We start from the raw sequence: 72,089 nt of genomic DNA on the forward strand, positions 1-72,089 counted from the left end.
AACACGTGACCAGAGTGCCTGGGACTTTTCTCTTTTTAGAAACGATACGCCTGAAGAATATTTGCAACCCACCTCGAGGCCTGTATCTTCAAGAAGAAGGCAGTTATTAATGAAAACAGATGGAATGACACAGGCAAGGCTATGAAAATGTGTTATCTTTTTGTGTGCAGAGACCGACATGTGACTCATAATGTGTCTCTTTGTATTGGCAGCACAAAAGATTAGCAATAAATCTGCAATAAAAACAAAATGCGGTTAGCTGTTATTGGGACCATCTTATCTCAAGCTGTATGGGCCAGCCTGTCATTATTTGTTTAATGTTGTAATTTTTAAAGCTGGCTTTGTGTGGCAATTTTTCACATTGTACAATGTTTGCTGTACTACAGACTGACCCCTCTTTTTTTGCTATGACCAACTGTTACAGAAGCCAATGTGCTGATCATAGAATCATAGAATCCTAGAGTTGGAAGACACCTCATAGGCCATCCAGTCCAACGCCCTGCTAAGAAGCAGGAAAATCAAATTCAAAGCACCCCTGACAGATGGCCATCCAGTCTCTGTTTGAAAGCCTCCAAAGAAGGAGCCTCCACCACACTCTGGGGCAGAGAGTTCCACTGCTGAACAGCTCTCACAGTTAGGAAGTTCTTCCTGATTTTCAGGTGGGATCACCTTTCCTGTAGTTGGAAGCCATGGTTCCATTGCGTCCTAGTCTCCAGAGCAGCAGAAAACAAGCTTGCTTCTCCCTCCCTATGACTTCCCCTCATATCTTGATCCATGGCCCTCATCATGTCTCCTCTCAGCCTTCTCTTTTGCAGGTTAAACATGCCCAACTCTTTAAGCCACTCCTCATAGGGCTTGTTCTCCAGAACCTTGATCATTTTAGTCACCCTCCTCTGGACACATTCCAGCTTGTCAACATCTCCTTTCAAATTGTGGTGCCCAGAATTGGATACAATATTCCATGTTCTCTGATATTTTTCTAATGTATTTGTATGTGTGTGTGTACATACATGTGGTGGCTGAGGGGGCATTCGAGCTGCCTCTTGGATGGGACAAAATGTACAACATCATTATCTTTTACCAAAAGCATTTTCCAAGAGACATCACTGAAAATCCTGCTGTGTTTGTGGAGTTGTTTCCTCAGCAGGATCTTGTCATTTACTATACTGCGTAACAGCATTCAAAAAGTTTTCTGTTTGAAAGTGCTATTTCCTGATTAACTGTGCTATCCTTACTTTGAAAGCAGTTTTATACTCCAGAAACATTGTTTTTGTGGCTGCCACAAACTATGTTGAATTGGCTGAGACTCAATGAGATAGTCATTGAAGAAGTATATCCAAATGTGCTGCAGAATGTCCCTCCCTCGAAAACAAAGTTTTTGCAGTTTAATAAACTTTCTCATGTTTTTTATGATAGACCCAATTAGGAAATAACATTTATAACCCAGGAACAATAATGCTATTTTAAAAACCATTCTTTATGGCTATGATGGGAGTTGTATTGCTTCCTACAAGTTGTTGGAGTCCAACTCCTCCCTAGCATAGCCAGTGTTGAGTTGCAGTCTGAGAAAGACTGGAAAGCTAATGGTTTGAGAAAATGTTTTGTAGTTTGAATGGCAAGGGCTGTCTATATTTTAGTTTGTTGTATTCTGTTATTCAACTTGCGTTTGCAGTAGGTAAAGGCAAAGTTAAAGGTAAAGATGTATTGTCGAAGGCTTTCATGGCCGGAATCACTGGGTTGTTGTAGGTTTTTCCGGGCTATAGGGCCATGTTCTAGAGGCATTTTTCTCCTGACGTTTCGCCTGCATCTATGGCAAGCATCCTCAGAGGTAGTGTGGTCTGTTGGAAGTAGGAAAAATGAGTTTATATATCTGTGGAATGACCAGGGTGAGACAAAGGACTTTTGTCTGCTGGAGCTAAAGGTAAAGGTTTTCCCCTGACATTAAGTCCAGTCGTGTACGACTCTGGGAGTTGGTGCTTATCTCTGTTTCTAAGCCGAAGAGCCAGCATTGTCTGTAGACACCTCCAAGGTCATTTGTCTGGCCTGACTGAATGGCCTGGACTGCTATCAATATGCGGACAACACCCAACTCCTGTTGCGCTTAGAGCCTGGAGTAACGTCAATACCTGACAATTTCACCTTCTGCCTGGAGGCACTGTCGAACTGGCTACGTGCTAGCAGACTGAAGGTGAATCTGGAGAAGACTGAGATCCTGTGGCATGGCTGCCTGATAGGTCTGACCCATCCGCTACCCACCTTTGATGGCGCTGCTCTATCTCCATTGCCTACCATTGCGTTAAGAGCTTAGGTGTCATCCTGGATTCGCAGCTGACGATGGAGGCTCAGGTCGCTGCTGCCAGCAAACAGGTCTTTTTCCATCTACGACAAGCGAGGCAACTGGCACCTTACCTGTCGGATGAGGCTCTGGCAACAGTCATCCATGCCACGATCACATCTAGGCTGGACTATTGCAACGCCTTGTATGTTGACCTTGCTATTTCTACGACCCGAAAGCTCCGTATTGTCCAGAATGCTGCAGCCAGGTTACTCACAAAAACACCCATGAGATGCCATAGAACACAAGTGCTGCGGCATCTACACTGGCTCCTAATTGAGTATCGTGGTTTGTATAAGATGCTGGTCCTGACCTTTAAAACTTTATATGGCCAGGGTCCATTGTATCTTAGAGACCGTCTCTCCTTCTACCATCATCGGAGGTCGCCACGACCATCCCAACGTGATTTGCTCTATATGCCGGGTACTAGGGAAATGCCCTTGGAAAGCACCAGGCACAGATGGACCTTCTCTATTTCTGCCCCTGCCTTATGGAATTCCTTATGGCCTCCCTATTTGAGATGAGCCATGTGTGACTTAGGGCATTTTATCCTAGCACTTAAGACCTGGCTTTTGACTAGAGCATTTGACCCTTGTTAATTTTAATATTTGTATGTATGTGTTTTATCCTGTATAATTTCTGCTATGTAAATTGCCTGGAGCATCTCGAATGGAGGGCGATTAATAAGTAATTAAAAATGATGATGATGATGAGTGCCATTACCTTCTCGCCAGAGCAGTACCTATTGATCTACTCACATTTGCATATTTTTGAACTGCTAGGTTGGCAGAAGCTGGGGCTAACAGTGGAAGCTCATGCCGCTCTCTGGATTCAAACCTGTGACCTTTTGGTAACCCACCCCTATTCCTCTAATTAAACCCTCCAGAGAAAGATACTCCACCGCAGTGAACCCACGGCTTCATGCCACTTATAGATTTGATTTGAAGGAACATGATTAATTTTGGAAGTTGACTGGTTTCTAACTGCAAAAAAGTTTATGCTTATATACTGGAAAACTTTCCTCTGCCAGCTTGAGACTCAACCCCACTGCCTCTTCTAACTAAAAAGCATTAACAAGATTCACAACCTCCTTGGGTTTGACCCACTTCCTGGAAACATAACCAAAATGTTCACTGTTTTGAAGAATTCATCATAGATACTTCATACTCAGTAACAGATTCCTTGGGTTAGCAAAGTCACAATAGGGTACCTTCCCAGTTTTCAGAGTAAGTTTGATGGCAATGGATTTTGTTTCCTTCTATGTTGAGCTTTCCTTTAAGAATGCTCAGCATGTCAGTGTCAGAACCTGGAAGCTCTTGGAATAAAAGCACGCTCACAAAGGCAAATCCTTGGATAGGAAGACAGTTCTGAAAGTTTCCCACCAACCGCTGTGTGTATTGTTCAACTCAAAAACTGTGGCATAGACATCGAGAACTGGGAAGCCCTGGCCTTTGAGCACTCTAACTGGAGGTCAGATGTGACCAGCAGTGCTGCAGAATTCAAAGAGGCACGAATGGAAGGTGAAAGGAAGAAACATGCCAAGAGGAAAGCACATCAAGCCAATGCTGACCAGGACCGCCTTCCATCTGGAAACCAATTTCATCACTGTAGAAAAACATGTGGATCAAGTAAAGGGCTCCACAGCCACCACCAAGACACCACATCTGGAAGACAATCATCCTCAAGCTATAAGGGATTGCTTAAGTAGTAAGTAAGTAAGTAATATCATTCAACTATCCCATCCCCCTCTACTGGCAACATACCATTCCCAGAATTGCTATCCTACTGTTTTGTTTTCTCCCCAGTCCGGATGGCCTTATCAAAAGACTTCATCACACTAGAAAATAAATCCACTTAAAATCTGGTTTCTGCTTCCTGCAGAATTCTGGGGTTTGTAGTTTAGCGAGGCTGTTAAAAGCTCCTCCTTAAATGTTCTCATCCGTTCTCCCAGCCTCTCCCTCTAAACATCCATGTTACAGGGTGGATGGAGAGCTCCTTCCAAGCTGGTATGGACATCCTGAGAGTCATAAATATAGAGGAGTAACTCTACCTCTCTCTCTCTTTTCATATTAAAACATCCTATGCATTCTTTATTGTTTTTGAAGACATTTCTAAATGTTGGTGTGTTCTTTAAAAAAAACGAGCAAAACCATAATCTGTTCTTACAGGTTAATTTCAATTTGTATAGCCATTAGCAGCATGCAGATGGCCGGAGCTTGATGATAAGTAGTTAATGAGCTTGATAAATTGTTAACTCATTACAATTTTCTGGTGATCTGGTCTAACCTGCTGGGTTTCCTGATTAACACCATCGCTTTCTCATATTGGCTAAATTTAAATGGTTAGGATGTATTAAAGCAGGGGAGTGATGGGTTAGAATGAATTCTTATCAAGTATGTGGATGATGCAAAACTGGGAAAGATAGCTAGCACACTGGAAAAGAAGAATTCAGAAGGACTTTGAACAGTTTTGTGTCCAGACTTTCGGTGGGGGCCCCGATCCATTTTTTGTGACCCTTCTAAAATTGGACCTGTTTTGTATCAGCCCATTGTGGGGGGGGGGGGGGTGTTCCCAGGCTCCCCTTCCCATCATTTTAGGCATTTAAGCTGTTTTACTCTAGGGAAGAGGCACTCAGCTGCAGGCAGCTTTAAGGAGGCTTCTTACCTGTTTCTACTCTAGAGGTGAGGTGTTCAGTTGCAGGCAGGTGCCCACACTTCTTCTTCTTCTTCTTCTTCTTCTTCTTCTTCTTCTTCTTCCTCTTCCTCTTCCTCTTCCTCTTCCTCTTCCTCTTCTTCTTTGAAACACAACAAGATGAGTCCACACCAAACAAGTTCATTTTGCTGGTGTTGTATTGGATCACACATAGGACACTTCCCAAGTGTCTAGGACTGTGTGATGTATTGGCAAATAATGCGTGCAGATCCCAGTAAGGTGGCCTTCTGCAGCTGGCAGATGGTAATTTTGTCAGGGCCGACTGTGTTTAAGTGCACACCAAGGTCTTTAGGCAGTGCACCCAATGTGCTGATCACCACTGGGACCCCATTGACTGGCTTGTGCCCGAGGCTGCAGTTCTATCTTTAAATCCTCGTATTGTGTCAGGTTTTCCAGTTGTTTCTCTTCAATCCTGCTGTCACCTGCGACTGCAACACCGACGATCCATACTTGGTTTTATAACACAATTGTGAGCTCGGGAGTATTGTACTCCAAAACTCTCTGACTGAATTCGTGTCAGCTTTTCCAGTTGTTCCTCTTCAATCTTGCTCATTGCAATGATGAACAGTGGTGACAGTGAGTCACCCTGGAAAATTCCTTACTTGATGTTCACAATTTCATAGCTTTCATTGCCCACAAACAACTCCGTTTTCTATTGTTTCATTGCATTTTCAGTGAACTTTCTAATATTTTCACAAACCCCTTATTATTATCACCATCACCATCACCATCATCCTTTAGTTGGAGATCATTCAACAGGGAATTGGACTTGATGATATTTCAAGAGTATTGAGGAAAACATTGAGAGAAGCCAAAATGTACCCTGGTAAAGAATGAAATTAGTTTGGAGGCTCTTTTTTCGTTTTTTTAGTTCTCAAGAAGTCGTGACCCTTACACAATGTCAGCTGAAAGTCTGAAAGGTTAAAGGCTGGCGTCTTCCCCAAGATCTATTGATCCCATGTTCCTTTGGGAGCTAAGCTGCTCAGTCTCTTTTCTAAAAGTGACTCGCCTCCTCTGTTGCTTTTATTCTGAACATACAGTATTGAGTATCATTATTCACATAGTTTCCAAATGTCACAGATCGATTAGGGTGGCTACACTCAACCTGCTGCATTTCTAGTTTTGCAATGGGTGTTAAAATATACCCCAACTGCAGCTTAAAAAGGGCAACACCGTAAGGCACAGCAGGGAAGTTGAAAAACCCCTCAAATAGAAGCATACCCTCATGAACTTAAATTGTCTCTGTGTTTGTCTAAATATGTTGTGAGTCTATGGCATTGAATGTTTCCCATGTATATGTGCACTGTAATCCGCCCTGAGTCCCCTACGGGGTGAGAAGGGGAGAATATGAATACTGTAAAAAAATAATAAAATAAGGCTGGCATTAGGAGAATGATGTAGTATTATTATTCTGGGTTGCTGGTTTGCATTCTGTATTAATAGAAGTTCTGGAAGGCAAGTACATGGAAGCAGGGCCGGCCCTAGGTAAATTTCAAGTGTAAGCAAATAGTATTTTGGCATCCCCCCCCCCCCCCCAACCAATCACTGAAAAATAAAAGGTAGAAGGTTTTGTTTTTCAAAGCCACCTTGTCATTTGCCATCCTCAAGGTGTTGGCAACCAATTGGTGGTGGTGTCTTTCCTGGGATGTCCCCCCTTGCACCGTGTGCTGCAGATTGGGGAGGGAGGGTCTTGGGAGGGTCTCGGAGCAGGACTCCCTTTCCCAGGGTTTCCCGAGGCCGGTGGAGGAGAGGGGAGGAGCACAGAGCAGAGAGCAAGCAAGCAAGCGAGGGGTCTTTGTGCCACACCTCCCTTGCTCTTACCTTTATTCCACCTGCCCTGCTGCTGGGCAGCCCCTTTGTGGCCTGGAGGAGGACCAGGAGCTTTCCTTCCTTTCTCCCTCCCTTGCACTTTTCTGCTCGGGTAGGATAGCAACAAATATCCATTGCCTAGTCAAAGCCATGGTATTCCCTGTAGTAACCTACGGATGTGAGAGCTGGACCTTAGGGAAGGCTGAGCGAAGGAAGAGAGATGCTTTTGAACTGTGGTGTTGGAGGAAAGTTCTGAGAGTGCCTTGGACTGCGAGAAGATCCAACCAGTCCATCCTCCAGGAAATAAAGCCCGGCTGCTCACTGGAGGGAAGGAGACTAGAGACAAAGTGGAAGTCCTTTGGCCACATCATGAGTAGACAGCAAAGCCTAGAGAAGACAATTATGCTGGGGAAAGTGGAAGGTAAAAGGAAGAGGGGCCGACCAAGGGCAAGATGGATGGATGGCATCCTTGAAGTGACTGGACTGACCTTGAAGGAGCTGGGGGTGGTGACGGCCGACAGGGAACTCTGGCGTGGGCTGGTCCATGAGGTCACAAAGAGCCGGAGAAGACTGAACGAATGAACAACAAGGATAGCATGGCATGCCCGTGCGGTGGAGAAGGAGGAGAGCCCTTCATCCCAGTTGTGCCATGAAGGAGGCGGGTGCAAGGGTGCTACTTGCTAGAAAGAGACTGAGGCACCACACAGGAGAGAAAGGGCTTGTGTCTCTGTGTCTCTCACATGGGGCTGGCCTTGGAAGAGGAGGAAGGTTGGCAGGGAAGGCATTGCCCCAACGTGATGGCGGCGCTGCTACTGCTTTGGAGAGGGAACCCCTTGGAAGCAGAGGTGGGGGTGCCTCAAGAGCACCCCTCGGGGATTCGCGCTATGCGCAAATGAGTATCTTGCCTATTGCTTCAGCCACCCCTGCATGGAAGCACTCTGTTATCTCTGTCCTGCTCTGCCCCCTGTTACTTACAGCCTCTTCATTTTAGTATTATTTGCTACTTGGCAATTACTTTGCACTGTATATGCTTTAAATATTCATGCAAGCTATTATTTGCACTGTGCAGCACGTCCCGGATTTTTTTTATATGTATAAAAAAAATCATATTATTCATTCAGTACTTAGAAGATTGACCCAAGGTTCCTACTTTAAACACACAGTGATATTGATTGTGAAAATACACTAAGAAAATTATGTGGTTTATATGCATGCATTACATCTTCTGAGTCATCCTAAAGCTTATAATTTAAACCCCAGTGTTTCAGGTAAAGAAGAAAGAAAGAAAGAGAGGGAGGAAAATATAAAAAACGAAATTGCTTTTTCTAAGTAAAGGCTGCTTTGATTTTAGCTTTAAACCAAGCTTTGTCGTGCAATGAGAGAGAGAAGAAAGAAGAAAAAAAGCAAACTGCTACAGGATGAAAGGTCTCTCTCATATCAAATGTACAGTCATGCATTATGAAAAGATTGTATGCCATCCAAACACATCATGCCACTGGCCGGAGATTGTTTTACAAAAGCTTTCTCGGAATTATTTCAACAATTCAGTACTAGGTATCAATGGAAAACAGGAAGAAATGAGCAAGAGACTGTCAATTTTCAGAGAGCTCTTTTGCCATCTCCCTCTCTCCCTCTCTCTCTCTTTTCCTCATTATGCATGGCTCTGCAGACTGCAAGGGGTGAAGATGGATTTGTTTCAAAAACCAACAAAAGTGTGAAAAGAAAAAAACCCATAAGTAACACCCCAAAAGAAGAGGCGAAATGACTTCATACCATTAATGTGTTGCCTTGCAATGCAACCAGTTTTTCTTTATTTTTCAAGCTGTGAAATTCACACTATATATCAAGCATATGGGGAAAAGTTGAGTAATAAATGCCAAGTCTACTAAGAAGATCAGTTTATGTCAAAGGGTCACCAAGATCTCAAAAGTCCAACAGCTCAGTGCAGTTTAGATGTCACACATTTTGCCCCTCTCAGTTCTGGTGGCCATTTCTCATTGATGCCATGAATGCAACATTAGTAAGAGAGCTCCCTTTGTATACAACAGGACAATCTAGAGTGCTCCAAGAGTCATTTTTGGCCTGACATGTCTGGCATACCAGGCAGTGATCAGGTGTGTCACTTTCTGATGGGCTTTTGGTTGGTTTGGGCTTGGGAAGAAGTATTTGCATGCCAAAACATTCCTCTAAGGTCACTTTATGTCAAACAGACTTCCTCCTCCCAGCAATTTTGGAAGAATCAAAGTACCAAGGGCTCCATGGTACCCTTCAATGATCCGATGCATCCTATGGGTTGCAGAGCCACCACCTTCATACAGATGTATACATATAAGGGGTAAAAACCTTTCTCCTTAATATGTGGCCGCTAAGATGTAAATGCAGTGTTCCCTTGCTACTTCGTGTTTCGCTTTACGGAACATTGTAAATGCATATTCATTGGGGGTCATGCATGCCACTTAATGTAATACTCCTTTCTTCATTGGTATAGTGAATACATGAATGGGGAAAACAACTTCACATATCTCATGTGTCATGAATACTTTTTAAACACTAAAAAGATTATTTTATTCTGTTTTCAGTGAGACAGGTTGCATAGGCACTTTCAGAGAAAGAAAGTAAACACACAGAGATCGTATAATTACATTGGTTACACAAACAAAAAGGATATTAAAAAACGATTCTGGCCCAACTTACCTGTCTGAACACATTTGAACCAGTTAGGACATTAAGATCATCCGGGGAGGCTCTGCTCTCAGTCCTGCCTGCTTCACAGGCATGCCTGGCGGGGATGAGAGGCGGGGCCTTCTCAGTGGTGGCCCCTCGGCTGTGGAACACCCTTCCTACAGATATTAGATCGGCCCCCTCCCTATTGGCATTTCAAAGGAAAGTGAAGACCTGGTTGTTCAAGCAGACATTTGACTAGGCAAGCAAAGTTTATTGAATAGTCTATTGACCGCATCAACAGGCATTTGACTAGGCAGTGTAATGAACATAGGGACACAGAATAACGGATGATGAGATTGGATTTTGATTCTACTGATGAGACGCTAATGATTTGTTATATTGATGCTTAACTGTTTATTATGCTACTGTTTTAACTGTCCCTTAATTGCTTTTTATGATGTTTAGCATTGAATTTTTGCTGTTGTTAACCGCTTTGAGTTGCCTAAGGGCTGAGAAAAGCGGTATATAAATGAAGTAAATAACAAATAAATAAATAAATAAATAAATATTACATTTTACTCAGCACTCACACATAGGCCTGAGTAACAACGGAAAAATTTGTTTCTAAAATCGATTTGTATTTGGGGTTTTTTTTTCGATATTTAAAATAATTACAAAATTTTCCTTTTAAAAAGTTCGATATTTACGAAATTTCGTAAATGTGAAAAAAATTACAAAACATTAACGAATCGATTTCCGAAACAATAACGAATTGATTCGTTAATGGTGGACGCGACCGCGAAATACGCTAAAAAACCTCCAAAAACTTCTGAAGCTTCCCTCTCCCTCTGTTGTTGACTGTTGGTGTGATATTATAATTTTTTTTCACTAATTAAACAAAAAACTTGCCCCAGACATGCGGAAATAATAACGAAACGACCTCAGAACAATAACGAAACGAATACAATAACGAAATACGAAGCATTTACAAAACGTGTTTAAAAATTCGTTTTTTAAAAAAATTGCTCCAGAATGGTTCGTTATCGTTTTGTAATTGAAAAAATTAATGAATTATTAACGAATTACGAATTAACGAAACGAAACCGCCCAGCCCTACTCACACACATACAAACATTTATTCATCCATCATACATACATTACCATCCCTTCTTCCTTCTCCTGGAGAAGAGAACCACATGGAGGCCAGATTGCATCCCCTGTGAATCTCCCATTCTTTGATACACCATCTTTATTCATCCTTTGGAGAAAGAGGTGGGTATACAGAATTTGCACTCTTGCCACGCTTTTGGAAAATAAAAAGGTCTCTTATATAGCATATTTCTTGCTGTTGTTCTTCCAAAAAGTTGTAAATGATTGACAAGCTTTTTTCCAGCTAAAAACAGCTGACTCTCTCAGTTCCTCACAGATGTTGGCTTTTCTTCCTTAACTGGTATTGGTTTTCCTTCTTAACATAAGGAACTATTGTGTTGACTTAACTTAAAAGAATAATTGTCTTTAGCTATGTAAACATGTTGTTTTCAACCCAAGAGTTAATCATGGTCTTTGGTCATGTCAGCAGTTTAGCAGTTTTTCCTTCAACAGCCTTTTTATCAGTTCAACAGTACATGAATTCTTCAACTTCTTTAGAAATTTTCCAGGCTGCAGTAATCTTCAGTCTTCACCAGATCCCATTCGTACACTTTCATGGAATGCAAACATGTTGTTTTCAACCCGAAAGTTAATCATTGTCTCTGGTCATGTTAGCAGTTTTTCCTTCAACACCCTTTTTATCATTTCAGCACTTCATGAATTTTTCACCTTCTTTTGCAGTTTTTCAGGTGTCATTATTCTTCAGTCTTATAAAATAATATAATAAATAAACTTTATTTGTACCCCGCTACCATCTCCCCGATGGGCACTCGGTGCAGCTTACATGAGGCCAAGTCCAAAACAACAATTACATAAAATAAAACCAAAAACACAAATAATGAACAATAATAACGCAATTACATAAAACAAATGACAACATAACAATATAGGATTACAATAAGCACAGTCACAATAACATGGGCAAGCTACATGTAATGGATAAGAGAAAAACTGGTTAAAAACAGATTAAAAACTCAGGCAAGATAAAACAAGGACAGATCATTTGTGGAGGAGAGGTCATTATAGTGGAGGTAGTGGAGCCAAGCTTTCCCATGGGGGAATGTACTCCAATAACAAAAACCGTTGAAGCGAAACACTAGTGTGAAGATGTAAATCTATTCATCAAATGCGCAGCGAAAGAGACAGGTTTTGAGGTTCTTTTTAAAAGTTTCTAGGTTAGGGGTTTTCCTAATCTCTCCAGGTAGTGAGTTCCAGAGTCGGGGAGCCACAGAGGAAAAAGCTCTCTCCCTCGTACTCACCAGACGAGTCTGTGAGTCTAACAGGGGCGAAAGAAGGGCCTCCCCAGAAGAACGGAGGGCCCGAGTTGGTTCATGGAGGGAGATACAGTCACGAAGGTAGGCGGGTCTCAAACCGTTTAGAGCTTTATAGGTGATAACCTGCACCTTGAATTGGGACCAGAAAATAAACGGCAGCCAGTGGAGCTCCTTAAACAGGGGAGTTGACCGCTTCCTGTAAGTTGTCCCAGTTATTAGTCTGGCTGCTGAACGTTGGACAAGTTGTAATTTCTGGGCCGTCTTCAAGGGTAGCCCCACATAGAGAGCATTACAGTAGTCCAGTCTAGACGTAACTAAGGCATGGACCACCATGGTTAAGTCAGACCTCACGAGGTAAGGTCACAGTTGGCGCACAAGTTTTAATTGCGCGAAGGCCCTCCTGGCCACCGCCGACACTTGTGCATCAAGCGTCAGTGCTGAGTCTAGGAGGACCCCCAAACTGCGGACCTGTGATTTCAGGGGGAGTGCAACCCCATCTTCACCATACCTCAGTCATACACTTTTATAGAATTTCACTCAATCCACACATCATATTTATCACACATGCATTAAAGCTTAATTACCATTTCAAATTCCTAGCAAATTCTTAGGGAATGGAAACAGATGAGGCAACCGAGTCCTCAACTCTTATTTCCTAATTCTTCCACCAGTAAGTCCTATTCTAGCAAGCACTATATGTCCGATGAGCCTTTCTACCCTTAAGAGGGTGTGCAAGGAAGACGTGTGAAAGAAATGAGCCTGATTTCTACCCTTGGAGCACCAACCTTTATCAAGTACTGGAATGTAATCATAATTAGGTTCTTGTGGGTTTTTTCGGGCTATAGAGCCATGTTCTAGAGGCATTTCTCCTGACGTTTCGCCTGTATCTATGGCAAGCATCCTCAGAGGTAGTGAGGTCTGTTGGAATTAGGACAATGGGTTTATATATCTGTGGAATGGCTGGGGTGGGGCAAAGAGCTCTTCCCTGCTGGAGCTAGGTGTGAATGTTTCAACTGACCACCTTCATTAGCATTTGAAGGCCTGGCTGAGCCTGGGAAATTCCCCTATTGAGAGGTGTTAAGATGTGCCTGGTTGTTTCCTCTCTGCTGTTTTGCTGTTATAATTTTAGAGTTTTTTAATACTGGTAGATCTTGTTCATTTTCATGGTCTCTTCCTTTCTGTTGAAATTGTCCACATGCTTGTGGATTTCAATGGCTTTCATAATTCAATTTCAATTTCATAATTGCTTAGTTTATCCAGAGGAAGTGACACCTTTTAACAACACAATTTACAGTAAGAAAAAAGTGTTTCTGAAATCGGTAAGAAAAAAAAATCACCAAAGCTGATGTTCTTTCTAGCACCCCTGTAATGCTCAGCAATCATTCCAGGGATGCCAATGAAGGGATACCAGTATTGAAAGGGATGTAAACGCTAGAAGCATCAGGGCATCTTTGTCTCCTAGGCCATTTGTAGCACCAATAATTACCCTCGCATCCATGCTGCTGCAGGGCTCTCTGTCTGGCTGCAAAACAATTAGAGAAAATAGCTCTTGAAATTGTAAGTACTTTACTTCTGAGATATCTGTATCTTCTAACAAAAAAGAGAGAGAAAGAATGGGGGGAGGTTCTTGGACTAATTCAGTTAATATGTAATTATAACCCAATCAGCCCTGATGTTCCCAATATGACGTCTATAGAATCTCTAGCTTTCACACTGTTATTATGACACATAATTTATTTTTGTGATGGCACCTCAAGCATATGGCAACTGGCAACTTTCCAGGCATATTAATAAGGAGACTCTGTAGCCATCTGCAGAAGAATAGCTAAATATTGAAAATGAAAGGATTAATCAATTGATCGACAGGATTAACCAATTAAGACTGAAGCCTTTTAGACTTTTTGCAGTGTGAGGAGAAGAAGAACAAAGACTCTCAACTCATTGCATAGCATATTAGGATTTTGATTAATAATATGATATTACCATCCTATACACTGATGGCATTGGGAGACTATACTTTCCCCTGGAATACAGATTTTATGCCACGACTGTTTTCCCATTGGCCCATCTCTCTGGCCAACACTGGCTGACAGGACAACTTTCAAGTCCAAAAGGCTTGGTAAGTACTCCATTTGAGCCTCTTATTTCCAGTCTTATTCACCTCAAGTAGTGTTAAGTGGAGATTTCATTTGGTTCCACACACACACACCCCATAACTCTCTACAACTATACTTACTAGGCTTATATGATCAATAAAAATGTTTCAATACTCATTACAAAATTAGAAGGTGGTGGTGGGGAACTGGTTCTAAAGTGTTTCCAAAATTGGACAGGGTCTGTATGATAACTATAATGAGTTAATTATTTTTATTGCTTTTCATCGAGTAATTAATTGTGCCAATGGAGAAACTTCGGGGGTGCCTTTCTCCCTCATTGTTAGAGCTATTGGCATGCACTTTGCTATGATTATAGGACATATTTAACACTGTTAGCCCATCAAGTTTCTGAATGTTTCACTTATCCACTGACTTTTGGGAAATTTTCAAAGTTTTTACAAACAACTTTTTAAATTTTTTCTACAAGAGTTATCTTCTTGAATTTTTTATATAATAACACAAGAAAACAGGGAATAATATGTGTTGCCCTAAATGGTGTAAGGTGGAGGCCATGACAGACTTTGTATTTCTAGGTGCAAAGATTACTGCAGATGCAGACTGTGGCCAGGAAATCAGAAGACGCTTCCTTCTTGGGAGGAGAGCAATGTCCAATCTCAATAAAATAGTGAAGAGTAGAGACATCAGACTGGCAACAAAGATCCGCCTAGTCAAAGCCATGGTATTCCCTGTAGTAACCTACGGATGTGAGAGCTGGACCTTAGGGAAGGTTGAGCGAAGGAAGAGAGATGCTTTTGAGCTGTGGTGTTGGAGGAAAGTTCTGAGAGTGCCTTGGACTGGGAGAAGATCCAACCAGTCCATCCTCCAGGAAATAAAGCCCGAGTGCTCACTGGAGGGAAGGAGACTAGAGACAAAGCGGAAGTCCTTTGGCCACATCATGAGGAGACAGCAAAGCCTGGAGAAGACAATGATGCTGGGGAAAGTGGAAGGCAAAAGGAAGAGGGGCCGACCAAGGGCAAGATGGATGGATAGCATCCTTGAAGTGACTGGACTGACCTTGAAGGAGCTGGGGGTGGTGACGGCCGACAGGGAGCTCTGGCGTGGGCTGGTCCATGAGGTCACGAAGAGTCGGAGACGACTGAGCGAATGAACAACAAGTCGTGTAAACTCTTGTGCTACTGAACTGCTGACGGAGTGAGCTCTCGCCTATCAAACCTGGCTCCTGTCAACCTAGCAGTTTGAAAACATGTAAATGCGAGTAGATAAATAGGTACCGCGTTGGCTTCAAGCAATCTTGATAGCCACATGACCAGGATGTGACAACGCAGGTTCCTTGGCTTGAAAATGGAGAAAGCATCTCCCCAGAGCCATGGATGAGCAGCATCTCCAGAAGTCGGAAATGAAAGGAGAAGCCTCTGCCTTTGTTTGTGTTTCTCATTCCATGTGATTGTACAGGCATTGAATGTTTGCCTATGTATTTAAATACTGTAATCCTCTCCGAGTCCCATAGAGGAGGTGAAATATACATAAAGATGATGATGATGATGATGACGATGACGATAAAGATGATGATAATGACGATGATGATACTAAAACACAGTATGTCACAGCAAATGAGATATATATGCTGGATTTCATATCACAAAATCACATGCTGAACATCATCATCATCATTATTTGAAACACAACAAGATGAGTCCACAGCAGACAAGATCACTCTGTTGACTGTTGTATTGGATCATACATCTGACACTAAGACTGTGTGATGTATCGGCGAATAATGCATGAGGATCCCAGTAAAGTGGCCTTTTGCAGCTGGCAGATGGTAATCCTTTCAGCGCCAATTGTGTTTAAGTGCAGGCCAAGGTCTTTAGGCACTGCACCCTGTGTGCCGATCGCCACTGGGACCACTTTTTCTGGCTTGTGCCAGAGTCTTATCATCATCATCATCATCATCATCATCATCATCATTGAATGTGACAGGAATGACTTAATAGCATTCTCAAAATACTTTGCATAATATCTATAGTTCATTAATATTTAATTGTTCAGATACAATTTGGGTGTGCTTGTTACTTTTTAGTTTCAGGTACCAACACTGCAACTGGGGAATAGTGGGCAAGGCTCACTAAACATTAACAATTCTCCTATCAATCATTGTTCCAAGCAATATTTTTGCAAACTAGCTAAAAGAATCTCTACCCTACATAATGTTATCGCTCGCCTTTGGCTGTCTCTGTTATCTTTGAATGTAATTGAGACTTATGGCAGAATGGTAGAATGAGACATTTTCTTTTTATTACAGTGAATTAATCCTGAATCTCTTCCATTAAATCAAATATAGTAAAGTTAACTCTATTCAGAGATTTTGGGTTGTAATGTGGAGATTAAAGGATATACCACCTATTTCTATGCATATAGGCTTGGAACTGAGGCTCGGTCTGCATATTAGGTGGTGATTACTCACAAAGCAGCAAGCGCCTTTATAAAAAGCACAAAAGAAAGCACACATTTGTAAAAATTTTGCATGTGAGTCTGAATAAGTGCAAATTTAGAAGTAATTGCATGCCTAAATTAACTACTTAAGGCTTTCCTACAATTAACTGCCATGGCTTAATGATATGGAATCATGAGAGTTGTGATTTGGTGATAGACCAACACTCTATGTCAAAAAAGGTGGAAACTTTGCAAAACTACAGTTCTCATAATTCTGTAGCATTGAGTTATGCCGTTTTGTGTGGTCTCAAATTGCATTGAATCTACAATGTAGATGCTTTCCCAGTTCCAGATAGAACAGTGGTTCTCAACCTTCCGAATGCCATGAACCCTTAATACAGTTCCTCGCGTTGTGGTGACTCCCGACCATAAAATTATTTTCATTGTTACTTCATAAATGTAATTTTGTTAATGTTATGAATCGTAATGTAAATATCCGATATGCAGGATGTATTTTCATTCACTGGACCAAATTTGGCACAAATACCCAATATGCCCAAATTTGGATACTAGTGAGGTTGGGGAAGGGACTGGTCTTATCATTTGAGAGTTGTACTTGCTGGGATTTATAGTTCATCTACAATCAAAGAGCATTCTGAACCCCACCAATGATGGAACTGAACCAGTCTTGGCACACAGGACTCCCATGATCTACAGAAAACACTACCACAGTTTGGTGGGCATCAATCTTGACTTTGGGAGTTGTAGTTCACCTACATCTGTGCACTCAAACAATGATGGATTAGGACCAAATTTGGCACAAATACTCAATATGCCCAAATGTGAACACTAATGGAGTCTGGGGGAAATAGACCTTGGCATTTGGGAGTTGCTGGGATTTATAGTTCACCTACAATCAAAGAGCATTCTGAACCCCACCAACAGTAGAATTGGACCTAACTTTCCACACGTAACCCAGATGACCAAGAGAAAATACTGTGTTTTCTGATGGTCTTTGGCGACCCCTCGGACACCCTCTCGCGACCCCCCCAGGGGTCCTGACCCCCAGGTTGAGAAATACTGAGATAGACTGTAACCACTGAAATAATTAAATTTACCATTTGTTTACCCACCATGCGATCGAGTCAATAGGTCTACTGCCCTTGGGCCTAAGCAATAAGATTTCAGTCTCTATAATATAATATGCAAATATAACCAGAGCTTACAAATGGTTTTACATTATTTAATGTTGTTTCATTGCATGTATTCATCCTGCATTGTTTGGATTTAGAGTTACATAGAAATGCTTTAATAGCATAAATTAAGCAAACACACAAAAAGGCTAAGTAATCAGTTATAATCACTTGGTTTATATACCAGCGTTTCCCCCCAAAAATGGGACTCAAGGCTGCAAGAATGGTGCTCAAGGGGGTTACCAAGTAACTAACTATATTGGTGTTAAGATAGATAATACATACCATGAGAGCAGTGAAGCAGCTTATGAAAGATCTCTGCTGGACATCAGTGCAAACTATTACAAGGGGAAAGAAGTAACAATAGAACCAGTAAAGCCTCACTTCCCGCTATGTATGGAATGCTACATTGATACTGAAATACAACACCACATGAGCTCTGCAAGTGCAGCATTTTTCTGAATGAAGCAAAGAGTGTTTGAGGATTGGGACATCCATAGGGATACCAAGGTACTTTTTTATAAAGCTACTAGCTGTCCCCTGCCACGCGTTGCTGTGGCCCAGTCTGGTGATCTGGAAAATAAAGTAATGAGAAAGTGTTGGTTTCTAATCTATGTAATTCCTTTATGCTTGTGAGTAAACAGTATTTCTTGTTGTTTCTTTGTCAGTGTTGATGTGGAGAGTATCTGGTTTGCGTACTCTGGAATATGCAATATATCATAGTCCTTCTTTAAGGGTCTCTTTCAAATCTATGATGCTATATCTGTGTGTGTGTGAGAGAGAATCTTATCTATCTATCTATATTTATGACTGGATGGCTCTTTGTCAGGAGGGCTCTGATGACATTTTCTTGCCCTGGTGAAGAGAGTTGGACTGGATGGCCTGAAGTATTTTCTGTTGGTGATGGGGGTTGTGTGTGGGAAGTCTGCCCCATTTCTGTCGTTTGTGGGTTTCAGAATGCTCTTTAATTGTAGTGAACTATAAATCCCAGTAGCTACAAATCCCAAATGTCAAGTTCTATTTCCTCCAAACTCCATCTGTGTTCATATTTAGGCATATGGAATTTTTGTGTCAAGTTTGGCCCAGATCCACCATTGTTTGAGTCCACAGTGCTCTCTGGATGTAGGTGAATTACAACTCCCAAACTCAAGGTCAATGCCCACCAAACCTTTCCAGTTTTTTCTGTTGGTCATGGGAGCCCTGTGTACTAAGTTTGGCCCAATTCCATCATTGGTGGAGTTCAGAATGCTCTTTGATTGTAGGTGAACTATAAATCCCAGCAACGACAATTCCCAAATGACAAAAGACATTTTTTTTGAGTGGAGGACATAAATTGGCCTGTTAGGTGTCTTGTGTCCAAATTTGGTGCCAATTCCCCCAGTGGTTTTTGAGTTCTGATGGTAGCACGAACTAACATTACATTTTTATTTATATAGATTGTCCTCCCAACCCTGTTTTACGCCTGCAAAACATGGACTGTCTACAGAAGTCACACTTAACTACTGGAATGATTCTATCAGAATTGCCTCTGAAAAATCCTGCAATCTCTTGGGAAGACAAGCAGACAAAGGTCAGTGTGTGGTATACCATGCAGCTGTGGACAAGTCTACATAGGGAGCATCAAACACAGTGCCCAAACATGAATCAAGGAACATGAAAGGCACTCGCCTAGTTTCCAACAGACCCCTCAACTTCTGAGGATGCCTGCCATAGATGTGGGCAAAGCATCAGGAGAGAATGCTCCTGCGCCATCAACTCTGCTTGACTGGCCACATTGTCTGAACGCCCGAACACCATTTCCCAAAGCAGTTACTATACTCCCAACTCAACAACGGAAAAATGAACATTGGTGGTTAGGAAAAGAGACTGAAAGATATTCTTAAAGCTAACTTTAAAAAATGTGGCATAGATACTGAGAACTCGGAAGCCCTGGTCCTTGAGTGCTCTAAGTGGAGGTCAGCTGTGACCAGCAGTGCTGTAGAATTTGAAAAGGCACGAATGGAGGGTGAAAGAGAGAAATGTGCCAAGAGGGAGGTAAATCAAGCCAACCCTGACTGGGACCGCCTTCCACCTGGAAACTGATGTCCTCACTGTGGAAGAACATGAACGTCAAGAATATGTGTTCTGTCACGCACTGGGCCTGTAAAGAATTGCCTTTAAATAGGACATGCAACTTGAGCCCAGCGGGAAGCCAGGACTGCCTGAAAAGAAATTCTCAAGGATCCTCCACCACAAATGGTCTTTACATGGCTTGTGAAGTATAACAAAGTTATGTCCATCTGAACATTAGGAAGAACTTCCTGACTGTGAGAGCCGTTCAGCAGTGGAACTTTCTGCCCCGGAGTGTGGTGGAGGCTCCTTCTTTGGAAGCTTTTAAGCAGAGGCTGGATGGCCATCTGTCAGGGGTGATTTGAATGCAATATTCCTGCTTCTTGGCAGGGGGTTGGACTGGATGGCCCATGAGGTCTCTTCCAACTCTTTGATTCTATGATTCTATGATTCTATGATTTATTAATGAACAATCAAACAGAAACTTTTCTTGTCTTCAATAAAGTTAAACAAATGCTTCCAGGCTTTTATGCAACTGGTGGCTTCCTAATCTTGCCCACGAAGGACAGGCAACTGTCTTCAATAACTGTTTCTTTACTTTAAAGGAAAATCCCCTTTTAACTTCTCCCAGGCTGACTGTAATCTAAGTCTTACTGATGTTGGCTCCGCTACCGGGTCGAACTGCATCTTGAGCACCGAGTGGACCTACCAGTAAGGCCAGTAGATTCTCCAGCTGGAGTTCTTTGGTCTTCCAAAACTGTTTACCCTCTGAAATTCCTCAAAGCTTTAGGGCTGTTTCCCTGGAAATCTTTGGAGATCTTTGGATGCTCTTAAGACTGTTCTCTTAAGGGTTGAAGCTTTTGTACAGGAGAAGCTTGTACACCTCCTCTAAATTAGCTTTCCTTACTGAGACTAACTAAAAATGGCTCCCTTCCCTTCCCAATTGCCCTGAACAAGGGGCGGAACCAAAACTTAACGATGATGGACAGGTGACTTGCCCTACGACTGCAACCAAAGGAAGCCACCTTTCTGCAGAGTCTCTGAAACTTTGGACTGCAAGCAAACATTTAATACAAAGAAAATAAAATTGGAGCTCCTGGTACAGCCGTACCAGCACAATATGGCTCCACAGTCTACAAGATACTACACGTGGAAAGCCATCATACTCAGACAACAAAGGATTGACTAATTTGAAAAAACGCTGAATGCTACTGATGATATATGCAGCCCATGCCATAGATGGCTAGTGTTTCTGCAACCAGGGATTCATACTGCGGTGCCTCCTTTTGAGACCAATATGGATGGAAATTCCTTTTCACCATTGATTCACCACAATGATAAGTGATTCTCTCTAGTGCAGGAATGAAAAGTAAGTGGCTCTCCAGATGTTGCTGGTCTACAACTGTCACCAGCTCTGGCCACAAAGCCAATGATAAGGGAGCTGCAATTTGGCAACATGTTGCAGGCCACATGTTCCCTGATTTTGCTGTACTAGACTACTCTGTCTATCTCCCTGGAAAGTGTAAACGTCACAAATTGAAGAGACTGACCTTGTAAAACAACCACAAGAAGATTTATGGGATAACCCTTAACAAAAGGGTCAGGATTCATTTTGTTCCAGACTCATCTGCCTCGGACCAGATAGAAAAGCAACACATTGGGTAACATGAGGTGATGCATCCCTAACGATCTAATGAAGAGACCTTCCATCTTTTCTGTCTCTTTCCTCCTTGCAAAGCTCATTTGTCAACAAGATCTTGGTCCTCCACAAAGACATCATATTGAAGAATGAGGCACCCTTTCCCTTCTCTTATCTTTCCAGACAATTACTTGGGCAGTAAAATATGGTGAAAGTGTTTTTTATTATTAATTTTGTATTTATTGCCATATAATCCATAATCCTGGAAGTTAACCTCTGCCGTGATTGGTAATGAAGAGATATTAAGGACAAATTAGTAAGAGCCATTGCACATTATACATAGGCTGATGATGGACTAGGCTGCATTCCTTGGCAGAGAAAACTAAATACTATGTGAAATACCAATTCCTGTGATTCAATAGCATTTTATTTTATTTATCGTATCAGGAGCGAAACAAGGGTAGAGTTGTAAGGTACTTAAAAAACACAAAGTTTAAAAACTTGGCATTCTGTTAAATGTCCTTTGGCCTGTAGCTGGCCTCTTGGAGTGCCTCTGCTGTTGCTATAAGGAGGTCCTCGATTGTGCATGTGGCAGGGCTCAGGTTGCATTGCAGTAGGTGGTCTGTGGTTTGCTCTTCTCCTCACTCGCATGTCGTGGACTCCACTTTATGGCCCCATTTCTTAAGGTTGGCTCTGCATCTCATGGTGCCAGAAAACAATCTGTGCAATGCCTTCCAAGTCGCCCCATTTTCTGTGTGCCCAGGAGGGAGTCTCGGTATCAGCCATGACTTGAGGTTCCAGTTGTTTGCCTGCTACTTTTGGACTTGCTGAGGTGTTCCTCCAAGTATCTCTGTAGATCTTAGAAACCTTTTTTTTTAATTTAAGACATTAGCATGCTGGCTGATATCCAAACAGGGGATGGGCTGAAGATGTCACTGCCTTGGTCCTTTCATTATTGGCTGCTACTTTTCGACGGATTACAGGTGGTGCAATACTGGCTAAACAGTATAATTTCTCCAGCAGCGTAGGGCTTAGAAATCCTATTATAATGTGGCACATCTCATTAAGATCCACATCCACTGTTTTAGTGTGGTGAGATGTGTTTCATACTGGGCATGTGTACTTAGCAGCAGAGGAGCAAAATGCAAGGACAGATGTCTTCACTGTGTCTAGTTGTGATCCTTAGGTTGTGCCAGTCAGCTTTCGTATGAATTCAATAGCATTGAGCCATGGCAGTTAAATGATTGTTGTTTATTTGTTCAGTTGCTTCCAACTCTTTGTGACCTCGTGGACCAGCCCATGCCAGAGTTCCTGACGGCCGTGGCTACCCCCAGCTCCTTCAGAGTCAAGCCAGTCACCTCAAGGAGACCATCCACCCATCTCGCCCTTGGTTGGCCCCTCTTCCTTTTATCTTCCATTTTCCCCAGCATAATTGTCTTCTCCAAGCTTTCCTGTCTTCTCATGATGTGGCCAAAGGACTTAATCTTTGGCTCTAATATCCTTCCCTCCAATGAGAAGTCTGGAGTATGGATTGGTTTGATCTTCTCACGGTCCAAGGCATTCTCAGAATTTTCCTCCAACACCACAGTTCAAAAGTGTCTATCTTTCTTTGCTCAGCCTTCCTTAAATGATGTCAAACTGCATCAATTACCCAATGTAGATGCACCCCAACCCATCACTTTCATCTCTACTCAAAACCCCACTTAAAAAGGACTCCATCTGCCATTTCTGCTATGAATAAATTATAGCTTCAGTCAGATTGCTTTTTGAATAAGAACTTTACACGTTCCATAGATGTTTTCTTAAACAAGATGGAAAGACAAAAATAATAACCCCCTGAGTGACCAGGAAAAACACATCCCCTATCTTTCTTTTAAGGACCATTGACTTCTCTGTGAGCTTTTCTTTGAATGTTCACCACATCTATCCTTTTGCTTCCTACCTTTCAAACTAATTGTTGACATCCAAATCCAGAATCACTAGCACGAGCAACTTCAAAGAAGGGAGGAAGAGAGAATAAACAGGGTGGGAAAGCAGAAGGAAAAGAAAAAGGTGGAATATTTGATCCAAAAGGCTAGTCGGAGCAGTCTGTTGTGTGAACAATGAGAAGGCTAGCCAAGAGTTTTTTGTACTGCATTTTCACCCTGTATTTCAAAGTCTTTGAGCTATATTTCTTCAAGGGGAGCAATGGTCTGATTTATAGCAAAAAGCTCTTTCTCCACAAGCCCTGAATTATTCAGTTCCTGCCAGATGGAAATTTCAGGTTTCTCTTTTTTGCCTTCCTTTTTTTTAACAGGGTAATATCTTTGACCGCTACATAGCCAGTTTCTTGAGGATGTGATATTAAATATCTTTCTATCTCCTGACATATTTAAAGAGGCAGGACTAGGACCGAGCTGAAAGGAAGGGGCTTCTTTTTGTCCCATTAAGAAAGATCTGTATGACTGAACTTTTGTGTGCAAGTGGCACCTGGATGCAAGAGAGAGCACTGAGAGCTTGGAATGTAATGATGTTTCTTTCCTCGCCACTCGCTCAGGTTATGAAGACCATGCAATCCTTCCCGGCACCCATGACAGAGTATCACCGTGATTTAGTACTCTTCCACAGCATTAATGCAGCTATAGAATAAGAAGAGATTCTGTTCATTCAGAGTAAGAGCAAAACACACGGTGTTCAATCCAAATTGTTTCCATTTCCTTTCCAGTGCTGTCAGTACATAATCTCACTATTCTATGACTAACCGTCCCCTGCCACGCATTGCTGTGGCCCAGTCTGGTGATCTGGAAAATAAAGTAATGAGAAAGTGTCGGTTTCTAATATATGTAATTTATTTATGCTTGTGGGTAAATAGTATTTCTTGTTACCAGATGTCTTCACTTATGTCTTCTGGCTACCAGTATTAAAAAACTCAAAAATTACAACAGCAAAACAACAGAGAGTAAACAATCAGGCACATCAAATCACTCTCAACAAAAGATTCCCCCCAGGCACTTCCAAGCCATTGAATGCTAATCAAGGTGGTCAGTTGAAACATTCACACCTAGCTGCAGCAGAAAAGAGTCCTTTGTCCCACCCTGGTCATTCCACAGATATATAAACCCGATTTCCTAGTTCGAACAGACCTCACTACCTCTGAGGATGCTTGCCATAGATGCAGGCAAAATGTCAGGAGAAAATGCCTCTAGACCATGGCCATATAGCCCGGAAAAACCTACAACAACCCAGTATTTCTTGTTGTTTCTTTGTCAGAGTTGATGTGGAGATTGTCTGGTTTGTGTACTCTAGAACATGCAACATATCATTGTCCTTCTTTAGGGGTCCCTTTCAAATCTATGATTCTATAGCTCTCTCTGTGTGAATCATATTCATCCATCCATCCATCCATCCATCCATCCATCCATCCATCCATCTATCTATCTATCTATCTATCTTATCTATATCTATGGCTGGATGGCTCTTTGTCAGGAGGGCTTTGATTACTTTTCTTGCCCTGATAAAGGGAGGTGGACTGGATGTCCTTAAGTATTTTCTGTTGGTCATGGGGGTTCTGTGTGGGAAGTTTGCCCCAATTCTGTCGTTAGGTTCAGAACACTCTTTGATTGTAGGTGAACTATAAATCACAGTAACTACAACTCCCAAAAGTCAAGGTCTATTTTCCCCAAACTCCATCTGTGTTCATCTTTAGGCATATGGAATATTCATGCCAAGTTTGGTCCGGATCCATAATTGTTTGAGTCCACAGTGCTCTCTGGATGTAGGTGAACTACAACTCCAAAACTCAAGGTCAATGCCCACCAAACCCTACTAGTGTTTTCTGTTGGTCATGGAAGTTCTGTGTGCTATGTTCGGTTCAATTCCATCATTGGTGGAGTTCAGAATGCTCTTTGATTGTAGGTGAACTATAAATCCCAGCAACTACAACTCCCAAATGACAAAATCAATTTTTTGAGTGACGATCACTCCTTGGCTTAGCAGGTGTCTTGTGGCCAAATTTGGTGGCAATTCATCCAGCAGTTTTTGAGTTATGTTAATCCCACAAACTACTATTATATTTTTATTTATATAGATAGATATATTGTGTTCTGGCACCACGAGAGGCAGAGACCGATTCCGAATCCATGCACAAGCCTAGTTTATATTCCTAGTCTAACATCCTCAATCGCTAGAGTGGTAGCATAAACTCCAAGCTATTTTTGCTTTTTACAAAAAATCAAAATAACAAAAACAAATGACTGATTAGTTAGTGTTGCTGCTCTTTTAATACATATATTACCACAAACTTTCCAATAGATGTGCAGCAGCGGTCACTATCAAGTGACCTTAGCTTCACCCTGTATATTATTGCTTTTAATTGGTTCCACTGGAATTAACTCAGATAAGGTTGTTATTATTCCTGGTAGAATTTTATAATTAAGTACAACTTTTAAAGCTTTTATATACCAGTTCACTGAGTCATAAGTTTTGATGGTGTGGAGCAATGTGTTATGATGCAATCTGGACAGACCATCCAAAGATAGGAGGTCTTTAGAGCCAATTCAGGTACCTTGGGGATTGTCATGCACACGCTTAAATTAGATATATTTTCTCTGCTTCCTCAGTTAGTTTAGATTTGTATAACATGCCTTTCAGAGATGCACTCACATTATGGAAATCAGAAAAACAATACACCTTCATGGCTCTCTGGTTTTCCATTCCATTAAAATCACCACATTGCTTCCTTAACTTTCGCAACTCTTTATCAATCTTTATTCCTATCTCTTAAATTCAAACACTGCCCAGCTTACTCATAAAAGTAGCCTCTTATGAACAAATTAAGTTGGTTTCCAGTCTGACAGCAAGTTCCATTAAATTTAATGCCTTTGGCTATATTTTCATTCCTGTTATAAATACTGTACATATTTGATGCAATTGTAATATACATATGACCACAATAACTGCATTCAGTTCATTATTTGCACTTTTGGGCATCTTCCATTCTCTAACTTTAATTTGGACTATACACTGAATAATTTGAATCAGACTTACCATATATATTTCTAATATAATATCCAACTGTTGAAGTCTGCACAACCTTATATGCTTGCCAGGAGCTGGTTTGGATATAGAACTGATCTTAAGTTTCTCAGAAGTATTTTGTTCCATCATAGCTGCTAGAATTATATTAATTCTGGAAAAAAGCAAAATGCTGGGCATTTTTGAATTTTATTTATTTATTTTATTTATTTGCTTCACTTTTATACCGCATATTTCAGCCCTTGACAGGCGACTCAATGCGGTTTACAGTGCAATTAAAACACAGCAATACAACAACCGGGACGACAACGTCGCTCCACAACAATTAACATCAGACAGACAAATCAACAAACAACATATATAACGCCTCCGTTAAAGTCAGATCCATTCTCATAGTCATTGTGCCGTTCCTATGTTCAGTTACCGTCTTCCTTAGTTAGTTGCATTGCTTAGCCAAACGCTTGTTCGTAAAACCAGGTCTTGACCATTCTCCGAAACGCCAGCAACGAAGGTGCCTGTCTGATGTCTGCTGGCAAGGCATTCCATAGCCGAGGGGCCACCACTGAGAAGGCCCTGTCTCTCGTCCCCGCCAAGCGCACCTGTGACGCAGGCGGGATCGAGAGCAGGGCCTCCCCAGACGATCTTAATGTTCTAGTCGGTTCGTAGGCGGAAATGCGTTCGGAGAGGTAAGCGGGGCCAGAACCGTTTCTCCTGTAGCATATAATGATATAGTCAAAGATACTATTCATACATCATTTCTAGGTATCGTCATTTATTATGAACTAGCTGTACCCGGCCACACGTTGCAGTGGTCTTCAGAAAACAGAGGAATTCCAGACATGAAACAGTCAGGGCCAGGTAACACCTCCCAACAAAGGTTTCCTGCAGGCAGGAAGACGCCAGGGTTTGAAGCTGCAAGGCTATTCAATGGTAATCAGGGTCAGCAGTTGCAACATTAACACTTGGGTGAAGTAGAAAAGAGTTCTTTCTCCCACTCTGGACCTTTCACAGATGTATCATCATCATCATCATCATCTTTAATTATTTATTAATCGCCCTCCATCCGAGATGCTCCAGGCGATTTACATTGCAGAAATTATACAGGATAAAACACATACATACAAATATTAAAATTAGCGTGAGTCAAATGCTCTAGTCAAAAGCCAGGTCTTAAGTGCTAGGATAAAATGCCTTGAGTCACGCACGGCTCTCAAATAGGGAGGCCATAAGGAATGCTATAAGGCAGGGGCAGAAACAGAGAAGGCCCACCTGTGCCTGGTGCTTTCCAAGTGCACTTCCCTAGGACCTGGTATATAGAGCAAATCACATTGGGATGGTCGCGGCAACCTCCGATGATGGGAGAAGGAGAGACGGTCTCTAAGATACAATGGACATCCCTGCAGGCCTGTAGCGAGGGGGTGGTTTTAGGGGTTCAAACCCCCCCTCCGAAATGTTTCAGATTTTTTTAAAAAACCTGGTTTACTCATGAATTTTAACTGGTTAACCAAATCCCCATGCTGCTAAGTCTATGAGATGCAAAAAATTAGGAGTCCCTCCAGAACTGTAAGCACTATCTCAAGCAAATATTGACAATTTATTCATACTATCATTACTTGCAGCAATAGCCGATGTAGTGAAGCAACCAAGTTGGGGGCCAGACTTGGTGGAGGTGGTTGAGAAGGGTGGAGCTGCAGGCTATTGAAGGTTGCTCTGCCCCCTGCTGTGCTCTTTGCTTCAGCGTGAGCTAGGAGGCAGGTTTCAACCCCACCCACGCCCAAAATTTTCAACCCTCCCCGAAACTTTCACCCTCCCCCTCAAATTGTCAACCCTCTCCAAAAAAATTTTCTGGCTACGGCCCTGCATCCCTGGCCATATAAAGTTTTAAAGGTCAGGACCTGCATCTTATACAAACCACGATACTCAATTGGGAGCCAGTGTAGATGCCGCAGCACTGGTGTTATATGGCATTTCATGGGCTTTTTTGTGAGTAACCTGGCTGCAGCATTCTGGAAAATACGGAGCCTTCACGTCATAGACATCAGAAGGCCAACATACAAGGTGTTACAATAGTCTAGCCTAGATGTGACTGTGGCATGGATGACTGTTGCCAGAGCCTCATCCGACAGGTAAGGTGCCAGTTGCCTCGCTTGTCGTAGATGGAAAAAGGCCTGTTTGCTGGCAGCAGCGACCTGAGCCTCCATCGTCAGCTACGAATCCAAACCGACACCTAGGCTCTTAATGGTAGGCGAAGGGGATAGAGCAGTGCCATCAAAGGTAGGTAATGGATGGATCGGACCTATCGGGCAGCCATGCCACAGGATCTCAGTCTTCGTATAAAGAGAAGCCTCCCACAGGATGGTAAAATATCTGTGCACACCCTGGGGAACATCCTTGGAAACAGCGAAACAGCTGTTTGTTTTTTTCCCCTTGTGCAGGAGGGAGGCGGGGCCAGGGGAGTCATTTTTGTGCATGCGCTATAACATCTTTTTGGTTTTTTGGGTGTTTAAGTCCTTGCCAGTGTGGTATTTTTGTGTTTTATGAGTGATGGTCACTCGTTGTCCTGATAGGTGTTTTGCGTCCAAGTTTCATGTCAAATCGTCCAGTGGTTTTTGAGTTATGTGTGTTCTACAAACAAACATTACACACACAAACACACACACAATGTTCATTTGTGGGATTAACATAACTCAAAAACCACTGGATGAATTGACACGAAATTTGGACGCAATACACCTGTCAGGCCAACGAGTGACCATCACTCATAAAAACACTGAAAAAACATAGCGGAAGAGACTTAACAAGTTAAAAAACAATGTTCGTTTGTGGGATTAACCTAACTCAAAAACCACTGGATGAATTGACACAAAATTTGGACACAAGACACCTATCATGCCAACGAGTGACCATCACTCATAAAACACTGAAAAAACATAGCAGAAGAGACTTAAAAAGTTAAAAAAGCAAAAAATGCATTACAATCCATGCACAAAACCACACATACACACAAACACACACATATACATATACACAAATGCACACGCACACGCACATATATACACATGCAAAACACATATACACAGACTGGGCCACAGCAACACGTGGCAGGTGAAGCTGAATATTCAGTACACAAAATGCATATTCTCATCTATTCACCGATTTATATTATTTTCCTGACCTAGTTAACATGTGGAATTGCATTGGCAAATATTGCTTAGAACACAGCTGTTTTCATCTTTTTCTAATCTTTCAGCCCCACAAGCAAAGATAGGCTTATCAAGTTGAGAACGCAACTGAATTTGGGTGGGGGGAGAAGGGGGTACGCAAAGACTTGCCTTCTTCAATTTACCTTGAAATGCCTGAAAATCCAAATTGCCCTGTGTTTACATTTGGAATCTGTTCGTTTGTTTCTATCTAAAGGAATGCTTTCTTTTGAATTCAGCTTTCATCTGTTGGCACCTCTGTGGGCCTGTTGGTGTGTGAGTTTAGATCTTGGCAACACTTCATACAAAAAAAAAAGTAGTTTTGAAGATTTCAGGAGTTCTGACAAAATGCAAACCATCTTCTTGAATATGCTAAAACTGAAGGTCTGGAGCAGAGCTGGTGTTACTGGTTTTCTTTAACAGGCACCTTAATAACCATAAGTTTTATCAGCAGTTCTAAGAACATTGTTCTTTTTTGGGGGGTGGACAACATCCCCTCTCCTTTTGCAGCATCTGATGGCAACAACTGCCAGTGGAAGTCTATCATAAATACATTTCTACAATGCCTTGAAGGCAGGGGTCCTCAAATTTTTTCAGTTGCGGAACCCTTTTTGAAGGAATGACTGGTCAAGTCACTTCTGGTATGAGAGAATTGACCGTCTGCAAGGACGTTGCCTAGGGGACACCTGGATGTTTTGGTGTTTTCAATGTCCTTGTGGGAGGCTTCTCTCATGTCCCTGCATGGGCAGCTGGAGCTGACAGAGAGAGCTCATCCACACTTTCCCCAGATTCAAACTCATTGTGGCACTGGGGCTCCCATTATTATGATTATTATTCCACTTTATCTGCCATGGCAACACTGTTGTTGTTTTTTCGTTCAGTTGCTTCCAACTCTTGGTGACCTGCTGGACCATCCCAGACCAGAGCTCTCTGTTGACTGTGGCCATCCACAGCTCCTTCCAGATCAAGCCAATTCCTTCAAGGATGCCACACATACACACACACACACACATTCGACAGGTGGGCTAGCCAGTGGCAGATGGATGGAAAAATATTTGCATGAACTAATTCCTCCCTCCACAACACAAAATGAGGGGGAGGAAGGCGCTTTGCTCCCTTCCAGAGATTGAAGGGGGTGGGGTTGGTTTAGCTACTTATTCCTGCCCCACTTTCCATTCTGGCTTGAACTTTGACCCACCTTCCCATCCTTTAACAGTGTACTTTAGGGGTCACCATTGGGGCTGGGTAGTAATCCCCTTCTGTGTTCTAGAGGGTGTTTTTTTTGCATACCCTATACTGTTCAGTCCAGGGCTAATTGGGTGAGTGGGCTTTGAATAAGCTATCATGTGGAAAACAGCGATAGGTTTACATCTCGGTGTGCACCACTTGGTGTAGGCCATGAACGGGAAATCTCAGCTGCGGTTAAAAGAACCAAGGCGAAGGTGAACAGTAATGGCCTTGAGTGGGAAGCATTCCAGTATCAATATCCTCTGGAATTGGAATGGAATTATCCATGCATTTTTCTGAGTGGTCATCCTGGAATCAATAAGTGGTTGTAGCCCGGAACCATGGTGTCTTGCCCTTGATAGATGAGGAGGAGGTCTTGGATGGCTACTGCCTCGGTTCATGTACACAACAAGTCTATGCCCTTACGTTAACCAATTTAATTCACATAGAGATTGATCGGTAACATTTAATAAAAGTTGCCCATAGTGTTGTGTTGACTTGTTATTTCATTAATTTGAGAGCAATTTAAAAATGCATGTAAAAACATCCTATGCACACTGCACATATCTTGTTTGTAGTTAGAGAGAGGAGGAGGAAAGCATGGAACCCCTGACTGTGGAGCCTTTAGGGCTCAGCGGAGCACAGTTTGAGACCCGCTGCTCTAAAGCTCCAATCGTAATGTTGATTTGGAGTAACTCTATATCAGTGTCTCCAATGCCAAAAATACAGCTTAATGGTGTAACATTAGAAAATGTTAATCATTTCCGCTACCTTTTTCCGAATGAAACAGAGAGTGTTTGAGGACTGGGACATCTGTAGGGATACCAAGGAGCTTGTTTATAAAGCCACTGTCCTCTCAACTCTGCTATACGCCTGTGAAACGTGGACTGTCTACAGACACCACATGCAACTCCTGGAACGATTTCATCAGTGTTGTCTCTGGAAAATCCTGCAGATCTCTTGGGAAGACAAGCAGACAAACGTCAGCACACTGGAAGAAGCAAATAACATGAGCATTGAAGTGATGCTCCACCGTCATCAACTCCACAGGACCGGCCACATTGTCCAGATGCCCGATCGCCGTCTCCCAAAGCAGTTGCTCTACTCCAAACTCAAAAATGGAAAATGAAATGTTGGTGGGCAGGAAAAGAGATTTAAAGATGGGCTCAAAACCAACCTTAAAAACTCTGGCATAGACACTGAGAACTGGGAAGCCCTGGCCCTTGGGGGCTCTAACTGGAGGTCAGCTGTGACCAACAGTGCTGTAGAATTTGAAGAGGCATGAATGGAGGATGAAAGAGAGAAATGTGCCAAGAAAAAGGCACATCAAGCCAATCCCGACAAAGAGTGCCTTCCACCTGGAAACCAATGCCCTCACTGCAGGAGAAGATGCAGATCAAAAACAGGGCTCCACAGTCACCTACGGACCCACCAGTACATTGGCCTTCGAAGACTATCCTACTCGGACAATGAAGGATTGCCTAAAAGAGAGAGTCCCTATGGTGTTTGGAGGAAAATAAAATGCCTGGGAATATCCAACCAGGTATTTTGGGCCTAGATACCTCTCAATGATATTGGAAACCTGGAATGAAATTGGTGATGTATCCTTCTGAGGGTTTAAGCCATTTCCAACTGCCTATTGAGCCATCTTACAAAGCTATACTGATCTGAAGGCAAGGAAATAATCATGAAAGGTCCACAAAAAAGCCATCTATGATTAAATAATGAGAAGCCCAGACAAAGGATTCAAGCCAGAGCAATTATCTTTCGAAGATAATTGGAATTCTCTTCATTGCCCGAGTCAGTAGATCCCAGTTGATTTAGTAATTTCAAACTATAATATAAAATGACCACTTGGAAAATGGATAATGCTCAGAGAATGTATAAAAATATTGAGATATAAGCATTCCCTGAGGTCTTTTAGACAGCATAGATATTCACTGGGAAATATGCAGGATTCAAACTTCAAGGACAGAGTAAATGAGGCATGAGGCAGAGTGAATGTGCACAATGGGTAGTTGTTACGCACATTAACTGTTTAACTCAAATGACACCTAGAATAACACATCATTTCTGACTCTGTAGAAATAATAGTCAACAAAGATAATGGTATGTACTCTGATCTTAAATAATGTAATGCTCAATACAGATCTGTATGTATTCTGTTAAAAAAAGTAGAGATTATTTTTGCAGGTGAATGTCTTAAACGTGCATTCAGAAAGGCTGAAATATTTGTAAGATTCACATGTTCACATTTAAGATTTCACATTTTTCTGCTTCCATTCATAGAATCCTAGAGTTGGAAGAGATCTTGTGGGCCATCCAGTCCAACCCCATTCTGCCAAGAGCAGGAAAATCGCAGATGACCATCCAGCCTTTGTTTAAAAGCCTCCAAAGAAGGTGACTCCACTATACCCTGGGGCAGAGAGTTTCACTGCTGAACAGCTCTCACCATTAGGAAGTTCTTCCTAAAGTTCAGGTGGAATCTCCTTTCCTGTAGTTGGAAGGCATTGTTCTGCGTCTTAGTCTCCAGGGCAGCAGAAAACAATCTTGCTCTCTCCTCCCTATGACTTCTCCTCACATATTTATACATGGCTATCATGTCTCCTCTCAGCCTTCCCTTCTTCAGGCTAAACATGCCCAGCTCCTTAAGCCGCTCCTCATAGGGCTTGTTCTCCAGACCCTTGATCATTTTAGTCACCCTCCTCTGGACACATTCCAGTTTGTCAACATCTCCCTTCAATTGTGGTGCCCAGAATTGGACAAAGTATTTCAAGTGTGGTCTAAGCAAGGCAGAATAGAGGGAGAGCATGATTTCCCTGGATATAAATATAGTAAATAAACAAATAAATAAATTTAGGCCTACTTTAGTAAGGAGATAAACAAGGTTTTTTTATAAAAAAAATGCAAATAACAGCTATCTTGGAAGACACTGGCAGTCATGTATGAATGACAATCAAGGTATCAGCCATGAATATCACCCATGCCAAACTTTTAAAAGGAAAAGAAAGATGATTTATAAAATCTATAATTAAAATGCTGATGATTAAATTATTGCTTGGAGTCTATTTTTGATTGCATTATCACAGCTTAACACTTCTCTAGAATATGCAAATTGTTATTTTATGGCTTAAGTTCAACTGTCTGAGAGGGGACAAAGTTTAATTAAAGGATTTCCTTGTGGCATTTGCCTGCACATTTTTCGTTTTGATGAAACTTTTCCCAAGTCAAGGATCCCACAAATGCTTTTCTTAGGTACACGGCCCTATATTCCAGGATCTGATCACAGATTATCTGATTATCCCAGATTCTCTGGCAGTGTAGACTCATATAAGCCAGTTCAAAGAGGATAATTTGAGATCGGGTCCTGGGATATAAGGCAGTGTAACTCCAGCCTTAAACTTAAAAAGGCAGAGGCCAAAACTAACAAAATGAAGTTCAACAGTGACAAATGCAAGAGACTCTACTTAGGCAGGAAAAATGAAATGCAAAGATACAGAATGGGGGATGCCTGGCTCAAGAGCAGGACGTGTGAAAAAGATCTTGGAGTTCTTGTGGACAGCAAGTTACACATGAGCCAACAATGTGATGCGGTGGCAAAAAAAGCCAATGGGATGTTGGCCTACATCAATAGGAGACTCATGTCTAGATCCAGGGAAGCCATGTGTGCCATGTATCAATATCAAGAAAACAAAGATTCAAAGGTGAACAGCATTTTTGGATGCAAACTTCCAATATCCCTCACAACTGATTGTTTTGGAGAGCTGGTGAGACTTACAGACCACCCATATCTGGAAGGCCATTCACACTCTACCAACTACAGCATTCTTTGGAAATGTGTGGTTATAAGGTAGCATTGCTTGCATTCTAAGGGTAATGTCATGTGTAATGGTTTATATATTTAATTTGTTCAATTAATTAGAGCAGGGGTCCTCAAACTTTTTAAGCAGAGGGCCAGGTCACAGTCCCTCAAACTGTTGGAGGGCCGGATTATAATTTGAAAAACAAAATGAATGAATTTCTATGCACACTGGGCATATCTTATTTGTAGTGCAAAAACACTTAAAATACAATAATTAAAATGAAGAACAATTTTAACAAATATAAACTTATTAGTATTTCAATGGGAAGTGTGGGCCTGCTTTTGGCTGATGAGATAGCATTGTTGTTCTTGTTGTTGTTGTTGTTGTTGTTGTTGTTGTTGTGTGCTTTCAAGTCATTTCAGACTTAGGTTGACCCTGAACGAGGGCCGGGTAAATGACCTTGGAGGGCCACATCCGGCCCCCGGGCCTTAGTTTGAGGACCCCTCAATTAGAGGCTGCAGAAACTCTGTCACCAAAATACAATCTTCTGAGGAGTTTTTTCCTATGAAATAGGCTACCACCAAAGTCAAAAGGGATTTTCAGTTACTGTTTGACCAAAGTATTGAAAGTGAGCTGGATTGTGCTGAATTTGAACTCAAGGCGCAGAACACTGAGGAGAATATTATTGAGATTCTTCTAAGTAGTTGCTGCCACCAATCTGGAAACTCTGCTTCCCTAACTTGCTATGGAACTTCTTCACACAGAGGCACACTGAGACAGTTGTTTGTTAACAAACAACAAAGATGTTTATTTGTGTGGTTTTCAAAAACACAGGCACTTAAGCATAACAGTTGCAAGAATGAGATGAAGCTTATTTGGTTACTTTAAAACAGTTCAGTACTTGGTTTCCAATAACAACTCTTAACTCCCTCAGGAAACTAGCAAGACTTCTTCCTGACTAGAATCCTTTTGCTTCAAACAGTCCTATTCCTGGGATCTGTTTATAATCTCTATACCAGTTATTCTTCCTTAATAGCTCTCTGAACTCTCTAACTAATTTCTTTGACTTCTCTATCTCTCCCTCTCCTTCTCCTAACTTTCTCCTTCAAAAACCAGAACCTGACTAACTTCTTCAACACCCAGAACCTGTCAGATTTTTAAAAGCACTACTCAAGGCTCATTTTTTTTCTGCACTTCAACCAAGCTCCGCCCACTTTCTCCCAGCCAATCACAAGGGTTCTCCACATTTCCCCCCACGCTGCTTCTAAGCTCTGCCTCCACTAGGAAATGACTAACCTAAAATGGCTGCATCCAGGCACCATTTCACACAAAATGGCTGCCAAAAAAAACTGGGCTTATTCCTGAGCTTTTTTCCTCGTCTAAAGGTAGGCAATTCATCACATCATGCAACCGAAATGGTATAGAGTTCTGTTAGCACTTGATTTTGCAAACTTGAGGAATCTACTTGAGAAGCTGATGGAACCCAAATAGATTTTTGTGATTTTCCTTTTATCCCTATCAACTTATTTGCTAACATTTTCTTATATGTATTGAGGAATCAACTTAGAATGATAGAATCATAGAATCAAAGAGTTGGAAGAGACCTCATGGGCCATCCAGTCCAACCCCCTGCCAAGAAGCAGGAATATTGCATTTAAATCACCCCTGACAGATGGCCATCCAGCCTTAACTTAAGGGTTTGTCCTCCTTAAAGGCCACATCAATGGACTGGAGAAGACTTGTAGGTAACTCTCTCAGAAGAAGAACATGTTGTATGTTTTATTCACAGTTTGCACCATTTATCTATCTGGCCAGGAATGTCTTTCCCAGATTGAGAAGTTGTTGCAGTGTCCTTTTGAAAAACAAGGTGGATTTGACCCAGATGATCCATGTCACAATTATCTCTTGATAAGACTACTGCAATGTGTTGCGCATATTGTCTCTCAACAATATCCAGAAACTACAGCTAGAGCAAAATGCAGCCATCTGATTGATATCAGACATTGCATTCAATACCATATGTCACAAATCCCAAACCTATGACTTTCTGTTTGCTTTTGAGCTCAATTCAAGATTCCAGTTTTCAGCAATAAAATAAGCTTTTGTGAGTTGGGCATTGTCAGACTTTCTGCAGCCTGTGAAACAGCAAGTGAACATGCACAAAAAGCCAAATAGATACCCCACATGTGCATCACAGTGGGTTTCATTTTCCAAACCCATGATAGAAATGCAACAGTAGACATTTTGTATTTCCCTTAAGCTTATGAATGTCTTAAATTGAGAACTAAAGAGAAGAATAACAATTCATTTTATCCATTTAAAGGAGACTAGAGGGGAAATGTGAGACTGAGACTTCAGCCTTTGATGACACCTGCATTATGGTAAAAGGTGATTTTTTTCCATAAATCTGGAATCTTATTATAAAAAGAAAAGGGTTCTGATTTAGAATGGGAAGGGCTCTTGAAAACAGTATTGTTATAGCCATTGTTATGTTTCATTTATGGAATAGTCCTATTGTTGAAAATATTGATTTGGATTTAGGAATTACAATAACACTCTCTGAATATTGCCTATAACAGAAGGAAAGAGGTTAGCTCCTTTCCTCCTGTATTTCAGGAAGAACAATTAAAGCCATGCAATTAAGCATTCATTAGTAAAACATCAATTAAAATCACAGACAGGAGAAGGGAGCTGATTTGATTTCATTGGAGAGGGGGTTCCATAGATGAGGGGCCACCATTGAGAAGGTCCTGTCTCTTGTCCCCACCAATCGTATTTGCGAAGTTGGTGGGATCAAGAACAGGGCCTCCCAAATGATCTTAACTTCTGAGGTGGGTCATAGAGGGAGATACGTTCAGACAGGTAAGCTGGGCCAGAACTGTTTAGGGTTTTATAGGCTAAAGCCAGCACTTTGAATTGTGTTTGGTAGCAGACTGGCAACCAGTGGAGCTGGCGTAACAAGGAGGTTGTGTGCTCCCTGTATGCTGCTCCAGTGAGCAATCTGACTGCCTTCCAAATAGTCTTCAAAGGCAACCCTATGTAGAGCGTGTTGCAGTAGTCTATTCAGGATGTAACAGGAGCATGGACCACCGTGGCCAAGTCTGACTTCCCAAGGTAGAGACACAATTGGCACACAAGTTTTAATTGTGCAAAAGCTCCACTGGCCACTGCCGAAACCTAGGGTTCCAGGCTCAACTATGAATCCAGGATCACTCCCAAGCTGTGAAGTTGAGCCTTCAGGGGGAGTGTAACCCCATCCAGCACAGACTGTAACCCTAAATGGTTCTGGCCCAGTTTACCTGTCTGAATGTGTCTCCCCCTATGAACCATCAAGGACTTTAATATCATCTGGGGAGGACCTGCTCTTGGTCCCACCACCATCGCAGTCGCGTTTGGTGGGGATGAGAGACAGGGCCTTCTCTGTGGTAGCCCCTTGGCTGTGGAACTCCCTCCCTAAGGAGGTTAGATTGGCCCCCTCACTGTTGACCTTCCAAAAGAAGCTTAAACCCTGGTTGTGGGAGCAAGCGTTTGCAGATCAGACTGTTTTTACTGACAATTATGAGATTTTTATTGGACTGCAATTTGGATGGATTTGGATGATGTTTTTAACTTGGCAAACTGTTTCAATGTATATTTATATTGATTTTAAGGCATTTGATTGTATTTATTATGTGTTTTATTGTTTTGGCATCAAAATTGTTGCCTGTTGGTAGCCATCCTGAGTCCCTCCTTGTAGGTCGAGAAAGACTGGAGTATGAATGTTCCAAATAAATATACGCTGTTTGACAGCAATACCTGTTAACTTCGATATTCCCAAATTATTTGGCTTTAGATCAACATTTTTCCAGAAGTTTTTTATAGCTTGACATGGGAAGGTGGACCTAGACCAGTGTTTCTCAACCTTCCTAATGCTGCGACCCCTTAATACAGTTCCTCATGTTGTGGTGACCCCCAACCATAACATTATTTTCGTTGCTACTTCAGAACTGTCATTTTGCTACTGTTGCCCCATGATATGAGATTAGGTCTCTGGTTGGAGAGAGCTAGGGAACCAATGCATTGGTTCTCAACCTTCCTAATGCTCCAAACCCCTGAATACAGTTCCTCATGTTGTGGTGACCTCCAACCACAAAATTATTTTTATTGCTACTTCATAAATGTAATTTTGCTACTGTTATGAATTGTCATGTAAATATCCAATATGCAGGATGTATTTTGATTCACTGGACCAAATTTGACACAAATACCTGATATGCCCAAATTTGAATACTGGTGGGGATGGGAAAGAGGGACTGGTTTTATCATTTGAGAGTTGTACTTGCTGGGATTTATAGTTCATCTACAATCAAAGAGCATTTTGGACACCAATGATGGAACTGAACCAATCTTGGCACACAGGACTCCCATGACCAACAGAAAACACTACCACGGTCTGGTGGGCATCAAACTTGAGTTTGGGAGTTGTAGTTCACTTGCATCTGTGGACTCAAACAATGATGGATCAGGACCAAATTTGGCACAAATACTCAATATGCCCAGATGTGAACACTAGTGGAGTTTGGGGGAAATAGTAGGCTTGGGCGGTTTTGTTCGTTAATTTCGTAATTCGTTATTACTTCGTATTTAAATTAGCTTACGATCCAATATTGAGCCATGCAGGAATAGTGTGAGGAGTAAATTAGATTCGAAACAATTTTTTTTGTAATTATTTTGTAATTATTTCGTAATTATTTTGTAATTATTTTGTAATTATTTCGTAATTATTTCGTAATTATTTTCACATGTCTGGTGCAAGTTTTATAGTTGTTTTTTTTTATCACACCAACAGTCAACAACAGAGGGAGAGGGAAGCTTCAGAAGTTCCCCCTGTCCCATTTGGAGGTTTTTTTTAGCATATTGCGCAATCGCGTCCGCCATTAACAAATTGATTCATAATTATACGAAATTTCATATATTTCGAAATTTTTAAAAGAAACATTTCGGAATTATTTAAAAAAACGAAACGCGAGGGCCCCCTAAAAACAAAACGAGTTTAGAACCAATTTTTTCTGTGGTTACCCAAGCCTAGGAAATAGACCTTGGCACTTGGGAGTTGTAGTTGCTGGGATTTATAGTTCACCTACAATGAAAGAGCATTATGAACCCCACCAACAATGTAATTAGACCTAACCTAACCCAGATGACCAAGAGAAAATACTTTGTTTTCTGATGGTCTTTGGCGACCCCTCTGACACCATCTCGTGACCCCCTCAGGGATCCCGACCCCCAGGTTGAGAAACACTGACCTAGACTCAATAGGAAGACAAGAAATTTGTTGACCAAATAATGACATAAGTCTGTATCTTTTCTTTTGGACATGATATGGGGGTCTATACCGGAACCCCTAATGCTCCATCTGAAACCTTTCTCCAGCCTCAGGGGTTGCTGTTGCTGCTACTTACCAGCCATAGGGAGGGAATGGAGAGCTAACATTGAAAAAGAAGAAGCACAGCTGCTAGAGGAAGAGAGAATTCTGATTTTCCTTCACTTCTCAGCTAAGAGCAGTGGCTTCGTGCTCTTATTCACCGCCTCTCCCCTTCATCCCCCTTTCCCAGTCGGTGGTCTGCAGCAGCAGGACACCTTCACCTTTACTGTGGCTTGTCAGATGCCGGAGTAAGGAGCGGACATGGAACTGAGCCAGAATTTAAGAGTACCAAAATATATTCAAGGTATGCACCATATTCAAATCAGCAGAGCTGCAGAATTGGTTTTAAAGGAACACAATGAGAACAGCGTTAGAAAACTAGAGCCAAAACCAAAAATGCTTAAAGAATGCTACTGTTTGTTATTAAGGCATAAGATTTCATGGAGTCCACTGAATCAGATTTTGCCGGCTGCATACAGTTGCAAGGGATTGTAAACAGTGAGGCCACAAGGGAATGATATGTAGAAAGCACAGACAATGCTAGTTGCCCCTGTTAATAATGTAATTAGTGCTGTCTGCACTTACTGCATATCATTTCCCTCCGAGCTTGCTTTTTATAACCCTCCCTTTTTTTTGGATCTTGGAATAACGCTTCAAAAATACCAAATGCAATGGGCTGCACTTTTTTGGCATTTCCTCATGCATATGTATTTGGATTGATTTTTACTATTTTCTCTGGACATATATTGTAGGGCTGTAAAATGTCTCCCTCGGAGTGACTTTCTTTCATCCAAATGCAAAACGGCACATACTCCATATCTTTCCCTCTTAAGAAATATTTCACAAGATTTGCAAACTGGTACAGACCGATTTGTTTGCAAATATATCAAGATGGTGTACACTAGCCATGGTGAGGTCTGTGCATTACAAAGTCAGGATGCTCAACTATTTCCTTCTTATATCATGGGATCACAATCCTGGGTGGCTTTTTGGTTATCACCCAGTCTCCTGGAGAGAAAAAAAAACCTAATCAGTCCTCTGAGGTTGACATTAGGATGTGGACAGTGTTCTGTGGATTTTACAATCCTTGCACCAACTTACTTACTTAGGCAATCCCTCGTTGTCTGAGTAAGATTGTCCTCCAAGTTCGGTGTCCTGGCGGTGGGTCCGTAGGTGACTGTGGAGCCCTATTCTATATATATATAATTTTTTATTAGTAAATATTCTTTGTACAGCTATAAAAACAGGGGAGGTGATCATAGGGATATGTGGGGGGGGGGAGGAGGTAGGGGGTAGGTGAAAGGAGCGTAAGGATATACACACACACACACACACACACACACACACACATATACACACATACACACACACACACACACACACATATATACATATACATATATATTTTTATGTATATCTATCTATCTATCTATCTATCTATCTATCTATCTATCTATCTATATCTATCTATCTATAAATACAAGGAAAGGGAGGGGGGTGTCTTCTTCCGTTTCTCTTCAAAGTGGGGTTTTCTGCTTGTATTTCTTCTTTCTTAGGTTGGGGCATTTCTTTAGATTATCCCCGGAGGTGGGACACTCCTTCTTTTATATTTATTCTTTGCAGTCTCCTAATCCCATTTCTTAGATTAGTAATTTCACTTTGCTTTCTTTCAACCATGTCTTCACTGGTGTCCAATCTGTCATCTTTCTTAGTTTATTTTAGATAGCAGAGATGTTAGTTTATCCATATTCATTGTGTCAAGGATTTTCTTTATCCAGTCTTATTTTCAGTTTCCATAATTTTGGAGCCCCATTCCTGACCTGCATGTTCTCCTGCGGTGAGGACATTGGTTTACATGTGGAAGGTGGTCCCAGTCAGGGTTGGCTTGACATGCTTTACCCTTAGCACATTTCTCTCTTTTGCCCTCCATTCATGCTTCTTCAAATTCTACAGCACTGCTGGTCAGTGAGAGCACTTAACAGCCAGAGCTTCCCAGTTCTCAGTGTCTATGCCACAGTTTTTAAGGTTGGCTTTGAGCCCATCTCTCAATCTCTATTCCTGTCCTCCAACCTTCCATTTTCCATTCTTGAGTTCAGAATAGAGCAACTGGCTTTGGGAGATGGTGATTGGGCATTCAGACAATGTGGCCGGTCCACCGGGGTTGATGGCGGAGGAGCATCGCTTCAATGCTGGTGGTCTTTGCTTCTTCCAGCATGCTGACATTTGTCTACCTGTCTTCCAAAGATATTTTCAGGATTTTCGGAGGCAACTCTCATGGAATCGTTCCAGGAGTTGCATGTGATGTCTGTAGACAGTCCACGTTTTGCAGGCGTATAGCAGGGTTGGGAGGACAATGGCTTTATAGACAAGCACCTTGGTATCCCTATGGATGTCCCGGTCCTCAAACACTCTCTGCTTCATTCGGACTTCATTCGGACTCCATCTATGCATCTATACTTCAGTTTGAAATTGCATTATATGGTCAGCCCTCTCTCTCATCCCCACCAACTGTGTTTGTGATGGTGGCGGAAGCGAAAGAAGAGCCTGCCCGGAGGATCCTGGGTTCACACTGGTTCATAGAAATTGATCGAGATTCAGTTGAAACGCACACACCTGTACCTGTAAACCATTCTGGAAGACATTAATCGAAGGATGACCTGCTTGAGAAAGAGAGAAAAGTCTCCTGCATGAGAGAGAAAAATCCCTTCAGGTTTCACAGTATTGTTTATACTGCGATGGGCTTGTCTTGTAGAAATGTGAAAAATTTCACAATTGCTGAGATTTTGTTTGAAACAGACGATCTCGGTATACCAAGGCAGCCTGCTGAGAATTCGTCAATCTCTGCAAGAGTTCTTTACTACCAGTAGGAAAGCAAACCATAAAACACATTTCCCCACCATATTTTTCTCAGTTTCTTTGTGCAAAACTAGTGTCAGTTTGCTTTTTAAAGCTAAGCATATAGGGAAGGAGGGAGGGAGCTAGCACATTCGAAAGGACAGGCTGATTGATCACAAAAATAGAAAAACTCTGCTAGCCAATACCTTACAAAGGGTTGAGAATTGGCCCTCTTGGACTCCTTTCATTAGTTATTCATTAGTTGCTGCTAGGTTTTTCATTACCTGATTGTGAAAAGATTTAAAGGAGAGATCTCTGACAGCCTGGTGTAATAAGGTGTGGTAATTAGCTTTGATTGAAAAATTAGCTAATAGACTCTACATAGCTAAAGGAAAGCAATAAAAACAGCATTTTCCTGTGATTTGGAATGGTTCTATTGAAAATATTGAGAAGAATGAGGGGGAGATAAAGTTGAACTTTCAAACATCCAACAACTAGCGAGAAGGCACTTTTGGCACCTTTAGTTTTGTCAGTTATGGCTGTGTATTCCAATAACAAAATAAGTCTATGAATTGCTGTCTTGGGGAGTGGCAGGTGGCAAGGATAACGTTGCAATAAAGTGCTGATAATAATTATAATTAAGAAGAAAGAACAACATTCCCAATGCTATTACTTTTAGCAGTCTGTGGATCCAGACAAGAATTGCTATTGTTTTCGGTCTTGTATTCTTTAGAGAAATGTGCAAACAAAGGATAGGCAAATCTCTCAAGAATATGACAATCTCTCCAATGCTACGAAAAGAAATCTTGCAACTGGCAGCAAGGAATTTCATTGTGCATATTTGTGCGTTTCATTCTATGTCATGTGAAGCTGGACCAGATCAGAATTTACATCCTCACCACCATGGATGTCTCTTTGGAGTAGGTCACCTCAAGCTACTTTGTTGTCTATTGAAACAATTTACTATAATTCCACAATACAGTAGACCAATGGTTCTCAACCTGGGGTCCCCAGATGATTTTGGTCTTCAACTCCCAGAAATGCTAACAGCTGGTAAACTGGCTGGGATTTCTGGGAGTTGTAGGCCAAAACAACTGGGGACCCACAGGTTGAGAACCACTGCAGTAGACCATCTTGCATAGAACCTTTGAAGATACATGTGTGCATACTTTGTTTTAGGTTAGAAACAAGGGACTATTCACTAGCTCCATACACTCCATTCAAAACCCTGTCCCAGGCAGTTGCCAAGCCCTAGGTGGAGATGCTATGGCCAATAAATGCCTGAAGGAAAGGCAAATTCATTACTGAAGATCCAAGTAGACTTCATGGCTCTAAATACTTTCCCAGACAGGTCTAATTTAGCCACAGTAGTCCACAAGCGAAGTCTACGATGTGCATACTGGGGGTGTGCAAAATTTCAGATGTCGTTTCAAGTTTGGGGTAATTTTGGTGATTCAGAGATAAGAACTGCCAAAATACAAACCTGTTGGCCATATAAATGACAGAAAAAGGAGCCTCGCACATTTCCCCCACTGACGTCAATGGACTGAATCTTATCAAAAGATAATAGACTGAATCTTACTTTTAAAAACTCCAGATTTTGAATTACAAATAAAAATGCTTGCTTCCAGTGCCGATCCACACTGGGACCACCTGTACTGGTTTATGCTGCCAGAGCCCTTGCAGTTTGATTTTGAGGTCCTAATAACAGCCAAGTTTTTCTTGTTTTTTTTCCTTAATGCAACTCTTACCAGGTATGGCAACAGCAATAATCCAAACTTTTTTCTTTTCCACAGTAATGATGTTTGGTATATTGTGTTCCAAAACTTTGTCAGTTTGGATTTGAAAGTCCCATAGTCTTTTAGCATGTTCATTTTCCGCTACCATTATTATTATTGTTGTTGTTATTATTATTATTATTATTATTATTATTATTATTATTATTATTATGTTTATTTATACCCCACTCTATCTCTCCTGAAGGAGACTCAAAACAGCTATGTATCCATTACTGGTATTACAATGTGTTATTATTTATTTATTTATTTATTTATTTATTTATTTTGAAAACATGGAAATGTGAGTAGATCAATAGGTACCGCTTTGGCGGGAAGGTAACAGCACTCCATGCAGTCTTGCAAGCCACATGACCTTGGAGGTGTCTACAGACAACACCGGCTCTTCGGCTTAGAAATGGAGATGAGCACCAACCCCCAGAGTCAGACATGACTGGACTTCATGTCAGGGGAAAACCAACCAACCTGTTATTATATATAGCCCACTTTATCTCTTCAGAAGGAGACTCAGAGCGGCTAGTGGATAGTGATTAATATCTATTTGTCTGTGCATCTCTGTTTTAGTGTTGATATGATCAGTGGGCTAATCAAGAAACAGATCTATCTACCACTAGTGAACATGCAAAATGGCATAATGTGCCACGTTATGCTTGAAAATCTTCCTGTAACAAGATTGGGGGGGGGGGGGGGTGTGTCTCCAAATTAGAAATGAAATGAAAATGGATTTATGTCATTTTGCACACTCCAGGTGCATGCTACAGCTTTTTTTTTCTTATGTCAGGAGTGACTTGAGAAACTGCAAGTCACTTCTGGTGTGAGAGAATTGGCCATCTGCGAGGACATTGTGTAGCGGAAGCTCAAATGTTTTTACTGTTTTACCATCCTTGTGGGAGGCTTCTCTCAACTCCTTGCATGATGAGCTGGAGCTGACAGAAGGAGCTCATCTGCAGCATCCCCAGATTTGAACCTGTGACCTGTTTTTAGTCCTGCCGGCACAAGAGTTTAACCCACTGAATCACCCAGGTTCCTTTATTATAGCTGATGTGTTTAGAATGTGTGTAAAAAGGCAGGCTTAGTGGAAATGGTCAGCTGTGGAATAAAACACTGTCTTTTGGAGGTCTGTAAACAGAACTTAGATGGCCATTTTTCAGGAGTTGTACATTCCTGCATGGCGGGAGGTTAAATTACATGCTCACTGCAGTTTCTTCCAAATCTAAGATTAAATGATGATGGCAAGGCAGTTGATAATTCAGTGCAATGGTTTTACTTATTGGGTGGCATCACATCTTGGAATCTTTGTGTATAAACATCAGCCCAGGATTGTCTAGAACTGACAGCTTCCATCAACAATGTGAAATGGTTGCTAAGGACCGAGGCCTTAGAGGAACCATGTCGTGGAAACCAGGACATCTTTGGGAGCAGAGTTATCCACAAACGTTACTGTCTCTGCCCCCAATTTAAATTTCCAGTAGGCATTGTTTTCCCGACCAATCCAATCTATTTTATTTTATCAGTCCATCTTCAAGTGTGTCTCTATGATCTATTGAACAACACGTCACTTGCCATTTGTTTGACACACAGACCTTTGGGAATTGGGCTCATTAGATGCGGGAAAACTGAATGCCACAATTAAACAACGACATTTCATTCTTCTCACCCATCTTCCTCTTATCTCTTCCCATTATCTTCTCTCTCTCTGTTATGCTGCATGCACTTTTTCCCATCCCTCACAGTGCCAATGGCACTAAATGTTGATAAGATTACATCTGATTCAGCTCCAGCCAAGCAGATAGTTTAAGGCCAGCACTAAACATTAGAGCAGACACGAGGAGATTGGAGACAGCAGCTCCTGCATTTTTTCCTCCTTTTCTCTCGACTGCTATCTATTCACTGACAGCTGGTGCATCTGAATGGGGAGCTCAGCATGAAATAGTGGGGAGGCACCCAACCCAACCACCTATGTTTTTGATGAGAGAGAACTTGCAAGCTGATAATATCATATTATGGTTTTCACCACTTGCTCCACCTTCCCAATACTACTTACTTACTTAGGCAATCGCTCGTAGTGCAAGGATGATGGTCCTCCAAGTGTAGTATCCTAGCGGTGGGTCCGTAGGTGACTGTGGAGCCCTGTTCTTGATCTGCATCTTCTCCCAAAGTGGGGGCATCGGTTTCCAGGTGGAAGGCGGCCCTGGTCGGAGTGTCTTCCTCTTGGTGTGCCTTCATCTTTCACCCTCCATTCGTGCCTCTTCAAATTCTGCAGCACTGCTGGCCACAGCTGACCTCCAACTGGAGCGCTCAAGGCTCAGGTCTTCCCAGTTCTCAGTGTCTATGCCAGAGGTCTTCAAACTTTTTAAACAGAGGGCCAGGTCACAATCCCTCAAACTGTTGGAGGGCCGGATTGAAAGAGACAGTGAACCAAAGTCACTCCATATTGTATATCTGTCTATCCCAAAGGTGTCAGAAAAGGCATGTAAACAACTTCTATTCAAAGATGCAGCCTACCTCCCTGAAAAGGGGAAGTAAGTGTTACATAGCATACATAGGAAATAGCTGTGGTCAGCCAGTTACTGGAGGATTGACCAAGATATGCTTGCTCCATGATTGCTTCTGCTTAACCACAAAGGTTGCTACACGTTAACTGTAAGGGGCATGTTATGTTACTGAAATGTGGTTACTACACGCAATGTATGCAATATCGCCATATATGATACACAATCTCGGAGTTGTTTACTATGACGGAAATCTTCTGAAATCTAGTGATTGGCCATTCCGGGAGATGTTTATATTAAAGGAAATGCTTACTAAATGATGTGCCAAATAAGGATAAAGGGGAACCTTAAGTTGTCAACAAGTAAGGTATATAAACCCTGTTGTTCGTCCCAGTCGGGGCGGACAGCCTGTTACCGGCATATCAAGTTGTGCTGCCTGTCCGCCTTCTTATTGCGCAATATGAATAAACCTGTGTTTTGCCTGCTAACTGTTTGGACTCTTGCTTCGGACAGGCATTTGGTTAATCGGTGCAATGAATGTGATGATTACAGGAATGGTAATATGGACGACGAAACTGGATCACGATTTTAGTCATGAGATGCATTGGGTTGTTATTGTTGTGTCAATATTGTGTATTATGCTTTTATGGTTTTAAATTGTATATTGTTGACTGTTGTACCTTTGTTGTAAACCGCGCTGAGTCGCCTGTTAGGCTGAGAAGCTGCGGTATACAAGTAAAGTAAATAAATAAAGTAAATAAATCTATAGCGAACTGGTAAGATCCCGGAAAGTTCAAGTTTGGGGACCGCGTCCCCCTACGTGGGGACCGCGTTCCCGCAACAGAAAAATAATTTGGGGAAAAAAAAACATGAATGAATTCCTATGCACACTGCACATATTTTATTTGTAATGCAAAAAAAAACCACACACTTAAAAACAATAATTAAAATGAATAACAAATTTAACAAATATAAACTTGTTAGTATTTCAATGGGAAGTCTGGGCCTGCTTTTGGCTGATGAGATAGAATTGTTGTTGTGTGCTTTCAAATAGTTTCAGACTTAGGTTGACCTTGAGCAAGGGCCGGGTAAATGAGCTCAGAGGGACGTATTCGGCCCCCGGGTCTTAGTTTGAGGACCATTGGTCTATGCCATAGTTTTTTAAAAAATAAATTTTATTAAGTTTTTCATATACATAAAAAAAGAGAAAGAAAATGAAAAATGGTTTACAAGGAAAGTGGGGGAACATTGGATTACAGGACAGTAGGAAATTTTTTAGAGTATATAAAAATAAAGAGGAGAAAAAAAGAAAAAAAGAAAAGAGAGAGAAAAAACAAAAATACAAAAAAATACAATATTTGTTTGACTTCCATTCTAGGCCTTTGCTTATTATGTATCATCTTTTTGAGTCTATATTTATCTCTTCTCATTCCTCTCCGAGAGTTCTTTTTTCCTCTCATGTCTTGAAAAAAGAAAAACAAAAACACTGATGATAATAATAGTAATAAAAATGTTGCCAATGATTGTCTCAGAGAGTCATCTTATTACATTTTTATCCTAATTAATATCTTTCCTTCATATAATTTTGAAATCGTGACCACTTTGTCTCTTTTATTGGTTTTCCCGAGCTTTTCTTCAAAAAAAAAAAGTTAATTTGTCCATGTCTTTAATTTCTTGTAGTTTATTTATCCAGTCCTCTGTTTCTGGTGTTTTATCCATTTTCCAAATTTTTGCAAATGATATCCTTGTTGCTGTTGAGATATAAGTAAATAAAATGTCCTTATTTGAATCTGAAGTGAATTCTGAGTCTGTAATATTTAATAAGTAATATGCCAGAGTTTTTAAGGTTGGCTTTGAGCCTGTCTTTAAATCTCTTTAAATAGAGCAACCGCTTTGGGAGACGGTGGTCGGGCATCCGTAGGTGACTATGGAACCCTATTCTTGACCTGCATGTTCTCCTGCAGTGAGGACATCGGTTTCCAGGTGGAAGGTGGTCCCAGTCAGGGTTGGCTTGGCACACCTTACTCTTAGCACATTTCTCTCTTTCACCCTCCGTTCAGGCCTCTTCAAATTCTGCAGCACTGCTGGTCACAGCTGACTTCCAGCTGGAGCACTCAAAGGCCAAGGTTTCCCAGTTCTCAGTGTCTATGCCACAGTTTTAAGGTTGGCTTTGAGCCCATCTTTAAATCTCGTTTCCTGCCCACCAACTTTCCGTTTCTCATTCTTGAGTTCAGAGTAGAGTAACTGCTATGGGAGACAATGATCAGGCATTTGGACAATGTGGCCGTTCCAGCGGAGTTGATGGCTGAGGACCATCGCTTCATTGCTGGTGGTCTTTGCTTCTTCCAGCATGCTGACATTTGTCCGCTCGTCTTCCCAGGAGATTTGCAGGATTTTTTGGAGGCAGCATTGTGGAATCGTTCCAGGAGTTGCATGTGACGTCTATAGACAGTCCATGTCTCGCAGGAGTATAGCAGGGTTGGGAGGATAATAGCTTTATAAACAAGCACCTTGGTCTCCCTCCGGATGTCCCGTTCCTCAATACCCAGAAACAAGGAGTCATGAACCTCTCCTTGGTTTGTTTGCTGGAACAGTAAGGACCGGATTGTGGAGCAGCTGGTTGAGAGTCAGCTGCATTAAAATCACTACTGACAGAAACAGACGTATTAAAAACGGTATGATTAGGTGGTAGAAATTTTTTTAGAAGACCCATCCATTTGAATGAATGGGAACAAATTAGGAACAAGAAATTAAAATATACCTATGCTTCAAATAAAGAAGAGCAAGAGAAAAGGAAAAGGAAGTACACCCCCAATATGATACCCAGGAAGTCATGAATGGACCCTTCTTTTATTTTTTTTATATTTTTTTACCCTCTCTTGATATAATTGTCTTTTTCCTACTTTTCTATCTTCTTGCAAATATTCGCCCACTTTCCCTGTAACTTTTAGAAAACACTTAATGAAAATTATATTTAAATATATATATACCTATGCTATGGATCTAAAAGAAAATTTCATAGATGGTATATTATTCTCTTTAAAAAAAGGCCTTATGCACAAAAAATATAGGAAAAATTTGTTGAAAATGTCATGACCACGAAGGAAGCTTCTTCCATACGTGGTGGACTTGTAGAGAACCCAAGAATACTGGAAAATTATAAGTCTCAAAACATACTTGGAATGTAATTTCCAAGAAAACTAGAATATTATCTATTAGGCATTATGGACTTGGAATTAACTTTGGACCAAAACAAGAACATTTTATTTACTTATATGTCAACGGCAGCAACAATCTCCTATGCGAAACTTTGGAAAATAAGATTCCAGAAATTGACAATTGGATAAATAAATTAAGAGTAATTAGAGATATGAACAAACTAGCATTTCTTTTGAAGAATAGCTCGGAAAGTTCAATAAAAAGGACAGATTGGTCCCTCTTTGAGGAATACAAAAAAGAGAAGAAACAGAACAGCACTTAACAATGAGTTTTTTATTCATATCTTTATTTTGGTTTTTCTGGTTTTTTCCTTTTTCTTTACTATAGATAAATTTATAGAGCAAGAAGACTAAAACTATAACTTTAAGTATAATTACAATCAAAACTACAAATAACATTGGCGAAGGCACAGAATGGAAGTCAACAGAACTTTCCACCCACCCAATATATTTGTTTCTTTTCTTATCACTTTTCCTACTATTTAATAAACCCAGTGTTCCCCCACTTTTTGTGTAATATTAATAAAATGTCTTTTTTGGTGAGTATACAATAAAAAATACTTTAAAAATCACTACTGACCAACAGATCATGAGTTCGAAGTTGATTCGGGTCCGAGTAAGCTCCCAACCATTTGTCTAGCTTGCTGTCAACCTTTGCAGCCCAAAATACAGTTGCATCTGTCAAGTAGAAAATTTAGGTCCCGCCTATGCATGGGGTTACCTTTGAAGACTGTTCGGAAACTCCAATTAGTCCAGTGGGAGGCAGCCAGAGTACTTACAGGAGTGTCATACAGGGAGCATACCACCCCTCTGTTGTGTCAGCTCCACTGGCTGCCGATCCAGTTCCAAGCACAATTCAAAGTGCTGGTTTTGACCTACAAAACCCTATACGGCTCCGGCCCAGTGTATCTGTCTGAATGGATCTCCCTCTACGTCCCACCTCGGAGTCTAAGATCTTCTGGGGAGGCCCTGCTCTTGACCCTGCCTATATCACAAGTGAGATTGGTGGGGACGAGGAGCAGGGCCTTCTCGGTGGTGGCCCCTCACCGGTGGAATTCACTCCCCGGGGAAATTAGATCAGCGACATCCCTCCTTTCCTTTAGGAAAAAATTGAAAACATGGATTTGGGAGCAGGCATTCGGACAATCTGGCAGATAAAGAAAGGACTTCGACGATTGACAGAAATTGACAAAGTGGAATGGAATTATGGAACTCTGAAAGACGAACACTGAGCATAAGATTACTATTATTGATTGTGTTATATACCGACTGTTTTAATTGTGATAATTGTTTAACTGCTGTTTTGTACGTATGTGTATTCTGTGTAGGCATCGAATTGTGCCTTTTTGTAAGCCGCCCTGAGTCCCCCCTCGGGGATTGAGAAGGGCGGGGCAGAAGTGCCCGAAATAAATAATAAAAAAGGATAATTTAATTAATCTATGACACCATAAAACTCTCCAGCAGCATGCATAAGAATGAGGAAGTACTCCATCTGTGTCACAAGTGGATGGTGAAGCGACAGCTCCCCCGGTGGCTGGAATTCAAAGCATACCCTCATGAAGCTGGAATGTTAAATAGCCTCTGTGTGTCTGTCTATATGTGTTGTGTGTCTATGGCACTGAATGTTTACCATGTATATGTGCATTGTGATCCGTCCTGAGTCCCCTGTGGGGTGAGAAGGGAGGAATATAAATACTGTAAATAAATAATAAATTAAAAAAACCCTTCAGTTTGTAACTCCAACAGCAAATCTTTAACTTACAGTCCAAGTCTGGTAGCTTACAAAGTACCTATCTCATCCAATGTAGTTGGCTAGAGCCTGGCTTCTATTCATTTATTTAAAATCTTTTTTCCCTTTCTACTGGAATTTCTATAGATTCTTTGATATTTTGATGGCTTCACTGTTTTTCATTCAAACACTATGCTATTATCAGCCATTTTGATGCCTGTTTTTGAGCCATCAGAAATGTTAAAAGTCCATTTGAATGTCTAAAACCAACTCTTTTATAGCCAAATAAAAATGTGCACAACCTGTAACAGTCTCTATTAAGATCTAATCTGGCTTCTGCTTTCTGCAGATTAGGAATGCATTCTTCTCACAGGAAGCAACAAATTATGTGAGTATTGCCTGCTGCAAGGAAGTCTTTGAAACCCATGCACTTTTATTCGCAATGTTAGACTTATTCTGTACATAATTCATCCATGGTGTGTTTACAGAGAAAACAGTATATATTGCACAGAAAACACCACTTCTCTGGGTACACACACACATTCCTGAAAAGAAATTATGTTTTCCATGTTGCAAATGCAATTTCCTCTGCAGAAAATGCTGTTTTCCATTCAAGCTACACATATATGTGCAAATACCATGAAAAAGAAATCCTCAGTTAAAACATTGTCCCATGTAAACAGAGTGTTTTCTGCACAGGAAATTCTATTTCCTGCACCAAAAATGTTTTTTTTTCTATGGAAAATCATTATGCACATAAAGGTAAAGGTTTCCCCTTGTCATTAAGTCTAGTCATGTCCGACTCTGGGAGTTGGTAATGCTCATCTCCATTTCTAACCCAAAGAACCAGCGTTGTCCATAGACACCTCCAAGGTCATGTGGCCAGCATGACTGCATGGAATGCTGTTACCTTCCCGCCAAGTTGGTAGCCATTTATTTATTTACAGTATTTATATTCCACCCTTCTCACCTCGCAGGGGACTCAGGGCGGATTACAATGTACACATATATGGCAAACATTCAATGCCAAAGACACACAACAGATACAGACAGACGTCAGAAGCTTTTTAACTTTTCTGGCCACCAGGGGAGCTGTCGCTTTCATTGTCCATCTATGACACTGATGAAGTACTTCCGCATTCCCCGCATACTTTTGTTGGAGTGCTTTTTGCTGGAGTCTTTTTATAGCCTCATAAATTACTTAAATTAGCCTCCCCACACATAGGTGGTACTTGATTTTCCTACTTGACAGATGCAACTGTCTTTCAGGTTGCAAAGGTCAACAACAAGGTACACAATTGGTCGGAAGCTCACTCTGACCCAGGCTGGCTTTGAACTCCTGACCTTTTGGTTAGAAGTGATTTTAATGCAGCTGAAATTCAGAAAGCTGTGCCACAGTCCTGGTGCTCACATTTGCTTTACTTACTTACTTTACTTTACTTATATACCGCTGTTCTCAGCCCGAAGGCGACTCACAGTGGTTCACAACAAATAAGAACAGCAAAAATTCAATGCTACAGTGTAAAAACAGTTAAGAACCTAACATATTACATAATTAATAAATAATTACTACAATAACCATTCATTATTCACTATCGTCTCATCATCAAAAACATGATCCAGATTTGTCATCCATTATTCCGTTCCAATCTTCATTAACCAATCATTGCACTAATTATTCGAACGCCTGCTCAAACAGCCAGGTCTTCACTTTCCTGCGGAATACCATTGGAGATGGTGCTAGTCTAATGTCCGTAGGAAGGGCGTTCCACAGCCGAGGAGCCACCACCGAGAAGGCCCTATCTCTCGTCCCCGCCAGCCGTGCTTGAGAAGCAGGCGGGATCGAGAGCAGGGCCTCCCCGGAAGATCTCAAAGTCCTGGTGGGTTCATAGGCCGAGATGTGGTTGGATAGGTAGCTTGGGCCGGAACCGTTTAGGGCTTTAAAGGCCAACGCCAGCACTTTGAATTGAGCCAGGTAGCAAATCGGTAGCCAGTGGAGTTGGCGCAACAGGGGGGTTGTATGCTCCCTGCGCTCCGCTCCTGTTAAAATCATGGCTGCCGAGCGTTGGACTAGTTGGAGCTTCCGAGCCGTCTTCAAAGGCATCCTCACGTAGAGAGCGTTGCAGTAGTCTAAACGGGATGTAACCAGAGTGTGGACTACCGTGCATGTTGATCTGCTCACATTTGCATGTTTTCGAACCTCTAGGTTGCCAGAGACTGGGGCTAACAATGGGAGCTCATCCCGTCATGCGGATTCAAACCGCTGACCTTCTGGTCAGCAAGTTCTTCAGCTTAGTGGTTTAACCCACTGTGCCCCCACGCCCCCCCCCCCCCCACTATGTATATATTTTGTGCAAAATACGTCTCAAACTGTGAAGTTTCTCATCATTCCAGGATTCTTGACAGTGACATGATAAATCTTTGGGGCGTTTTCCAATAACCTTTCCATCCTTACTGCAGATTTTGGAGTTTTCAATCAGTATTATGTTACATTTTCAAGCTCTATGCCAATGTTTCTCAACCTTCCTAATACCCTTAATACAGTTCCTCATGTGGTGGTGACCCCCAACCATTACATTACTTTTGTTGCTACTTCATAACTGCAATTTTGCTACTGTTACGAATCGTAATGTAAATATCTGATATGCAGGATGTATCTTCATTCACGACCAAATTTGGCAGAAATACCCGCTACATCAAAATTTGAATACTGGTGCATTTCGTCATTTTGGAGTTGTAATTCCTGGGATTTAAAGTTCACGTGCAAGCAAAGAGGATTCTGAACTCCACCACGGATGGCTTTGAACCAAACTTGGCATACAGAACTCCCATGACCAATAGAAAATACTGGAAGGGTTTGGTGAGTGGCCATTGACCTTGAATTTTGGAGTTGTAATTCACCTACTTCCAGAGAGCATTGTGTACTCAAATAATGATGGATCTGGACCAAACTTGACACGGATACTCAATATGTCCAAATATGAAGACTAGTGGAGTTTGGGGGAAATAGACCTTGGCATTTTGGAGTTGTAGTGGCTGGGATTTATAGTTCACCTACAATCAAAAAGCATTCTGAACCCCACCAATGACCGAATGGGCCAAACTTCCCACATAGAACCCCCATGACCAACAGCCACGAGAGTAAAGATGAAGATCCAACCCGAGGAAAAGTGTTCTTGCCATACATCAAGGGAACCACTGACTGCATAGGAAAGCTGATGAGGAAACACAACATACGAACTACCTACAGACCTACAAAGAAAATCCAACAAATGCTCCATGCATCTAGAACATGGCCATATAGCTCGAAAAAACCCACAAGAACTTAGTGATTCCAGCCATGAAAGCCTTTGACAATACAGAAAACACTGTGTTTTCTGATGGTCTTTGGCAACCCTTCTGACACTATCTCACGACCCCCCTAGGGGTCCCGACCCCCAGGTTGAGAAACACTGATCTATGCTATTCCAGCAAGGTACAAAACTTGCCAGATTCCAGGTAACTATATTGCATGGTCTCAAAGTAAGGGCTCATCTACATTCTTTGTATGTTACTTTGAAAAGATCCAGATATTTCCATATAAATAATTTTAGATAGTCACAATCACAACTTAGAAAAGCGAGTCTTGCATTGTTTCACACAAATCATTTTCAAACAGCAGACAAAAGAGGTGACACCTATACGCGCGTAATAAGTAGATATTACATTAAATTGCCTCTTGTTAGTAAACTTCATTTCAATTTTCTCCCACTTTATCACAATTTTTTATTGAAAAGACAGAGAATGGATGTATAATTGTGTTTCTATTATTTGTTTTGATAATGGCATGTTGGCTAATCATAACCTGAAATAGGAACAGCATACAAAGGAAAGGAAAGTTATTCAACTGGAGCACACCGGGAAATATTGAGAGAGGGTTCCTTCCATTAATTCCTTTCCATTAATTGACAGGAAAGTATTTGATCATTTGGATGCCCAGAGTTTCTTATTTGGGGGGGGGGGGGTCTTTGGAACAGAAGTGCCCACTTTAGAAGGATGAGTTTCAAAAAAACCAAATATAAGCAGAAAATAGGGTTAAGGATTCCCAAAAGGAATATTTCTTTAAGAATGTATTGTCGAAGGCTTTCATGGCCGGAATCACTGGGTTGTTGTAGGTTTTTTTCGGGCTATATGGCCATGTTCTAGAGGCATTCTCTCCTGACGTTTCGCCTGCATCTATGACAAGCATCCTCAGAGGTAGTGAGGTCTGTTGGAACTAGGAAAAGGGGTTTATATATCTGTGAAAAGACCAGAAGGGACAAAGGACTTTTGTCTGCTGGAGCTAGGTGTGAATATCTCAACTGACCACCTTGATTAGCATTTAATGGCTTGGAAGTGCCTGGGGGAATCTTTCTTTGAGAGGTGATTTGATGTGCCTGATTGTTTACTCTCTGTTGTTTTGCTGTTGTAATTTTTGAGTTTTTTAATACTGGTAGCCAGATTTTGTTCATTTTCATGGTTTCTTCCTTTCAGTTGAAATTGTCCACCTACTTGTGGATTTCAATGGCTTCTCTGTGTAGTCTGACATGGTGGTTGTGAGAGTGGTCCAGCATTTCTGTGTTCTCAAATAATATGCTGTGTCCAGGTTGATTCATCAGGTGCTCTGCTATGGCTAACTTCTCTGGTTGGAGTCGTCTGCAGTGCCTTTTATGTTCCTTGATTTGTGTTTGGGCAATGCTGCTGCGTTTGGTGATCCCTATGTAGACTTGTCCATAGCTGCATGGAATACGGTAGACTCCTGCAGAGGTGAGAGGATCCCTCTTGTCCTTTGCTGAACGTAGCATTTGTTGGATTTTCTTGGTGGGTTTGTAGATTGTTTGTATGTTGTGTTTCCTCATCAGCTTCCCTCTGCGGTCAGTGGTTCCCTTGATGTATGGCAGGAACACTTTTCCTCTGGGTGGATCTTCATCTTGACTCTTGTGGCTTGTTGTTGGTCTTGCAGCTCTTCTGATGTCTGAGGTGGAGTCTCCATTGGCCTGCAGAGCCCAGTTGAGGTGGTTCAGATCATCTTGGAGGAGGTGGGGTTCGCAGATTCTTTTTGCACGGTCTGCCAAGGCTTGAATGGTGCTTCTTTTTTGACTTGGGTGATGGTTGGAGTTTTTATGTAGATATATATCTGTGTGTGTTCCTGGAACATCTTAACAGCATCCACCCAAACATCCAATTCACCATGGAAAAAGAAAATGAAGGAAGACTGCCTTTTCTAGATGTCCTAGTCATCAGCAAACCAGATTGGGTCACACCATTTACACAACAATTGGGTCACACCATTTACAGAAAACCAACACACACAGAGATGGATATCTACATAAAAACTCCAACCATCACCCAAGTCAAAAAAGAAGCACCATTAAAGCCTTGGCAGACCGTGCAAAAAGAATCTGCGAACCCCACCTCCTCCAAGATGAACTGAACCACCTCAACTGGGCTCTCCAGGCCAATGGATACTCCACCTCAGACATCAGAAGAGCTGCAAGACCAAGAACAAGCCACGAGAGTAAAGATGATGATCCACCCAGAGGGAAAGTGTTCTTGCCATACATCAAGGGAACAAGCCAGTACCTGCTGCATACCAGTACCGCCATCTGTTGAGGAGTTACGAAGGTGGAGGCATTACTTTTCATTCAACCTTCGTAGAGCCCAAATAGTTACAGACCAAAGATGCAATATATGAGACTTCTGTGGCTGAGTCTCCCAATATTTATTTATATTTTGAAACTGTTTCGGTGTGAGGAATGCCAATTTTGAATAAAAGAGCAATGGTCAGGGAAGCTTGATCCTGAATGGCAGGTAACTTCTTGTTACTGAATTGCCTGTTCTCGTAACCTATTTCTGTAAGCCATATGTCATCTACCTTTCTATTACATGTTCCATTTTCAGTATCTAAATCCCTCAAATAAATGTGCTTTGGCCTCATATAAACTCTAATCCAAGGGGCAAATGAAAGTTGTTGCTATTGTTATCAAATAATGATCTCTCCATTTAATAGAGAATTAATGAGCCCATATGCAGTAGACTATTCGATGCATAATACTCATAGAGGGATCAGAGACATGCTGAAGAAATCTATGCATCAGACAGACGTATGGGCCATTAACTTTAGGACCATGTTCAGCCTTGGAATTAAGAGCTCCCAAGTCTATTGAACTAAGCGACAGTTTGTAGCTGCATAATTTTTTATCTAAAGTAACACTAAAGACAGCAAGGAAACATGATGCACATGCTCATCTTCTTGGTGTTGTGCACTGAACAAGGAAACTATTGACACTGGAAACTTGTAGGGCGGTATTCCTCAAACTCCCTAATGCCATGACTCCCTAATGCAGTTCTTCATGTTGTGGTGATCCCCAAACACAAAATTATTTTTGTCTCTCCTTCACAACAGTGAATTTACTGCTATTATTTTATATGCACGAAGGACTTTCATTCTCTGGACCAAATTTGGCACAAATACCCAATATGCCCATATTTGAATACTGGAGGGGTTGGGAGGGGGATTGATTTTGTCATTTGGGAGTTGTAGTTGTTGGGGTTTGTAGTTCACCTACAATCAAAGAGCATTCTGAACTCTACCAGCGATGGAATTTAACTAAACTTAGCACATAGAACTCCCATGATCCGCAGAAAATACTGGAAGGGTTTGGTGGGCATTGGCATTGAGTTTTAGAGTTGTAGTTCACCTGCATCCAGAGAGCACTGTGGACTCAACAATGATGGATCTGGATGAAACTTTGACACGAGTACTCAATATGCCCAAATGTGAACACTGGTGGAGTTTGGGGAAAATAGATCTTGACACTTGGGAGTTGTAGTTGCTGGGAACTATAATTCACCTACAATCAAAGAGCATTCTGACCTCCACCAACAATGAAATTGAGCCATTATTGGTACACAGAACTCCCATGACCAATGGAAACTAGTGGAAGGGTTTGGTGAGCATTGACCTTGAGTTTTGGAATTTTAGTTCACTTACATCCAGAGAGCATTGTGGACTCAAACAATGATGGATCTGGACTAAACTTGGCATGAATACTCAATATGCCCAAGTGTGAACACTGGTGGAGTTTGGGGGAAATATATCTTGACATTTGGGAGTTGTAATTGCTGGGATTTATAGTTCACCTACAATCAAAGAGCATTCTGAACTCCACCAATGATGGAATTGGGCCAAACTTCCCACACAGAAACCTCATGACCAACAGTAAATACTGTGTTTTCTGATGGTCTTTGGTGACCCCTCTGACAGCCCTAACCTGACCCCCAGGTTGAGAAACATTGTTGTAGGGTAAGATTTAAGTTAGAATTGGGATTACATCTGCCCTTCAATTTCCAAATGGTTTTCTTCTCCATGAAGAAAAGCTTGCATTTTTCTGCTTCATCTTTTACGTGCTTTAGAATTTTTCTCATGATTTTTTTTAACTTCTCTTATCACCCAAAAGTGACTGCATGCTTTCCCCTTCTGTCTTGCCGCCATCTCCTGTTCTGGCCCACTTCCCAAAAGAGGAGTTACCTTATGACATGTTCTGCTGGGCTTGAATTGAAGCAAGGAGATCTGGGGAGTATCAAGGTCTCTGGAGAAACACTTCAACACCTCATAAATAAGGTAAACACAAAAACCCAATACTCTGTTCATGAGGATTTTAAAAGAGCTACAACATTCCTTTTTTGTTTTCTGTCCTGCCATCTTTTTGCTCATTGTCTTGTTTTTATGAAACCTGGATTTAAGAGATTTGTGTTGAGCACAAGCTGACATTCTAAGAATGGCAAAGAGAAATGTGTCATTTCACTGCAACTGTGATATGAGAAAATAGAAAGGAAATGCATTTTTGCAACTAAAATGTTCCCCAGCCAAGTGACTGGCAGAGACACTGAACTATGCAATTGCGGAGTGATTTACGAGGTTCATGAGCCTAGCATATGGTTGGAGGGTCCTTCTTTTCAACCCTTTTCAACCCTTAGCAAGGCCTGAAAATCTCATTGTTCTGAAATTTCCCTGTACACTTTTCATTCTGCTCTCCACTCTCCCTGGCAAATTTCAGACAGTTCGGGGAAAGACTTAAGGAATGAGGAGGCTCCTTTTTCATTTTGATAACAAGGTAGAGTAAATTGATGAGGTCACAGACATCTGGCTACATCCAAACAAAGCCGTTAACATTTTCTGGCAGTAGTCCTTATTAAACTACATTTATCTTGCATGAAGCATACCAGTAGACTAAGGAAATGGAATGATATTGTTTGATAAATTAGCCTATTCTTCAAGACCTGGGCTATAATAATCCAGAGGTTCATCTCCATGAGCACAATAGTTTTATATGGAGCAGTGTAACATGAACAATTGCACTCCATCCCCTCTCAATACCCATGCTAAAAGTTTAAGAGTACATGTGGTGGGTTTGGCACAGGAGCAAGTGATAGAGAGCAACTGACTGCTTCTTCTGTACAGATATAACACTAATAGGGCTGGGTAACCACGGAAAAAATTGTTTCTAAACTCGATTCGTTTTTAGGGGGTTTTTGCGTTTCGTTTTTTAAAAGAATTCCAAAAAGTTCGAAATATACGAAATTTCGTAAATTATGAAACAATTACGAAACAATTACGAATCGATTCGTTAATGGCGGACGCGATTGCGCAATATGCAAAAAAAAAAAACCTCCAAATGGGACAAGGGGAACTTCTGAAACTTCCCTCTCCCTCTGTTGTTGACTGTTGGTGTGATAATTTATTTTTATCACTGATAAAACAAACAACAACCCTAAAACTTGCACCAGACATACGGAAATAATAACGAAACAATTTTGAAACAATTTCGAAACGATTTCGAACCAATTACGAAACAATTACGAAATAAATTGAAAAATTCGTTTCGATTTTTAGTTGCTCCTGCATGGCTCAATATCGGATCGTAAGCTAATTTAAATACGAATCAATAACAAATTATGAAATTAACGAACGAAACCGCCCAGCCCTAGCTTTTAGGGATGTGCTTTGTTGTTTATTCGTTCAGTTGCTTCCAAATCTTCATGACCTCATGGACCAGCACACGCCAGAGCTCCCTGTCGGCCATCACCACCCCCAGCTCCTTCAAGGTCAAGCCAGTCACTTCAAGAATGCCATCCATCCATCTTGCCCTTGGTCAGCCCCTCTTCATTTTTCCTTCCATTTTCCCCAGCATCACTGTCTTCTCCAAGCTTTCTTGTCTTCTCATGATATAGCCAAAGTCCTTCATCTTTTCCTCTACTATCCTTCCCTCCAATGAGCAGTCGGGCTGGAGTATGGACTGGTTGGATCTTCTTGCGGTCCAAGGCACTCTCAGAATGTTAGGGATGTGCATATTCATGTATTTTGTTCCATAATTTCTTTATTTCCTTACAGCGCCACCAGGAGTGGAAGAATGTTCCAAAGTCCTCCCTGCATTTCCAACATTTGTTATTGTGGTTCTTATAATATCTCGCTAATCTCTGGGGTGTTAAGTACCAGCAGGAAAAAAAAAAAAAGCTTGTACCAATTTTCTGTTATGATCATAGATCTCAAATATTTCAGTTTCACTATCCAGATTTTCTCCCAATCATTTAATGGAATTGGATGATCAATGCGCAAAAAATACTTAAAATGAAATTTGAATTGAGGCCAGAATACTATTTATTAGACCTCTTGGACTTTGAGATAAACAAGAATAGAGACAAATTATTTTATTATTTGACTACTGTAATAAGAAGAGTGTTTTTTTTTTTTTTGTCGTGTCAGTAGCAACTGCTCCTGTTGTGAGAGAATTGGCCATCTGCAAGGACGTTGCCCAGGGGACGCCTGTATGATTTTTGATGTTTTATCATCCTTGTCCCTGCATGAGGAGCTGGAGCTAATAGAGGGAGCTCATCCACCTCTCCCCGGATTTGAACCTGCAACCTGTCGGTCTTCAGTCCAGCAGGCACAGTGCTTTAACCCACTGCGCCACCGGGGGCTCCACAAGAAGAGTAATTGCCCAGAAATGACGACTGATAGAAACTCCAACCATAGAATCATGGATTATAAGACTAATGGATTATAAAGGCATGGACTCTCTAACTTTCTTATTGGTAGAGCCAGGAAACATATCTAAGACAGACTGGATGCCCCTTATAGAATACCTCCAGAATGACGTTATTGAAATGGCACACTCAAGCAGATTTTTAGGGAAAGTAGGGAACTCAGGACATCAAGGTAAAACAATATCTCAGACAATAGATGTAACATCTGGAAGGCAGCAAGAATATGCAAGAAAGAGAAAAAAATTAATTAAAAGATAACAAGCTGCCTGTGGAATGGACCGAAAGACAATCCTCCCCTCCCCCCCCCTTGTCCCTATCCCATCCCATGCCCCTTCCCCATCCCCTTCCCCCTTTTTCTCTCTTCCTCCCACATTACTCCCCTATCCCCCTAACCCTAACCCTTTTTTATGAACAATTGTAAAGCACTTGAAATAAAAATGATTTTTTTTAAAAAAAAAAAAAATAGGAATGTGCAAAATGGCAGAAATCTGTTGTGTTTTCATTTCAAATTTTGGGAAGATTCAAAAATTGAACTCCAGATCTTGAATTACAAATCTGAACAGCCAACCTCATAATCTCCCAGAATCTTCCCAAAAACAGAGCAGGGGGTGCCCAAAATTCAAAATGAAAACAGAATGGATTTCCTCCATTGCGTGCGCCCCTATTTTAAACCACATTCATACATAGTTCCTCCATCAAGTGACACCAGATTAAAAGGTCCTTCCTTCCTGGCAAATGTCATCATGACTGGTGGACACTGGACAAATCGTCTGGGATTTAGTGGAGACCTGGCCCTACTATTAGACAGACTTAGATGGTGTTTCCTTGTCATAAAATCCTGACATTTCTCAGCTGGTGAACTCTAGCAGAAGTGGATGTGGCAGCACATATTATCTGTCTAACATGCAATCTGATGTCTTTTTCACCAGTTTATCCTGAGCTGCCCATTGTGGCATCTTAACTATTCATAACTAGGTTGCTTTCCACACATGATAGTGAAATCTGGTCTATGTTGAGAGAAAACAAGCAGAATGATTTTAGTGGGTTGTTGTAGGTTTTTCCGGGTTATATGGCCATGTTCTAGAGGCATTTTCTCCTGACGTTTCGCCTGCATCTATGGCAAGCATCCTCAGAGGTAGTGAGGTCTGTTGGAACTAGGAAAATGAGTATATATATATATCTGTGGAATGACCAGGGTGAGACAAAGGACTCTTGTCTGCCGGAGCTAGGTATGAATGTTTCAACTGACCACCTTGATTAGCATTTGGTGGCTTGGAGTGCCTGGGGGAATCTTTTGTTGAGAGGTGATTAGATGTGCCTGATTGTTTACTCTCTGTTGTTTTGCTGTTTTAGAGGTTTTTTTTAATATTGGTAGCCAGATTTTGTTCATATCCATGGTTTCCTCCAACCTGGACATAGCATATTATTTGAGAACACAGAAATGCTGGACCACTCTCACAACCACCATGTCAGACTACACAGAGAAGCCATTGAAATCCACAAGCATGTGGACAATTTCAACAGAAAGGAGGAAACCATGAAAATGAACAAAATCTGGCTACCAGTATTTAAAAAACCCTAAAATTACAACAGCAAAACAACAGAGAGGAAACAATCAGCCACATCTAATCACCTCTCAAAGAAAGATTCCCCCAGGCACTCCAAGCCATCAAATGCTAATCAAGGTGATCAATTGAAACATTCACACCTAGCTCCAGCAGACAAGAGTTCTTTGCCCCACCCTGGTCATTCCACAGATATATAAACCCCTTTTCCTACTTCCAACAGACCTCACTAGTAGGCCTGGGTAACAACGGAAAAATTTGTTTCTAAAATCGATTTGTATTTGGGAGGTTTTTTTGTTTCGATATTTAAAATAATTACAAAATTTTCCTTTTAAAAAGTTCGATATTTACGAAATTTCGTAAATGGTAAAAAATTAACGAATCGATTTCCGAAACAATAACGAATCGATTCGTTAATGGCGGACGCGACCGCGAAACACGCTAAAAAACCTCCAAAACCTTCTGAAGCTTCCCTCTCCCTCTGTTGTTGACTGTTGGTGTGATATTATAATTTTTTTTCACTAATTAAACCATAAAACTGGCCCAGACATGCGGAAATAATAACGAAATGACCTCAAAACAATAACGAAACGAATACAATATCGAAATACGAAGCATTTACAAAACGTTTTTGAAAATTCGTTTTTTTTAATAATTGCTCCAGAATGGTTCGTTATCGTTTTGTAATTGAAAAAATTAACGAATTATTAACGAATTACGAATTAACGAAACGAAACCGCCCAGCCCTACTCACTACCTCTGAGAATGCTTGCCATAGATGCAGGTTAAACGTCAGGTGAAAATGCCTCTAGAACATGGACATATAACCCGGAAAAAACTACAACAACCCAGTGATTCTGGCCATGAAAGCCTTCGACAATAGAATGATTTTACTTATTTTCTTCATCCTGTGCTACCCATTAACTCATAATAGTTTTTCTTATTATTCAAATAGTCTTCCTCAATTCTTTGTGAGTTATTGGCTCAAAAAAGGTCTTGAACAAGATGGTGGACTACCTGATAATTCATAACAAACTGATAAATTTAAGCTGCATTAATCATACAAAAATGCCGTTTTTGCAACGTATCTCCTTTGATGTGGTTGCTCCAAGTGAGAGTGAAATTAGCAAAGAGGTAACATTTTCTTTTTGTCAGTTTTCAACTGTATCCTTTATAAAAGCTCCTGCAGTCTTCCAGAACTTAGTACTCCATCACTAAGACAGGCCTGTTAAATACCGACGCGGGTGACAACATATGGCTTGCCTTCAGCAAGGAGAGAATTGACAGCAAAACGAAAATCGAGCTCACCTAAACAGCAGCAGGCTCCTTTCTCTCGCAGACTGCCTTCCTAGACATGCCAATGGCACTGCAGGGAGGGTAGACTTATGTTGACCTCCATGGCAAGCGGCCAGAGGTGATCCCATGGGGTGCAGTTCACCAAGATATTATATCACATGATGGGATAGATCCAGAGGTTTTTAAGGGCCGCCTTTGCATGCCACTTTGAATCTCATTTTGGTGATCTGTCTTTCTCTGTTTGCACTGTATCTTTGAGTTTGTAGCCTGTGCTCAACTGTGCTGTGGTCTGATCTGGTCCTTGCCCTTCTCTTTCCTTTTCTTCTTTGGGAGTGTTTCATTTATTTGCTTAATTCTGTTTTTTTTCATTGTGTTTTAATTTTGGAACTTTCTTTTTGGTTTTCTTGGTAGGTGGGCAATGACATATTTCAGCCTCATATTTCGTCTGTGCGCATTCAGAAGAAGACCTACAAGCCACTCTAAACACCTTTGCAGAAGCATACGAGAAGCTCGGCCTGTAATTAAACATCAAGAAAACCAAAGTGCTCTTCCAGTAGTCACCGGCCAATCCCTCTCCAATGCCAGAAATACAGCTTAATGGTGTAACATTAGAAAATGTTGACCGTTTCCGCTACCTTGGCAGCCACCTCTCCACCAAAGTCAAAATTCACAATACCGCCTGAGCTCTGTGAGTGCAGAATTTTTCCGAATGAAGCAGAGAGTGTTTGAGGACGAGGAAATCCATAAGGATGCCAAGGTGCTTGTTTATAAAGCTATTGTCCTCCCAACCCTGTTATATGCCTACGAAACGTGGACAGTCTACAGATGTCACATGCAACTCCTGGAACGATTCCATCAGTGCTGCCTCCGGAAAATCCTGCAAATCTCTTGGGAAAACAAGCAGACAAATGTGAATGTGGTGGAAGAAACAAAGACCCCCCGCATTGAAGTGATGGTCCTCTGCCATCAACTCCGCTGGACTGGCCATGTTGTCCAGATGCCCGACCACCATCTCCCAAAGCAGTTGCTCTATTCCGAACTCAATAATGGAAAACGGAATGTTGGTGGGCAGGAGAAGAGATTTAAAGATGGGCTCAAAGCCAACCTTAAAAACTTTGTCATAGACACTGAGAACTGGGAAGCACTGATCCTTGAGAGCTCCAGTTGAAGGTCAGCTGTGACCAGCAGTGCTGCAAAATTTGAAGAGGCACGAATGGAGGGTGAAAGAGAGAAACATGCCTTCCACCTGGAAACCGATGCCCTCACTGTGGGAGAAGATGCAGATCAAGAATAGGGCTCCACAGTCTCCTATGGAACCACCGCCAAGATACTACACTTGGAGGACCATCTTCCTTGGACTACGAGGGATTGCCTAAGTAAGTAAGTATTTCAGCCTCAGTAGACTTACGGGGTTTGTGTGTGTGTGTCAGGAGCGACTTGAGAAACTGAAACTCACTTTTGGTGTGAGGGAATTGGCTGACTGCAAGGACATTGACCAGGGGACGCCCAGATGTTGTGATGTCTTATCATCTTTCTGGGAGACTTCCCTCATGTCCCCACATGGGGAGCTGGAGCTGGCAGAGGGAGCTCATCTATACTCTCCCTGGATTCAAATTTCCGACCTGTTGGTCTTCAGTCCTGCTGGCACAAGGGTTTAACTCACTGTGGCACTGGGGGCTCTTATCCAAGTACTAACCAGGGCTGACCCTGCTTTGACTTGCACAATCAGACAGGCTTTGTTGCCTTTAGAGTAAACTATGGATAATAGAAGGAAGGGGAAAAAACTTTTGTTTTACTCTACCTTTGTGCAAGAGATCCCAGAACAATAATCTTTGAGAAATTGTACAAGATAAGAGATGAGGTTGTGGAATGGAGGAAGCAAACGCCGTGTTTATCCTTCCCTCTGCACTCCCGAGGGCACGAAGGGAATTGATAGCAGCAGATGAAATTATAGGCAGTGGTAAGCTTGCAAAGTGAGAACTTTAAATCATACTAAGAGGAAGACAAAAAACAAATGAGAAATTACAGCATAGTTTTGTACTCTAAGAATGAGACCCCAAAACCTGGATTTTGTTTGTCTCAACTAGAATAGATCCATTGATTCAATGGACTTACCTACATGTTGACATACTAATCAGTAATTAAGTCATAGAATCATAGTTTGAAGAGACATTGTGGGCCATCCAGTCCAACCCCTTGCCAAGGAGAAGGAAAATCGCATTCAAAGCACCCCAAAAGATGGCCATCCAGCCACTGTTTCAATGCCTCCAAAGAAGGAGCCTCCACCACACTCCGGGGCAGAGAGTTCCACTGCTGAACAGCTCTCACAGTCAGGAAGTTCTTCCTAATGTTCAGATGGCATCTCCTTTCTTGTAGTTTGAAGCCATTGTTCCATTGCATCCTAGTCTCCAGGGCAGCAGAAAACAAGCTTGCTCCCTCCTCCCTAGGACTTCCTCTCATGTATTTATACATGGCCATCATGTCTCCTCTCTGAGTTTTCAGCTTCAGGCTAAACATGCCCAACTCTTTAAGCCGCTCCTGATAGGGCTTGTTCTCCAGACCCTTGATTATTTTAGTTGCTCACCTCTGGACACATTCCAGCTTGTCAACATCTCCCTTCAATTGTGGTGTCCAGAACGGGACACAGTGTGATTCCAGGTGTGGTCTGACCAAGGCAGAATAGAGCATGGGGAGCATGACTTCCCTGGATCTAGACCAGTGGTTCTCAACCTGGGGTCCCCAGATGTTTTTTGGCCTACAACTCCCAGAAATCCCAGCTGGTTTAACCGCTGTTAGGATTTCTGGGAGCTGAAGTCCATAAAAGTCTGGAGACCCCAGGCTGAGAAGCACTGATCTAGACACTAGACTCCTATTGATGCAGGCCAAAATCCCATTGGCTTTTTTTTGCCACCGCATCACATTGTTGGCTCATGTTTTACTTGTTGTCCACAAGGATTCCAAGTCAGTGGTGTTACTCCAGTTGGGACTAAAAATAAGAATTCAAGCCCATATTTTAAGATATATTTCTTAGGCCCCTTCCACACAGCTGAATAAAATCCTACATTTTCTGCTTTGAGCTGGAATATATGGTAGTATGGACTCAGATAACCCAGTTCAAAAGGTGTGCAGCTTTTGCCTTTCCTGAAGCCAGCTTGTGGAATCATACATATTTTTCCATAATTCTGTGCAAAATAAGGCTCACCAGAACTTATTTTGCACAGAATTATGGAAAAATTCTGTGACGATGGCATAACAAGGAGATTGGCCTCTAGTTTTTTGGATCATGGCAGTCTTTGCCTGTTTTCAAGATGGTTATGACTCTTGCTTTCCTCCACAGGTAAGTTTCTGTGCAAAGAGAAGTACAAACAATTAAACACTAGACTCGGCCCGTCGGGTTTTCAACTACTGAGTTCTTGGGGACCTTCCAAAAAATCAACCACAAAGCAAGCATCCTTTTCAATTCAGCATCTTACTGTCAGACCTTTGACCAGAACAACACACAGGAAGGGGCTTTCTGGTGACCTATGGATCAGTCTCAAGGGTAATCTTCGACAAACAGAGATCAACAAAGGAATCAGCAGGAATGAAATTGCATCCTCCAGTCCTTACCCTGGGCTGTCTTTCCATACTTCTTGGATTGGGAGGGGGCTGGTTTGTTCCTCATGGTAGCATCCCTTTTCAGAAAAATGTCATAACAGCAAAGGAAGCAGCTTTATTCAAAAGTGTAGATGAACTCCAGGGATTTGTACAATGAAGACATCTTCAAAAAATGTTCTTGAACAAAAAAACCCCTCACCACTTAAGAATCTGAAAAGAGATAACAGAAGAATGTAGAGTATTTTCCTCTCTAAAAATTGTTCCCACTTTGGTATTTCTAAACCAAAGACAAATGTACCAGTTATGTTCGAAGAGAGTAATTATGTGTGCTGAAAAATGCAATGGTTCCTGGACTGGTTGACTTTGTGTGTAACTAGCCCAGTGATGTTAAATTGTAGTTACAGATATTCGGTAATTGCTGTACTGTGCTTTTCCTATCTATATAAATACAAATGTAGTGTACGTTTGTGGGATTAACACAACTCAAAAACCATTGGGCAAATTGACATGAAATTTGGACACTACACCCCTCACAGACCAACGAGTGACCATCACTCATAAACCCCTCCAAAAATATAATGGAAAGGACTTAACCTCCCCCCCCCCCCAAAAAAAAAGCTAAATGGTGATACAGCACATGTGCAAAAATGACAGCTCCCAGGATCACCTAGACCAGACCCTTTAGGAGAGGAGGATGCTCCAAATGCACTGCTTCTCCTTGGGTTTCTTTGAGAGCATCCTAATCGGTACATATTTCCAATTTCCTATTCCTGGACTTCAGCTTCCAGCAATCCTCCAGATAGATAAGATATATAGCTGAGATAGAGATAGATAGTAGGTAGATAGATCAATCAGGAGGACTGCTGGGAGTTGCAGTCCAAGAATAAGTAGAAAAGGAAGAAAGGAGAGAAAGAAAAAGGGGAGGGGGAGGAAGGAAAGAGGTAGAAAAGGGAGGAAGGAGGGAAGGAAGGAAGGAAGGAAGGAAGGAAGGAAGGAAGGAAGGAGAGAAAGAAAAAGGGGGAGGGGGAGGAAGGAAAGAGGTAGAGAAAGAAGGAAGGAAGGAAAGAAGGAAGGAAGGAAGGACAGAAGGAAAGAAAAAAAGAGAAGGAATGAAAGAGGGAGGGAGGGAAGGAAGGAAGGAAGGAAGGAAGGAAGGAAGGAAGGAAGGAAGGAAGGAAGGAAGGAGAGAAAGAAAGGAGAGAAAGAGGGAGGGAAGGGTGGCCACAGCAACGAGCGGAGGGTACAGCTAGTTAAAAATAATAATTTAAGTATCATCATTGTTATCATCTACTACATGAACAAGTTCTGCAAAGAAACCCTGTGACAGCTTTGCCTTAATGTCAACAGTAATAAATCAAAGGTAACTGGTTCAGTACATGTTCCCAAATGATACTAATTAATTGATTGGAAAAGTGTCCAAAATATATTATTAGCCAGGAATTAGAAATATGGAAATATTTTTGCATTAAGCTCCCATCTACAAACACAATCACACTTTCCCCTACGAACCTGTGCGATCTCTAAGTTCCTCTGATGAGGCTTCCCTCTCACTTCCACCTCCATCATAAGTTCAGTTGGTGGGGACGAGGGAGAAAGCCTTCTCGGTGTTGGCCCCTTGCTTTGGGATTCTCTCTCCAGGGAAATTAGGCTGGTGCCCACCCTGTCAATCTTTTGTAAAGACCTAAAAACATGAATGTTCCAGTATGCTTTTGATTGGACGGTTTCCCCAGAAAATTTTGGCTTCCAGTAAAAATTACCTGCCTTAAATTACATTTTCCAAACTTCGTCAGTGTCACGTTGCCAGGGCTCTACCTTGTTTGGGTAGAGATTAATCAAAACTCCCAGTTTAAACATACAGTTTAATTAAAACAGCACTTACTTGCTGGCTGTTTTTATAGTCCAAAATATAAAACACAAAGATAGCACGCAGCTACAGAATAAGGAGCTTGAAGGAGCTGGGGGTGGTGATGGCCGACAGGGAGCTCTGGCGTGGGCTGGTCCATGAGGTCACGAAGAGTTGGAGACGACTGAACGAATGAACAACAACAGAGTAAACAAAAACTGATAGCAAAAATAACTTCATAGTCAAAAGGGTCCAGTCCAATGGTCAAATGCCGAGAGTTCAATAAGAGAGTCCAGGGATCAAGAGTCTATACCGTAGTCAAAAGCCAGTCCAAAGGTTCAAGGTTCCAGGGTTCCAAGATTACAGGAGACAGGTCAGGATACCGAAAATTCAACAGATCTGGGGGGAAAACCAGCAGTACTCCACCACCAAAATGCAACAGATACTTTTCTCCCAAAGATTAATCCCAAGGTGAGCTCCTTAAATTCAGTAACACCCAGCTGCAACCTATCACCTGCATGCCTCCACCCTTAATTGCTTTTACCTGTAAACTGTTACTTACAAACTACTCAGCCCTTTAGAACCAAAACTTACATTAACCCTTCCATCACCAACTGCCAGGTCTACCACCACCAACTACCACCAACTATGGAACATATGACAATCAGCATCAGAAAGTACCAATCAATTATTTACTTTGAACTACTTTCAAAGTAAGGACCACACAATTAAACTTTGAAAATTCACCAAACATCGGTGGAAAAGTGAAACATTTTGAAATTTGGTGGACTAACAGTGGTAAATGTGTCCTAAGATTGTAGTAAGCTTTGCTTCAATAGCTTTAAAAATGAGGGAGAGAGGACCCCCTAAATTTCCCCCAATTATAGTCATTCAATTATGAACAATTACTCGTATAATGAAATAGTAACAAAATTTCATTACTCTCATTAGAAAGTAATGAAGAAATGAAGCACCAGTGGCCCCCAGTTTTGTAATTACTTTTGTACCATTTTTTTATGGACCGTACATCCCTAATTAATATCCATGGCAGAAGGGGGAATCCATACATTGATATTGCTCTTGCTTTCTCTCTGGTCTGATGGGATAAAGAGAAGCTTACAGCGAAATCTGAATAACTGCAAAAGCAGCAGCGACAACAAATGTAATAGGATTGTGTACAGGCATTGAGTGTTTTAACTACACTTGGGCCAAAAATCCTCAGAATAGAGGGAGGGAGCAACTCTGCTGCCAGTTTCGGAGCAGTAGTAACAAGGAAAGGTCTTCTCAAAGAGCAATGGCTTGTGGTGATGAGGGAATAAAGAAACATGATGACACAGTATTATTTGCAGAAACTCCTGGCACAAAATAGTATTTCCCAGTCGGCAGCGGCTGTGAAAAGCTTTGCCTGACAACAATGCTGAATTGTATTTCACCTCACATCTAAATATTGTGCAAGTGCTCCCATATTATCTCACCAGCAGATAGCATGGTAACGTAAGAATGAAAAGTTTGGCTTGGCTATAGTCGAAGCAGAATTGATATAGGCAATTGTGGGGTCAAACAATCCATGGTTTAATTCTATGCTCCAAGTTATTCATCACTTGTGTGTATATGAAAAAATATGAAATCAGC

Source organism: Anolis sagrei, chromosome 10 (genome assembly GCF_037176765.1).
Source record: "Anolis sagrei isolate rAnoSag1 chromosome 10, rAnoSag1.mat, whole genome shotgun sequence".
Lineage (NCBI taxonomy): Eukaryota > Metazoa > Chordata > Lepidosauria > Squamata > Dactyloidae > Anolis > Anolis sagrei.